We start from the raw sequence: 72,089 nt of genomic DNA, 5'->3' as shown, positions 1-72,089 counted from the left end.
TCGTCGGCGCTCCACCGGAGGGGGAATCGACCATGGAGGGCTTCTACATCAACACCATAGCCTCTCTGATGAGTTGTGAGTAGTATACCACAGACCTTCGGGTCCATAGTTATTAGCTAGTTGGCTTCTTCTCTCTTTTTGGATCTCAATACAATGTTCTCCCCCTCTCTTGTGGAGATCTATTCGATGTAAACTCTTTTTGCGGTGTGTTTGTCGAGAACCGATGAATTGTGGGTTTATGATCAAGTTTATCTATGAGAAATAGTTGAATCTCCTCTAAATTCTTTTATGTATGATTGAGTTATCTTTGCAAGTCTTTTCGAATTATCAATTTGGTTTGGCCTACTAGATTGATCTTTCTTGCCATGGGAGAAGTGCTTAGCTTTGGGTTCAATCTTGCGGTGTCCTTACCCAGTGACAGAAAGGGTTGCAAGGCACGTATTGTGTAGTTGCCATCGAGGATAAAAAGATGGGGTTTATATCATATTGCTTGAGTTTCTCCCTCTACATCATGTCATCTTTCTTAATGCGTTACTCTGTTCTTATGAACTTAATACTCTACATGCATGCGGGATAGCGGTCGATGTGTGGATTAATAGTAGTAGATGCAGGAAGGAGTCGGTCTACTTGTCACAGACGTGATACCTATATACATGATCATGCCTAGATAATCTCATAATTATTCGCTTTTCTATCAATTACTCGACAGTAATTTGTTCACCCACCATAATACTTATGCTATCTTGAGAGAAGCCACTAGTGAACCCTATGGCCCCCGGGTCTATCTTTTATCACATTAGCTTTCAATCTACTTTTATTTGCATCTTTACTTTTTGCATCTATATTATAAAATACCAAAAATATATTTATCTTATCATACTATCTCTATCAGATCTCACTTTTGCAAGTGGTCGTGAAGGGATTGAGAACCCCTTTATTGCGTTGGTCGCGAGTTCTTTGTTTGTTTGTGTAGGTGCGTGGGACTTTTGAGGAGCCTCCTACTGGATTGATACCTTGGTTGTCAAAAACTGAGGGAAATACTTACGCTACTATTGCTGCATCACCCTTTCCTCTTCAAGTAAAACCAATGCAAGCTCAAGACGTAGCAAGAAGGATTTCTGGCGCCGTTGCCAGGGAGGTCTTCGCTCAAGTGAAGACATACCAAGTACCCATCACAAACGCATCTCCCTCGCGTTTACATTATTTGCCATTTGCCTCTCATTTTCCTCTCCCCCACTTCACCCTTGCCGTTTTATTTGCCTCTCTTTCCCAATCTCTCTCTCTCTCTCTCTCTCTCTCTTTTTCGCTTGCCCTTTTCTGTTTGCTTGTGTGTTGGATTACTTGTTGCCATGGCGCAAGATAATACCAAATTGTGTGATTTCTCCAATACCAATAATAATGATTTCCTTAGTACTCTGATTGCTCCTCTTAATGATGTTGAGTCTTGTGAAATCAATACTGCTTTGCTGAATCTTGTTATGAAAGACCAATTCGCTGGCCTTCCTAGTGAAGATGCCTCTACTCATCTAAACAACTTTGTTGATTTGTGTGATATGCAAAAGAAGAAAGATACGGATAATGATATTCTTAAATTGAAGTTATTTCTGTTTTCACTTAGAGATCGTGCTAAAGTTTGGTTTTCGTCTTTGCCTAAAAATAGTAATGATTCTTGGAACAAGTGCAAAGATACTTTTATCTCTAAGTATTTTCCTCCCGCTAAGATTATCACTCTTAGGAATGATATTATGAATTTTAAACAACTTGATCATGAGCATGTTGCCCAATATTGGGAAAGAATGAAATTGATGATTCACAATTGCCCTACTCATGGTTTGAATTTATGGATGGTCATACAAAAATTTTATGCCGGTTTGAGCTTTGCTTCTAGAAATCTTTAAGACTCGGTCGCGGGAGGCACGTTTATGGAAATCACGTTAGGAGATGCTACAAAAATTCTTGATAATATTATGGCTAATTATTCTCAATGGCACACCGAAAGATCTTCTAGTAAAAAGTGCATGGTATAGAAGAAATTAATGTTTTGAGTGGAAAGATGGATGAACTTATGAAGGTGTTTGCTACTAAAAATACTCCTTTTGATCCCAATGATATTCCTTTGTCTACTTTGATGGAGAATAATAATGAATCTATGGATGTGAATTTTTTTGGTAGGAATAGTTTTGGAAACAATGCTTATAGAGGAAACTTTAGTTCTAGACCGTTCCCTAGTAATTCCTCTAATAATTATGGAAATTCCTACAATAATTCTTATGGTAATTTTAATAAGATACCCTCTGATTTTGAGAATAGTGTGAAATAATTTATGATCTCTCAAAATAATTTTAATGCCTTGCTAGAAGAAAAATTTCTCAAAGTTGATGATTTGGCTAGGAACATTGATAGACTTTCGCTTGATGTTGATTCTCTTAAACTTAGATCTACTCCTCCTAAGCATGATATCAATGAGTCTCTCAAAGCCATGACAATTTCCATTGATGAGTGCAAGGAAAGAACCGCTAGACTGCGTGCTAAGAAAGATTGCTTTGTAAAGGCGTGTTCTTCTAGTTTCCATGAAAATAGTGATGAAGATATTAAAGTTATTGATGTGTCTCCTCTTAGATCTTTATTTTGCAATATGAATCTTGATAATAATGGGCCTGGATATGAGTCAACTTTAGTTAGAAGGCGTCCCAAGAATTTGGAGTTTTTAGATCTTGATGCTAAATTTGGTAAAAGTGGGATTGGATAGGTCATGACTTTAAATAGTACTGAACCCACTATCTCGGATTTCGAGGAATTTGATTATGATAATTGTTCTTTAGAAAGTTGTATTTCCTTGTTGCAATCCGTTGTTAATTCTCCTCATGCTTATAGTCAAAATAAATCTTTTACCAAACATATCGTTGATGCCTTGATGCAATCTTTTGATGAAAAACTTAATTTGGAAGTTTCTATACCTAGAAAACTTAATGATGAGTGGGAACCTACTATAAAGATTAAAATTAAAGATCATGAGTGTTTTGCTTTGTGTGATTTGGGTGCTAGTGTTTCCACGATGCCGAAAACTTTATGTGATATTCTAGGTTTCCATGATCTTGATGATTGCTCTTTAAGTTTGCACCTTGCGGATTCCACCATTAAAAAGCCAATGGGAAGGATCAGTGATGTTCTCATTGTTGCAAATAGAAATTTGGTGCCCGTAGATTTTATCGTTCTTGATATAGATTGCAATATTTCTTGCCCTATTATACTTGGTAGACCTTTCTTTAGAACGATTGGCGCGATCATTGATATGAAGGAAGGGAATATTAGATTCCAATTTCCATTAAAGAAAGGCATGGAGAACTTTACAAGAAAGAAAGTTAAATTACCTTATGAATCTATCATGAGAGCTACCTATGAATTGAGTGCCAAAGATGGCACTATTTAGATTTATCTTCGCTTTTATGCCTAGCTAGGGGCGTTAAACGATAGCGCCTAGTTGGGAGGCAACCCAATTTTCTTTGTGTTTTTTGTATTTGCTCCTGTTTAGTAATAAATTTTGCATCTACTTTCTGTTTAGATGTGTTTTTATGTTTTAATTAGTGTTTGTGCCAAGTAGAACCTATAGGATAACCTATGATGATAGTTGATTTGATTCTGCTGAAAAACAGAAACTTTGTGCTCACCAGAAACAATTCAATAAATCACAGAAACGAGCTTTTGCATTGATTAGTGTTGCTGCTGTTCAATAAACAAATTTTTTAGGACGTCCTATTTTTGTAGGATTTTTAGAGTTCCAGAATTTTGCGTTAGTTACAGATTGCTACAGATTGTTCTGTTTTTGACAGATTCTGTTTTTCATGTGTTGTTTGCTTATTTTGATGCATCTATGGCTAGTATTAAGTGGTATGAACCATAGAGAACTTGTAATACAGTAGGTTGAACACCAATATAAATAAAGAATGAGTTCATTACAGTACCTTATGTGGTGGTTTTGTTTTCTTTCACTAACGGAGCTTATAAGATTTCCTGTTGAGTTTTGTGTTGTGAAGTTTTCAAGTTTTGGGTAAAGCTTTGATGGACTATGGAATAAAGAGTGGCAAAAGCCTAAGCTTGGGGATGCCCAAGGCACCCCAAGATATTCAAGAATAGCCAAAAGCCTAAGCTTGGGGATGCCCCGGGAAGGCATCCCCTCTTTCGTCTTCGTTCGTTGGTAACTTTACTTGGAGCTATATTTTTATTCGCCACATGATATGTGTTTTGCTTGGAGCATCATGTATTATATTAGTCTTTGCTTTTTAGTTTTCCACAATCATCCTTGATGTACACACCTTTTGGGAGAAGCTGACTTGATTTTAATTTATTAGAATATGCTATGTGCTTCACTTATATCTTTTGAGCTTGATAGTTTTTGCTCTAGTGCTTCACTTATATCTTTTTGAGCACGGCGGTGGCTTGATTTTGAAGAAATTGTTGATCTCTCATGCTTCACTTATATTATTTTGAGAGTCTTTTAGAAAAGCATGGTATTTGCTATGGTTATAAATTGGTCCTAGAATGGTAGGCATCCAAGTTGGGTATAATAAAAACTATCATAGAAGTGAATTGGTGTAGCGACCCGACCTCAAACGGTCAAGTCTCTCTGCTTAAGTGTCATCCCTGGATCGGTATGCTGACACACACAATACTTGTGGATTCGTAACAGAGGTAAATCACATGTATAAAATAACGTAAATACAATTACCTCAATCCATAAAGCGGAAGAAACAACAAGGTTGTGGATTCCCATCAACACCAACGGCAAAGTTGAGTGTAGGAATCGTAACCCTAACGTATCACTTACTTGTCATAAGATTCCTGCAACATGAGATGTTGCAGCCATGTAGGTCAGTACATTGAATGTACTGGCAAATTCACACCATAAAGGAATGATGAATAATAGCTATCACTACATGCATATATGGCTGGTGGAAAAGCTCTATGGTTATAATGTTTTTGCGAAAAGCCAATTTTTTCCTACTGCAAAGGAATAAATTTTATTTAACTACACAGTTGTTTGAAAATATTGAGAAGGTAAAACCCAACTCAATCCCAATTAAAAGTTAACAACCCAAACAAATTAATTAAGTAACGTGATGGGATCAAATCAAGAATTCAAGTACCAGATATTCAAGATGTCCATAACTGGGGACACGCTAATCATGATTAGTTTTTACACTCTGCAGAGGTTTGTGCACTTTTCCCCACAAGACTCGATCTCCTCGGTTGGTTTTCTCACACTACATGGTGTTGGAGAAACGGATGACCGAGACATAGTCTTTCAGAAGCGCTAGCACCTTATGATCGAGTAGACAGTTACACCTACTTTCCCCTACATCTGCTAGTCTACCATCGTAAGAGTTCGCATGACTTAATCAACTATGCTAGAGCCCATAGTAGCTTGCGGCTGCAGACGGAAGTTTCTAGCATGAATAATCTCATGATCCCTTTCAGCCTGGGTGGCGGTCCATAAAAAACAGGAAATCACTGGATTCCCCAGGTGCCTCAATCCACCCAGATGTGTATTTAAGTTGCCACCTTAAGTTGAACCATTAATTAACAACTCACATCTGTCATGGATACACTCAAACCCAATCCACGTCTACGAGCATAGCATAGCAATATAAGCATAACGTTGAAGTAACTCCCAAGGGTTTGGTAATAAACAGGGCAATGGGTTCTACCTCATCAACTACTTCCCAATACCCACATGTTATCAACTCCTAACCATGCAATGTTTGAGGGTTGAAACTAATGCATAAGAACTAGGTATGAAAGGGATATGATCAAAGTGTAAACTTGCATGTACTATCGATGAAGATGATTCGCACTCAACACTCCTGATAGTTCTATTCGTCACACTCCGTTCAATCTATCGTAAGCAAGCAATAGTAACCACACATAAGCAATCACTCAAAAGAATCGAAGAAAAGATCTCGGAAAGCTTCGAAAACCAAAAAATCACTCTTGCAACAGAAAACAATTTCTAACAGTACCAAATTAGATGGATTTGGCCTTATCAGAAAATTTAGGCCAAGAGCTTCGATTTGCAAAAAGAATCAACTAAATCGGAGTTATAAAACTCAAGTTACAATCAAATGAAGTTCAAATACAAATCTGCTTGAAATTCAAATGTTTAAACTTTCAAAAACATGTTTAAGTTGATTATCTGGATAGTGGGGATCATAACGAATAAGTGGGCGTTGGTTTTGTTGGATTTCGGTAAGCGGACAAAACATTGTGAGCGTTTGAAGTCTAGGGGCTAAACTGCAGATAAAACATCTACACAGAAGTCCCTGACTAAAAACTAACAGAAAAAGGAAAAGAAAAAAAGTATCTAACGAACGTTCGCGGTAGAAGCTTATAAGACGAAAATCATTCACTGCAAAAGCAACGAACGTTCACTACTTAAAGAAAAATGGTTTGCAAGAAAAAAACTAGCAGATCTAATCTACAGCGCCGAAACTAGATCGGACGGTCAAGGCTTACCGCAGAGGTGGAAGTCGCAGGTGACGAGGGAGACGGCGGCGGCGGCTTCGGTGTTGAACGGGGAGGCGGCTTCGGTGGCTCTCCGGCTCGGGCGTCACCACCGGAAGGAGCGGGGCGACGAGGCGGAGACGAGGGAGGCAGCGGCTTCGGTCGAGGGCGACGGGACGGTGGCGGATCTCGTCGGAGATCGAACTCCGGCGAGTGCGACGGGGGCTGCAAACGGTGCTGCGGCGGCTCAGCTTCGAGCGGTGAGATGCAGGAGAGAAAGGGGTGTCCGGGCGGCGGCTTTATAGGAGGAGGGGAGGCGCGGTGGCATGGCGAAGGGGGCAGCCGGTGGTAGGGCGGCGCCGGACTCCGGGAGGAGTCCCGGTCGGGGACGATGGGCGAGGTGGCGTGGAGCTGGGCTTTAGCTTGGCTTCGGCTGGGCCGGCCCAGTGGGCGGAGAGAAAGTATTTAAAAAAACATTTTGTACACAGCAAAAAAAGTTATACAAAATAAAAACATACTATAGACATATAATATATCAAAATTTCCAGATAATTATTTCCTACAGCATGAACATTATTCTGACATCAAATAAAATCTTCAATAATTCAAATAAAGCAAAGAGTGCTACTGCTCTAATAAAATCCAATAAAAAACATTTTAAAAATACCAAAATTAATTCAAATTTATTTCTCTCCAATTTTCTGATGTAGGGAATCATTTTACCCTAATTTCCATATATTTTATTTTTGGAGAAAAATAATTTGAATAAAACCCAAATAAGTCCAAATTGAAAATAATTTTCAAAGGGACTTTAAATTGGATTTCTTCGAAACTCCCAACTCATATTTCATACGTTTTGAAGAAGTCATTTTATCTTCTCTCATGAAAATCATTGAGTTGCATGAAGTTTATTTATTGGAAATATTTCCGAATGAAATTCAAATCATTTCAAAACCCTTTTTCATTTATTTAAATGGAAGAAGTCATATTATCTTCACTCCAGGGTTTGTATTTGAAAAATAATTTGAATTCACGGAGATCATAAAAGCAAAGTGAAAGTTTGGGAAAGTCCTTGAGAAACAAGCATGAATGAGTAGGCACATCAGGGCTCAAAAAACTCCTACTCATGATAGTGGGTTTCATCTATTTACTGTAGCAATGACAGGTCATGCAGAGGATAAAGGGGTTCATCTACCGCAGCAAGTAACAGATGAATCATTGTTGTCCTAATGCAGTAAAAGAGAGCAGGAGCGAGAGAGTGGGATTGTATCGGAATGAAGAAGGGGGTTTTGCTTGCCTAGCACTTCTAAAGATAGTATAGCTCTTCATCGGTGTCATCGATCTCATCGTCGGTATCACGTCTATCGAGAGGGGACAAATACCAGCAACACAGAAGGAAACACAATCAATGCAATGCACAATATGATGCATGATCATGACATGGCAAAATGAGTGTGTTAGGCTAATGCAACTATAATCAGATGGGTTTGAGTTAGTTTGAACCCAGGGTTCAAGTTCAAATTGAAACTATGACTTAATAAAGTGCATTATCATGTTTTGATATAAACAGAAGGTTCAATTTGCTTAAACATGCATGAAACCAGTGCAGATGGATATATTGGATTTTTCTGATCATTTTTCATATATAACACTTTGCATTTGGACCTACAGACTAATCTCAATCAATCTCACAACAATCAATCAATCTATTTATTATAACATTCCAAAATTTAGAATTTTGGGATGTTACAATTGGATGCTATTATCAATTTGATACTTGATAATTGTTTTGAGATATGGAGGTAGTGATATTAAAGTCAAGCTAGTTGGGTGATTATGAATTTAAAGAATGCTTGTGTTGAAGTTAGCTAGTCCCGTAGCATGCACGTATGGTTAAAGTTGTGTAACAAATTGGAAACATGAAGTGTACCCGGCTTGTGCATCCTTATTAGTGGCGGTCGGGGACGAGCGATGGTCCTTTCCTACCAATCTATCCCTCTAGGAGCATGCGCGTAGTGCTTGGTTTTTGATGACTTCTAAATTTTTGCAATAAGTATATGAGTTCTTATGACTAATGTTGAGTCCATGATTATACGCGCTTTTACCTTTCCACCATTGCTAGCCTCTTCGGTACCGTGCATTGCCCTTTCTCACCTTGAGAGTTGGTGCAAACTTCACCGGTGCATCCAAACCCCGTGATATGATACGCTCTATCACACATAAACCTCCTTATATCTTCCTCAAAACAGCCACCATACCTACCTATTTATGGCATTTCCATAGCCATTCCAAGATATATTGCCATGCAACTTTCCACCGTTCCGTTCATCATCATCATGACATACATTACTTTTGTCATATTGACATTGCATGATCATGTAGTTGACATCGTATTTGTGGCAAAGACACCATGCATAATTTTTATACATGTCACTCTTGATTCATTGCACCATCCCGGTACACCGCTGGAGGCATTCATATAGAGTCATATCTTGTTCTAGTTTCGAGTTGTAATTCATATGTTGTAATCAATGAAAGTGTGATGGTCATCATTATTAGAGCATTGCCCAAAATAAAAAAATAAAAAAAGACCAAAAAAAGGAAAGGCCAAAGAAAAAAAAGAAAAAGAAAGAAAATAAATAAAAAGGGCAATGTTACTATCTCTTTTTCCACACTTGTGTTTCAAAGTAGCACCATGTTCTTCATGTAGTGAGTCTCATATCTTGTGCTTCAAAGTAGCACCAAGTTTTTCATATAGTGAGTTTCATATGTTGTCACTTTCATATACTAGTGGAAATTTTTCATTATAGAACTTGGCTTGTATATTCCTACGATGGGCATCCTCAAATGCCCTAGGTCTTCGTGAGCAAGCAAGTTGGATGCACACCCACTAGTTTTCTTTTGTTGAGCATTCATTTATAGCTCTAGTGCATCCGTTGCATGGCAATCCCTACTCCTCATGTTGACATCAATTGATGGGCATCTCCATAGCCCGTTGATTATCCTCATCAATGTGAGACTTTCTTTTTTTTGTCTTCTCCACACAATCCCCATCGTTATATTCTATTCCATCCATAGTGCTATATCCATGGCTCACGCTCATTTATTGCGTGAAGGTTGAAAAAGTTTGAGATTATTTAAGTATGAAACAATTTCTTGGCTTGTCATCGGGGGTGTAGAATTTGGGAACATCTTTGTGTGACGAAAATGAAGCATAGCCTAACTATATGATTTTGTAGGGATGGATTTTCTTTAGCCATGTTATTTTGAGAAGACATGATTGCTTTGATTAGTATGCTTGAAGTGTTACTATTTCTGTTATCAATATGAACTTTTATTTTGAATCATTTGGATTTGAACATTAATGCCACATTACAGAAAATTACATTGAGAATTATGCTAGATAGCATTCCACATCAAAAATTCTGTTTTTATCATTTACCTACTCGAGGACGAGGAGGAATTAAGCTTGGGGATGCTTGATACGTCTCCAACGTATCTATAATTTTTGATTGTTCCATGCTATTATATTACCCCTTTTGAATGTTTATGGGCTTTATTGTACACATTTATATCATTTTTGGGACTAACCTACTAACCGGAGGCCTAGCCAGTATTGCTGTTTTTTTGCGTATTTTAGTATTTCGAAGGAAAGGAATATCCAACGGAGTCCAAACGGAATGAAACCTTCGGGAGCGTGATTTCTGGAACGAAGGTGATCCGGAGAATTTGGAATGCAAGTCAAGCAACAAACGAGGTGGCCAGGAGATAGGAGGGCGCGCCCACCCCTCCTTGGCGCGCCCCCTATCTCCTGGGCCCCTCGAGTCGCCACCGACGTACTTCTTCCTCCTATATATACCTACGTACCCCAAAAACATCCAGGGAGCAACCGAAACACAATTTCCATCGTAACCTTCTGTATCCGCGAGATCCCATCTTGGACCCTTCGCCAACGCTCCACTGGAGGGGGAATCGACCACGGAGGGCTTCTACATCAACACCATAGCCCCTCCGATGAGTTGTGAGTAGTTTACCACAGACCTTCGGGTCCATAGTTATTAGCTAGTTGGCTTCTTCTCTCTTTTTGGATCTCAATACAATGTTCTCCCCCTCTCTTGTGGAGATCTATTCGATGTAGACTCTTTTTGTGGTGTGTTTGTTGAGATCCGATGAATTGTGGGTTTAAGATCAAGTTTATCTATGAGAAATATTTGAATCTCCTCTGAATTCTTTTATGTATGATTGAGTTATCATTGCAAGTCTCTTTGAATTATCACTTTGGTTTGGCCTACTAGATTGATCTTTCTTGCCATGGGAGAAGTGCTTAGCTTTGGGTTCAATCTTGCGGTGTCCTTACCCAGTGACAGAAAGGGTTGCAAGGCACGTATTGTATTGTTGCCATCGAGGATAAAAAGATGGGGTTTATATCATATTGCTTGAGTTTATCCCTCTTCATCATGTCATCTTTCTTAATGCGTTACTCTGTTCTTATGAACTTAATACTCTAGATGCATGTTGGCTAGCGGTCGATGTGTGGATTAATAGTAGTAGATGCAAGCAGGAGTCGGTCTACTTGTCACGGATGTGATGCCTATATACATGATCATGCCTAGATAATCTCATAATTATTTGCTTTTCTATCAATTGCTCGACAGTAATTTGTTCACCCACCGTAATACTTATGCTATCTTGAGAGAAGCCAGTAGTGAAACCTATGGCCCCCGGGTCTATCTTTTATCATATTAGATTTCAATGTACTTTTATTTGCATCCTTACTTTTTGCATATATATTATAAAATACCAAAAATATATTTATCTTATCTTACTATCTCTATCAGATCTCACTTTCGCAAGTGGCCGTGAAGGGATTGACAACCCCTTTATTGCGTTGGTTGCGAGTTCTTTGTTTGTTTGTGTAGGTGCGTGGGACTTTTGAGGAGCCTCCTACTGGATTGATACCTTGGTTCTCAAAAACTGAGGGAAATACTTATGCTACAATTGATGCATCACCCTTTCCTCTTCAAGGAAAACCAATGCAAGCTCAAGACGTAGCAAGAAGGATTTCTCGCGCGGCTGCCGGGGAGGTCTTTGCTCAAGTCAAGACATACCAAGTACCCATCACAAACTCATCTCCCTCGCGTTTACATTATTTGCCATTTGCCCCACTTCACCCTTGCCATTTTATTTGCCCTCTCTTTCCCAATGTCTCTCTCTCTCTCTCTCTCTCTCTCTCTCTCTCTCTCTCTCTCTCTCTCTCTCTCTCTCTCTCTTTCGCTTGCCCTTTTCTGTTTGCTTGTGTGTTGGATTACTTGTTGCCATGGCGCAAGATAATACCAAATTGTGTGATTGCTCCAATACCAATAATAATGATTTCCTTAGTGCTCTGATTGCTCCTCTTAATGATGCCGAGTCTTGTGAAATCAATACTGCTTTGCTGAATCTTGTTATGAAAGACCAATTCGCTGGCCTTCCTAGTGAAGATGCCGCTACTCATCTAAACAACTTTGTATATTTGTGTGATATGCAAAAGAAGAAAGATACGGATAATGATATTGTTAAATTGAAGTTATTTCTGTTTTCACTTAGAGATCGTGCTAAAGTTTGGTTTTCGTCTTTGCCTAAAAATAGTAATGATTCTTGGAACAAGTGCAAAGATGCTTTTATCTCTAAGTATTTTCCTCCCGCTAAGATTATCACTCTTGGGAATGATATTATGAATTTTAAACAACTTGATCATGAGCATGTTGCCCAATCTTGGGAAAGAATGAAATTGATGATTCGCAAATGCCCTACTCATGGTTTGAATTTATGGATGATCATACAAAAAATTTATGCCAGTTTGAACTTTGCTTCTAGAAATCTTTTAGACTCGGCGGCGAGAGGCGCGTTTATGGAAATCACGTTAGGAGATGCTACAAAACTTCTTGATAATATTGTGGCTAATTATTCTCAATGGCACATCGAAAGATCTTCTAGTAAAAAAGTGCATGCTATAGAAGAAATTAATGTTTTGAGTGGAAAGATGGATGAACTTATGAAGTTGTTTGCTACTAAAAATACTCCTTTTGATCCCAATGATATTCCTTTGTCTACTTTGATTGAGAATAATAATTAATCTATGGATGTGAATTTTGTTGGTAGGAATAGTTTTGGAAACAATGCTTATAGAGGAAACTTTAATTCTAGACCGTTGCCTAGTAATTCCTCTAATAATTATGGAAATTCCTACAATAATTCTTATGGTAATTTTAATAAGATACCCTCTGATTTTGAGAACAGTGTGAAAGAATTTATGATCTGTCAAAAGAATTTTAATGCTTTGCTTGAAGAAAAATTGCTCAAAGTTGATGATTTGGCTAGGAACGTGGATAGACTTCGCTTGATGTTGATTCTCTTAAACTTAGATCAACTCCTCCTAAGCATGATATCAATGAGTCTCTCAAAGCCATGAGAATTTCCATTGATGAGTGCAAGGAAAGAACCGCTAGACTGCGTGCTAAGAAAGATTGCTTTCTAAAGGCGTGTTCTTCTAGTTTCCATGAAAATAGTGATGAAGATCTTAAAGTTATTGATGTGTCTCCTCTTAGATCTTTATTTTGCAATATGAATCTTGATAATAATGGGCCTAGAGATGAGTCAACTTTAGTTAGAAGGCGTCCCAAGAATTCGGAGTTTTTAGATCTGGATGCTAAATTTGGTAAAAGTGGGATTGGAGAGGTCATGACTTTAAATAGTATTGTACCCACTATCTCGGATTTCAAGGAATTTGATTATGATAATTGTTCTTTAGAAATTTTTATTTCCTTGTTGCAATCTGTTTTTAATTCTCCTCATGCTTATAGTCAAAATAAAGCTTTTACCAAACATATCGTTGATGCCTTGATGCAATCTTTTGATGAAAAACTTAATTTGGAAGTTTCTGTACCTAGAAAACTTAAGGATGAGTGGGAACCTACTATAAAGATTAAAATTGAAGATCATGAGTGTTTTTCTTTGTGTGATTTGGGTGCTAGTGTTTCCACGATTCCGAAAACTTTACGTGATATTCTAGGTTTCCATGATCTTGATGATTGCTCTTTAAATTTGCACCTTGCAGATTCCACCATTAAAAAGCCAACGAGAAGGATCAATGATGTTCTCAATGTAGAAAATAGAAATTTGGTGCCCATAGATTTTATCGTTCTTTATATAGATTGCAATCTTTCTTGCCCTATTATACTTGATAGACCTTTCCTTAGAACGATTGGCGAGATTATTGATATGAAGGAAGGGAATATTAGATTGTAATTTCCATTAAATAAAGGCATGGAGCACTTTCCAAGAAAGAAAGTTAAATTACCTTATGAATATATCATGAGAGCTACCTATGAATTGAGTGCCAAAGATGGCACTACTTAGATTTATCTTCGCTTTTATGCCTAGCTAGGGGCATTAAACGATAGCGCTAGTTGGGAGGCAACCCAATTTTCTTTGTGTTTTTCGTTTTTGTTCCTGTTTAGTAATAAATATTGCATCTACTTTCTGTTTAGATGTGTTTTTATGTTTTAATTTGTATTTGTGCCAAGTAGAACCTATAGGATAACCTATGATGATAGTTGATTTGATTCTGATGAAAAACAGAAACTTTGCGCTCACGAGAAAACATTCAATAAATCACAGAAACGAGCTTTCATTGATTCTTTTTGCTGCTGTTCAATAAACAAATTGTTTAGTACGTACTATTTTGTTAGTATTTTTAGAGTTCCAGAAGTTTGCGTTAGTTACAGATTGCTACAGACTGTTCTGTTTTTGACAGATTCTGTTTTTCCTGTGTTGTTTGCTTATTTTGATGCATCTATGGCTAGTATTAAGTGGTATGAAGCATATAGAACTTGGAATACAGTAGGTTGAACAACAATATAACTAAATAATGAGTTCATTACAGTACCTTATGTGGTGGTTTTGTTTTCTTTCACTAATGGAGCTTATAAGATTTCCTGTTGAGTTTTGTGTTGTGAAGTTTTCAAGTTTTGGGTAAAGCTTTGATGGACTATGGAATAAAGAGTGGCAAAAGCCTACGCTTGGGGATGCCCAAGGCACCCCAAGATATTCAATAATAGACAAAAGCCTAAGCTTGGGGATGCCCTCTTTCGTCTTCGTTCATTGGTAACTTTACTTGGAGCTATATTTTTATTCGCCACATGATATGTGTTTTGCTTGGAGCATCGTGTATTATATTAGTATTTACTTTTTAGTTTACCACAATCATCCTTGATGTACACACCTTTTGGGAGAAGACTACTTTATTTGAATTTAATAGAATATGCTACGTGCTTCACTTATATATTTTGAGCTTGATAGTTTTTGCTCTAGTGCTTCACTTATATCTTTTTGAGCACGGCGGTGGCTTGATTTTGAAGAAATTGTTGATCTCTCATGCTTCACTTATATTATTCTGAGAGTCTTTTAGAACAGCATGGTATTTTCTATGGTTATAAATTGGTCCTAGAATGGTAGGCATCCAAGTTGGGTATAATAAAAACTATCATAGGAAGTGAATTGGATGCTATGATCAATTTGATACTTGATAATTGTTTTGAGATATGGAGGTAGTGATATTAAAGTCATGCTAGTTGGGTGATTATGAATTTAAAGAATGCTTGTGTTGAAGTTAGCAAGCCCCGTAGCATGCACGTATGGTTAAAGTTGTGTAACAAATTTGAAACATGAAGTGTACCCGGCTTGTGCATCCTTATGGGTGGCGGTCGGGGACGAGCGATGGTCTTCTCCTACCAATCTATCCCTCTAGGAGCATGCGCGTAGTGATTGCTTTTTGATGACTTCTAAATTTTTGCAATAAGTATATGAGTTCTTATGACTAATGTTGAGTCCATGGATTATACGCGCTTTTACCTTTCCACCATTGCTAGCCTCTTCGGTACCGTGCATTGCCCTTTCTCACCTTGTGAGTTGGTGCAAACTTCGCCGGTGCATCCAAACCCCATGATATGATACGCTCTATCACACATAAACTTCCTTATATCTTCCTCAAAAGATCCACCATACCTACCTATTTATGGCATTTCCATAGCCATTCCGAGATATATTGCCATGCAACTTTCCACCGTTCCGTTCATCATCATCATGACATACATTATTTTTGTCATATTGCCATTGCATGATCATGTAGTTGACATCATATTTGTGGAAAAGCCACCATGCATAATTTTTATACATGTCACTCTTGATTCATTGCACCATCCCGGTACACCGCCGGAGGCATTCATATAGAGTCATATCTTGTTCTAGTTTCGAGTTGTAATTCATATGTTGTAATCAATGAAAGTGTGGTGATCATCATTATTAGAGCATTGCCCAAAAACAAAAAAAACAAAAAAAGGAAAAAAGAAGGAAAGGCCAAAGAAAAAAAGAATAAATAAATAAATAAAAAGGGCAATGTTACTATCTCTTTTTCCACACTTGTGCTTCAAAGTAGCACCATGTTCTTCATGTAGTGAGTCTTATATCTTGTGCTTCAAAGTAGCACCATGTTTTTCATATAGTGAGTCTCATATGTTGTCACTTTCATATACTAGTGGGATTTTTCATTATAGAACTTGGCTTGTATATTCCTACAAAAGGCTTCCTCAAATGCCCTAGGTCTTCGTGAGCAAGCAAGTTGGATGCAAACCCACTAGTTTTATTTTGTTGAGCATTCATTTATAGCTCTAGTGCATCCGTTGCATGGCAATCCCTACTCCTCATGTTGACATCAATTGAGAGTTCCTCTGTGTCGTCGCTTCGAAGCTTGATGGCGTCTTCAATCGTCAACAACACGGTCCAGGGTGAGACTTTTCTCCCCGGACAGATCTTTGTGTTTGGTGGCTTCGCACTGCGGGCCAATTCGCTTGGCCAGTTGGAGCAGATCGATAGCTTCGCCCCTGGCCACCAGATCAGGTTTGGAAACTCGAACTACACGGCTGATATCCGCGGAGACTTGATCTTTGATGGATTCGAGCCTGCGCCAGGAACGCCGGACAGTCACGACGAGCACGGCCTAGACCTGCTGTTGGACAATGCTCGGGACATCATCCCCGAAGCAGCCCCGGATCTACATCCAGGGGAGGTTGTGTTGCCTATGGACGGAGGTCTGGACCCCGCCCCGCAGGCCGCACACTCATCGGCGGTGGAGCCGAACACATGTCTCACCTCTGCAGAGGCCTGTAACCCTGGGCCCCCGGACTCATATCCGGCCGTTGGTCCTGGTCCGCTCACTCTCAAGCCAGCCGAGCCAGGTTGGGCTCCGGTAATGGAGTTTACCGGCGCGGACATCTTTCAGCACTCGCCTTTTGGCAACATGCTGAACTCATTAAAGTCTCTCTCTCTATCAGGAGGCTCTGAGCCGAACTATGTCCGGCTTAAGTGGGAAGCAGGCGACGAAGGAATTCGCAGCCCACCCACCAACCACTTTGTCGCCACGATCAATGATTTAACCGACGTGCTCGACTTTGACTTTGAAGACATTGACGGTATGGACGACGATGCAGGAGACATACAGGAGCCACCACTCACAGTGCGGTGGACAGCCACTTCTTCATATGATATATATATGGTGGACACTCCAAAAGAAACCAATGGCGATGAGGCAACGGAGGCTAACCCCTCCAAGAAAAAAGCAAAGCATGGGCGCCGCCAGCGCCACTCCAAGCCCCGCCAAGGCAATACCGGCACCGGAGACGATAATAATCCGGACGGTGCCGACGATGAATACAACCCCGAACAGCCCGCCTTCGAGCATGCCAAACGGGAAGACCGGCATGACAGCCCAGATGAACAGGCGACGGACGGGTATCCGGAGGAGGACAACTACATGCCCCTCTCTGAAGACGAGGTTAGCCTCGACGACGACGAGTTCAGTGTACCGGAAGACCCCATAGAGCAGGAGCGCTTCAAGCGCCGACTTATTGCCACTTCGAGAAGCCTGAAGAAGAAGCAGCAGCAGCTTCAAGCTGATCAAGATCTGCTCACAGATAGATGGACAGAAGTCCTGGCAGCCGAGGAATATGGACTTGAGCGCCAAACGGCTGACCGACCGCCTCGAGGTCGGGACAAAACGGCATATCAGCCGGAATACCAGCCTGAAGCCCCGCACCGGTTTACTACGGCCCAGGGCAATACTCGGGACCTGCGCGATAAACTGGGTAACACCGCAGGACAACCAAGATCGATCTACGGATCACGGGGGCGCGCCGAAGCACATGACGAGGACCGTTATACCGGATACACTAACAGCAAATCCAGCTGGGCCGAATACAACCAGTCAGACGCAGCCGGACTGCGCCGCGACATAGCCTGGCACAGAGGCGCCGCACACCCCCTCTGCTTCACTGATGAAGTGATGGATCATGAATTCCCAGAAGGGTTCAAACCTGTAAACATCGAATCATATGATGGCACAATAGACCCCGCGGTATGGATCGAATATTTCCTTCTCCACATTCACATGGCCCGCGGAGATGATCTACATGCCATCAAGTATCTTCCGCTCAAGCTCAAAGGACCCGCCCGGCACTGGCTAAACAGCGTGCCCGCAAATTCCATTGGCAGTTGGGAAAACTTGGAAGACGCATTTCTTGACAACTTCGAAGGCACATGTGTGCGACCTCCGGATGCCGATGACTTGAGCCAAATCACTCAACAGCCCGGAGAATCAGCCAGGAAGTTCTGGACTCAGTTCCTAACTAAAAAGAACCAAATAGTTGACTGTTCGGACGCCAAAGCCCTGGCGGCCTTCAAGCATAATATCCGTGATGAGTGGCTCGCCCGACACCTCGGCCAGGAGAAACCCAAGTCTATGGCAGCTCTCACGACACTAATGACCCGCTTTTGCGCGGGCGAGGACAGTTGGTTGGCTCGCAGCAGCACTACGACGCATTCTGGCACGTCAGATGTCCGTGACAATAACAGCAAGCTACGGCGCAACAGACACAAGCGACGGAACAACGGCGACAACATCGAAGACACGGCAGTCAATGCCGGATTCAGCGGATCCAAATCCGGTCAGCGGAAGAAGCCATTCAAGAGAAACAATCAGGGACCGTCCAGTCTAGACCGCATACTGGAGCGCTCGTGCCAAATTCATGGCACCCCGGACAAGCCAGCCAACCACACCAATAGAGACTGCTGGGTATTTAAACAGGCCGGCAAAATAAACGCCGAAAACAAGGACAAGGGGCTGCATAGCGACGATGATGATGAGCCCCGGCGTCCGAACATGGGGGGACAGAAGAAATTTCCCCCCCAGGTGAAAACGGTCAACATGATCTACGCCACCCACATCCCCAAGCGAGAATGGAAGCGAGCACTACGGGACGTATACGCGATGGAGCCAGTCGTCCCCAAATTCAACCAATGGTCAGCTTGTCCGATCACCTTTGATCGTAGGGATCATCCTACTAGCATCCGTCATAGCGGCTCAGCCGCATTGGTTTTAGACCCAATTATAGACGGATTTCACCTCACAAGAGTCCTTATGGACGAAGGCAGCAGCCTGAACCTGTGTTATCAGGAAACAATGCGCAAAATGGGCATCGATCCTTCAAGGATTAAGCCCACCAAAACCACCTTTAAGGGTGTCATTCCTGGAGTAGAGGTCCGCTGTACAGGCTCTATAACATTGGAAGTGGTCTTCGGATCTCCGGATAACTTCCGAAGCGAAGAGCTAATCTTCGATATCATCCCTTTCCGTAGTGGTTACCACACACTGCTCGGACGAACCGCATTCGCCAGATTCAATGCGGCACCACACTATGCATACCTCAAGCTCAAGATACCAGGCCCGCGCGGGGTCATAACAGTCAATGGAAATATGGACCGCTCTCTTTGTACAGAAGAGCACACTGCGGCCCTTACGACCGAAGTACAATGCGGCCTCCTCCGGCAAACCACCAATCCGGCGACGACAACCTGAAGCTCCGTCAAGCGAGGGCGGAACACCCTGCAACAGGATCAGCAGGCACGACGAGAGCATGACTAGCAGTCCGGCTTCCGCTCAAGTCCCACCCACGCAGCATTCGTGCCACGCGTACACAATTATGTACTCAAAATACCATGGGCACAGGCGGAGGCGTAGCAGTGGCTCAGTCAACACTACGGTATTGCTTCGTAACCCTTTCTTTTACCTTCAAGGACATTGCTTTAGTGCAGCTTCTCCAGAAGAGCCGGATTGTCGGCCTTACATAGGGGAGGAAACCCAGGAGGTAACAGGCTTCGGGCACAGCAGGAAACACCCAGGTGGAATCTATTTACGATTGTTGTTCCTGCTTTATCTATATGTACGTAGCCTGCCCCTGGATAGGATATGTCAAATAATCCTATTTATCTACGCTTAATGCATTCATTGTAAACATACACTTAAACATATTATTTATCAATGGGAGACAATATACAACGTCAGCTTATTATTTTTATTTGAGCATTTTTTACAAATGTCTATTTGATTTTGCATCCGTACACTTTGGTAAGCTAAGTTTGCCAGGGGCTTCTTATGGCGCCCCACAATACGGCAAGTCAACTCCGAACACTTTCAATAGTGCGGCACCCCGAAGTTATAGCATTATATGCATTAGCTCCAAATCATGTCTTAGGTTACAGTTGGGATATCCCGGCTCCCTTGTTTTGGTGCCTTACGTTCCATTAATTCGGCTAAGGTAGCGCAGGTAGAACTACTGCGATTGTGCCCTGGTTTTTCCGGACGAGCACCTCGGTAGAGAAAGCACAAAACTGTCCGGCATGATGTGGCGAGAGCTGGTCGCTGTTCGAGAGGTCTTAAAATCCTTAAAGATTTTTGTGCTTTAGGCGATAATTCGGCTTTGTCCGATATAGGCGTGTATAGCGCCCCGATTCGGCCTTCCGAATTCTAGGGGCTTCGCCGAAATTTAAAATTATAGACTTCTATGGCTAAGTAAAGGTTATAAAGCCGTATAGTCCGATTGCCTTGTTCGCTGCGCTGGACACCTCGTTCAGGGACCAAACATTTGGATAAAGAGTGTCTTGGTTTTCCACGAACACCCCAGTACTAGTTACACAGGGGCGGAAGCCGACGACTGGCCTACTTTCAGAATTTGATAAACAGCCGCACAAAAGGTAATATTTTAAATAAAAAAGCGCTACATAGCGCAAGTAACTTCGTCTTTAAATTACAAGCATGACAGAGGTGAATTCATTCAAAAAATATGTCTTTAGTACATTCATCGGCCACGAGGCAAGCACCCTTCATAACGCCATCATAATACTTCTCGGGGACACGATGCGGCTTGCCCTCTGGCGGCCCGTCCTTCACCAGCTTCTCCACATCCAGCTTGCCCCAATGCACCTTTGCATGGGCAAGGGCCCGGCGGGAACCCTCAATGCAAAGTGATCGCTTGATAACTTCCAGTCGCGGACAGGCATCCACCATCCGCTTGATCAGGCCGAAATAGCTGGTGGGCAGAAGCTCACCAGGCCATATCCGGACTATGAGGTCCTTCATAGCCACTTCGGCTGCCTTGTGGAGTTCGATCAACTACTTCAGCTGGTCACTCAGAGGCGTTGAATGTTCGGCCCCAGCATACTGGGACCAGAACAACTTCTCCGTTGAGCTCCCCTCCTGGGCACGGTAGAACTCCGCGGCATCTGATACGCTGCGTGGCAGATCTGGGAATGCCCCTGGAGAGCTCCGGACTTGGGTAAGTAAAATAAATGCCTCCTCCACATGTTTGCTTTGCATAAAGAATTTCTTACCCGCCACTATCTTTTTGGCCTCCTGGATCTCGTGTTGTGCCCTCTCGGCTTCGGCCTTGGCGTCTTTTATATTTGTAAGGGCCTTCGCAAGCTCAACCTCTTTTGCTTTAAGCTCATGCTCCGCAGACTCGAGCTTCTTGCCAAGCTCCTAGAGCTCTTCTTGTACCTCGCCCACTCAGGCCTCTTGCTTTTTGCGCTCCTTGAGTTCCAAGGCCACTTTGTGTTCAGCCTCGGATAGCACCTTCTTGAGAGACGCCACTTCAGTGGTGGCCTCTGTTACCATACCACGACATTTTGTCGTTAGCATAATCAAATTTTATTTACTATTCATTATATGAGAGAGGGGAATCATTCACCTTTGCTCTCTTCGAGCTGCCTCCTCGTGAGGCCGAGCTCTCCCTGTGCCTGCTCTAAGTCCCGCGTTAGGCCGGCGATTTCGACTGTGCGAGTAGCAGCGGCCAGCAGCACAGCCTGTTTATTTACATTCAAACTTATTGTTAGACTCATGCGGATTATAATTGACCCTCTGTTTGGTTTTTCTTTCCGAACACCAAACAGAGTATCATGGGCTACTGCCTATCGGGTGGTAACTTCACACATTTTTACTGCTTACCTCAAAGCCTGTTAGGAGGCTGGTGCAGGCTTCGGTTAGTCCGCTCTTGGCGGACGAAACCTTCTGAATCACCGCACTCATAAGAGTACAATGCTCTTCATCTAGGGAAGCGCCTTGAAGCGCTTCCAGCAGACAATCTGACGCCTCGGGCGCAACGGAAGTCCTTGATATAGACGGCCCTCCCTCCATAACGAGGGGCTGCCCGCCTAAGTCCGGAACGACTGAAGGCTCCGGAATAGTGTTCGGTGGAGACCCCGGGTTACCGTGGCTCTCATCAACACGATCCGCGGGGACCTTGAACCCCGCGAGTCCGACGTCTGGGATGCCGCCTTGAGGCGCTACCAGGGCCACCTCCGCCATCGTCGGGAGCCTTTGGGACAACACCTCCGTGTCGTCCGTAGGCCGAGGAGACGTGGCCGTCGGGAGTGAGTTCATTTCTGACTCACTCAGGGACCCGTCCGAAGATGACACTTCGGGATGGGCCCTGGCTGAACTGCATACAAGTTCGGCATTATAAACAAAACTATGAAGCGAAATTACAATTGAGTGCGGATACTTATGATCGCACTAGGGGCTTCTTCCTGGGCAGCCACCCTTCCTCGCTATTGGCGGCGGTGGCAAAGTAGTCCGGAAGGGACACCTTTCCCTTCTTGGACGTCCCAGTCTCTCCCACCGGGGCAGCCTTCCTATTCTTCCCTCCCCCAGTACGGGGAGGTGGAGTTTCTCCCTGTTCCTCCCCGCCTTTGCGGGAGGAATTAGCCTCGTCGTCATCGGACGACAAAGGTATGACGGCCTTATGCCGGGGGCCTCTCCTGACCCCCTGGTCCACCGTCTTAGGCCCCCCATCCTTTCCGGATGGGGCGGCCTCTCCTTCTTCTTCTTCCCCTTTGGGGGAGGAGTGAGCCTCGTCGTCTTCGGACGAGGCTTGCGCAACCTTACTTCGGAGACCCTTTCGGGTCCTCGGGGCCTTCTTATCGGCCTTCTTCTCCGGCCCCTTATAGGGCGCCGGGACCAACATCTTCGTCAGAAGATCATTGGCTGGGCTTTCTGGCAACGGAACCGGACTGTCAATCCGCTCCACTGTCTCCACATACTCCGAAACAAATATACACAATCACTTAGGAATTCTCCATGAATACATTGGGAAGAACCGGACCCGGTGGCGGCCTGAGAACTCACTTGGGTAGGGTGTCGTGCGGCGTGGAGCCCACGGTCCTCGGTTATGAGAGGAGTTACTTCGGAGGCCTTGAACAACGCCTTCCACACGTTCTTGTGCTTCATGTCGTAGAGCCTCTGGAGCATCTGGTGTTCTACCGGGACGAACTCCCACAAATTGAATGCCGGCCTTTGGCACGGCAGAATCCGGCGAATGAGCATGACTTGGATCACGTTAACAAGCTTGATGTTCTTGTCCTTCAGGCCCTTGATGCAGTTGATGAGTCCAGTCAACTCTGTAGATTCGCCCCATAACAGGCCCTTCTATTCCCAGGAGGTGAGCTGCATAGGGGTTCCAGATCGGAACTCGGGGGGCCGCTGCCCTGTTGGCGTCGCGTGGCTCGGTGATGTAGAACCACCCCGATTGCCACCCCTTCACGGTTTCCGCAAAGGATCCATCAGGCCAGGTGACATTAGGCATTTTGCCCACCATGGCTCCTCTGCACTCCGCTTGCTGGCCGCTCACTATCTTCGGCTTCACGCAGAAGGTTTGGAGCCGCAACCCGAAATTGGGCTTAATGCGGAGGAAAGCCTCGCACACGACGATGAACGTCGAGATGTTGAGGACGAAGTTCGGGGTTAGATCATGGAAGTCTAGCCCGTAGTAGAACATGAGCCCCCAGACGAAGGGGTGGAGTGGAAACCCTAGTCCACGGACGAAGTGGGCAAGGAACACGACCTTCTCGTGGGGTCCTAGAGTTGGAATGACCTGCCCCTCGTCTGGTAGCCGGTGTGCTATATCTGCGGCCAAGTATCTGGCCACCTAGAGATTTGCGAACTTCTTCTCCGTCGCGATGGAAGACACCCACTTGCCTCCTGCTCCGGACATGACTAACTGTGCAGAGAAGACCTGGACTAGGGCGCTAGAGCTCGAGGGGGCAAGAGTATGCGAGGGAGGAAGAAGGCGTGGGTAAAAATGAGGAACTCTTATCCCTTTATAGAGGCGATGAAAGCGGTGCGCCTCTCCACTAGCCTGTTGAGAATCGGTTACTTCCCAAGCGCCACGATTGATGGCACGAGGGGATTACCCATACCCGTATTGATGAGAATCCCGTGATAAGGGGACATGACCTCCGCTTTGACAAGACGTGTTAAGGAAACCGCCTCGCAATGCGCGCTGTGGCTGGTTGTGAAACGGTTTGAATAATGACCTGGTTGTAATGGCATGTCACGTCGTCTAACAATTGTCAGCTGAAGTATCATTCTGTCTATGGTGGTATGTGAAGATCATTTTGCAGATCCGGACATGGCCTATGTGTTCGATAATAACCTTGGAGTATTCGAAGGAGGAACCCGCCTTGCAATGCCGAAGACAAGACTGCGCGCCAGACTCATCGTCATTGAAGCCTTGTTCAGGGGCTACTGAGGGAGTCCTGGATAAGGGGGTATCTAGACAACCAGACTATATTCATCGTCCGTACTATAGAAGCATCAAGATACAAGACACAAGACTTCGGCTCGTGTCCGGATGGGACTCTCCTTTGCGTGGAAGACAAGCTTGGCGATCCGGATATTATGTTTCCTTCCTTGTAACTGACTCCATGTAAACTCTAGCTCTCTGTTGTCTATATAAACCGGAGAGGATGGTCCTTAGAAGGCCGATCACAATTACAATCATACCATCATAGGCTAGCTCTTAGGGTTTAGCCTCTACGATCTCGTGGTAGGTCTACTCTTGTACTACACATATCTTCAATATTAATAAAGCAAGAAGTAGGGTTTTACCTCCATCGAGAGGGCCCAAACCTGGGTAAACATTGTGTCCCTTGCTTCCTGTTACCATCAGCCTAAGACGCACAGATCGGGACCCCCTACCCGATATCCGTCGGTTTTGACACCGACAGGCATCTCCATAGCCCGTTGATTATCCTCGTCAATGTGAGACTTTCTCCTTTTTGTCTTCTCCACACAATCCCCATCATTATATTCTATTCCACCCATAGTGCTATATCCATGGCTCACGCTCATGTATTGCGTGAAGGTTGAAAAAGTTTGAGATTATTTAAGTACGAAACAATTGCTTGGCTTATCATCGGGGGTGTAGAATTTGGGAACATCTTTGTGTGACGGAAATGAAGCATAGCCTAACTATATGATTTTGTAGGGATGAATTTTCTTTAGCCATGTTATTTCAGTATTTCGAAGAAAAGGAATATCAAGCGGAGTCCAAACAGAATAAAACCTTTGGGAGCGTGATTTTTGGAACGAACGTGATCCAGAGAACTTGGAGTGCAAGTCAAGCAACAAACGAGGCGGACAGGAGATAGGAGGGCGTGCCCACCCCTCCTGGGCACGCCCCCTGTCTCCTGGGCCCCTCGAGCGGCCACCGATGTACTTCTTCCTCCTATATATACCTACGTACCACGAAAACATCCAGGGAGCAACCGAAACACAATTTCCACCGCCGTAACCTTATGTATCCGCGAGATCCCATCTTGGAGCCTTTGCCGGTGCTCCGCCGGAGGGGGAATCGACCATGGAGGGCTTCTACATCAACACCATAGCCCCTCCGATGAGTTGTGAGTAGTTTTCCACAGACCTTCGGGTCCATAGTTATTAGCTAGTTGGCTTCTTCTCTCTTTTTGGATCTCAATACAATGGTCTCCCCCTCTCTTGTGGAGATCTATTTGATGTAAACTCTTTTTGCGGTGTGTTTGTCGAGAACCGATGAATTGTGGGTTTATGATCAAGTTTATCCATGAGAAATATTTGAATCTCCTTTGAATTCTTTTATGTATGATTAAGTTATCTTTGCAAGTCTCTTCGAATTATCAGTTTGGTTTGGCCTACTAGATGATCTTTCTTTCCATGGGAGAAGTTCTTGGCTTTGGGTTCAATCTTGCGGTGTCCTTACCCAGTGACAGAAAGGGTTGCAAGGCACGTATTGTGTTGTTGCCATCGAGGATAAAAATATGGGGTTTATATCATATTGCTTGAGTTTATCCCTCTACATCATGTCATCTTTCTTAATGCGTTACTTTGTTCTTATCAACTTAATACTCTAGATGCATGCTGGATAGCGGTGGATGTGTGGAGTAATAGTAGTAGATGGAGGCAAGAGTCGGTCTACTTGTCACGGACGTGATGCCTATATACATGATCATACCTAGATAATCTCATAATTATTCACTTTTCTATCAATTGCTCGACAGTAATTTGTTCACCCACCGTAATACTTATGCTATCTTGAGAGAAGCCACTAGTGAAACCTATGCCCCCCGGGTCTATGTTTTATCATATTAGCTTTAAATCTACTTTTATTTGCATCTTTACTTTTTGCATCCATATTATAAAATACCAAAAATATATTTATCTTATCATACTATCTCTATCAGATCTCACTTTCGCAAGTGGCCGTGAAGGGATTGACAACCCCTTTATTGTGTTGGTTGCGAGTTCTTTGTTTGTTTGTGTAGGTGTGTGGGACTTTTGAGGAGCCTCCTACTGGATTGATACCTTGGTTCTAAAAAACTGAGGGAAATACTTACACTACTATTGTTGCATCACCCTTTCCTCTTCAAGGAAAACCAACGCAAGCTCAAGACATAGCACGACACAACTTTCCTCATCATGTGTCGGCCATGCGATAGTCAGAAGAGTCAGAGAACTGACTGGTCGGCTCAGGCTCAGTCGATCCTCACTCCATTGGGTATGTGATGAGGATAGTCGTCACCCGACATGCAAAAACCGCCTGAGTTTACCCATTCGATCACTGGGCATCTGCGACGAATCGACGTTTTTTCTTGGCACGAGTCATAAGAGCAACTCCAACACACAGACCCAAACAAACGCGGTTTTTTTGTCCATTTTTTGTCCGTTTGGGTCGATTGAGCTGGCATCCATGCCCGCTTTCTCATTTGGGTCAGCCGGCGTGCCCAACACAGGGCTGACGCATTTTGGACATGACCATACCGACATTTTGTCGAACACCTGATGGGCCACCGCTCTCCTGCGCAGCATCCCTGCCCGCAGACGAGGTCGACAGCAACCCCTAGCTCCCGCCATGCCCGCTTCCCACTGCTTGTGTGTGCGTGTCCTGCCGCAGCCATGCCCCGCCGCCCGCTGTTGCGTGAAACACATGCGGCCGCCGCAGCCCCCCGCGACCACGGCCCCCGCTCGCCTGCTCATGCCAGCTTGCAGCGGCTGTCGTGCCCCGCAGCTCGCCGAGGCCTCCTGTTCGTGCACCTCGCCTGCTCTACTCGTGCTCCTCATCACTCGCCCTGCCCGCCGCGCTAGCCTCGCAGCTCCCTACCCCCGCCGCAACTTGCCATGCCCACGGCGAGTGCAGCGAGCACGGTGGCGCGTCGCGGATGGGCGCAGCGATGCGAGGCGACTGGATGCACGGCGAGCACGGTGAGCACGGCTACGCGAGCTACAATGGCGAGCACAACAGCAACTGTGCATGCGACTGTGAGCTCCCTCACGCGAGCTACAATGGCGAGCATGCACGCAGTTGTGCGCACGGCATGCGGCAGCCGCAACTAGCTAGCTAGCATCTGACAGGTAGCTAGATAGCATCCGTGCAAGGACGCGGCCGCCAGCCGTCGAGTACGTCTTATGCACCTGCCGAAGCCGTGGTAGCCCGCCGGAGGGAGCACCGCAAGAGCCTTGCAGGAGAAGCAGTAGCTGTAATAGGCGGGGTTGTTGGACTCGCTGCTCGCCGCATCCATGGTCTCTGCGCCGCAACTGTCACAGTCATGGTCTCCGCGCGCCGCCGCGCCCACGAGCAGACCTGGAGAGGTCTCCACACCGCCGGCCAAGAGGGAACACCGCCACTATGCCCATCGCCGTGACCCAAGAGAGAGACAGAGGCGAGGTGTGGTAGGTGGGTGTGGGCCAGTGGAGAGAAAACATAGGAGAGAGGAGAGGGTCTGTGATAGGTGGGCCATAACTCACATGCAGCGGACGTGGCCGGACCGAGAAGGGCGCAGAAAATGTCTGTTTTGTGTCTGTTTTGGACCCAAATCGGACCCAAAATTGAGATTGAAATGGGTCCGCGTGGACACAAAGTGGACAAAAAATAAGAATAAGTCTGCGCGTTGGGCGTTGATTTTTGTTCGTGCAGGCGCATACAAACATGAGCGGACATTTGGGTCCCTCTGTTGGAGTTGCTCTAAGGCAGCCAGAGTAGAACCAATGCATAAATGATGCATTGTCGTCCTCTACGGAGGGCGGAAAATAACATGAACATTCCCCCGAGACAAACACCACCGCTAACATTTCAAGAAAAGATAAATTGAACGGGCACGCCATGGATTGACCAAGACCGAAAAGTCTCTCCTCCTGGGTCGCACATGCGTGCGACTCTGGAGGACCCCCAAACCCTAGGCAGCAACAACACCACATCTTCTCCCCCCGGCTGCTGCCGCCGCCGGGCGTCGGCAGTGGCGGCCATGCCCCGCCGCCGAAGGCGGCGGTTGCCAGCGGTGCTCCCCGACGGGGCCGCTTCGCGCGGAGCGGGGCGTCACTGGAGTGGCTTGGGTGGGGATATGGTCAGCAGCGCGAGGTCGCGGTGGCCTTCGCAGGCGCGTAGCGGGGTTCGTGGGTGTCTGGGGGGTCCGGTGAGGTAGGCAGCAGTGGAGGCAGAGTTGGTGTGGGTGCTGGTGCTCGCTAGAGGCGGCGGCACCTGTTCATGGCCGGGAGGTGGTGGCGTTGTGGAGACTCGGTCGGGAAGGAGCTCCTGGCGGGCAGCGGGCGGCCGGCCACCTCCGCGTCGTGTACTACGCTGTTGCTCCCGGTGGTGCTGGTAAATGGGAGGTGCGTGTCGGCGTTCTTGGAACGGGGGTACCTAGAGTTGTCTGCCTGCGACCCACAGCATGGCTCCATCAACGGCCTGGTACGACCCGTCTTCAGCACCAGCAACACAAGACCCTCGCGAGGCGGGCGATGCCAAGACCCCCAGAAGGAGCGGCCTTGTCAGGCTGGCTCCTGAGGGGCAGAGATCTCTATGCAAGCCTCCACCTCGGGAGGTTCGGATGACACAAGCCATGACGACCAAGGCCAGGCGGGCACCAGAGGGCGTAGTACATTGGTTTCCTCTTTGGTGCTAAGGAGGCAAGCGTAGGCATGGAGTCCCTAGGAATTAGCCAAAGGTTTCCATTTCCATGCAACAACACCAAAACTGCCAGGACAGTAGGACAGAGGTCATCGCTGAGCCCACCATGGCGTTATGACCAGAAGCTTTGCAGGTGAAGACTACTTTAGTCAGGATAAGATGTACTAGTTGTCTCCCTTCGAATTTGGCTGTTGTGGGATCCCTTCCTGCCTACATTTTGGGGGAAGAGGACCAAGGCCACTATAAATAGGACCTAGCCACCACCGTAGACGGGGTAGGATCATTCAGATCACACTCTCCATCACCAGGTCAAGAACACACCTCCTGAGGTTGTTCTTCCACTATACTAGTTCCTCCTCAGCCCACCTCGAGGCCAATCAACCACAAAGCAGGGGTAGGGTTTTACACCGCAAGGTGGCCCGAACCTAGGTAAATTGCCTTGTCCCATTTCCTTCTAGTTCATCGAGCTAGGCCGTGGGATCAGCGAGTAGGCACACTAGGGAGGTTGAGTTCTTTGCACACACCCTAGAGTTCGAATCTATCCAGGGTCCGCAGAGCCCGAAATCCGACATTTCGCGCGCTAGGTAGGGCTGCGTTAGAGCATCTCTTCCTCCAGTCCATTCGCCACCGCTCCGCCTTTCTCATGGCTGATGCTCTGCGGGCTCACGCTGAGCACTTGGCCGCTCAGCCCGCCCGAGAAGCACCATCCTCACAAGAAGATCTCCACTCTGTGCTCCTCGCGGTCCGCACGCCGCTTGGCATTGTCGACCGCAGGCGGTGCGGACTGCCACCGCCCGCTCTCGTGCTACACCACAGTCGCGCCACCACGCCATCTTCAACCTATGTCGCGGCGATAGCGCTGCACACCCGCCAGGAGCAGGCGAACACGCGGGCTGCACTCATCATGGCACGAGATCTGCTGCGATGCAGGCTGTCGGAAGGCGGCCATGATGCCCTGCTGGAGCGGGTCACCGAGCTGCTCGATGCCGCTTGTAGGGGTGTAGCACCTTTCTGCACCCTTGATGTCTGCTAGAACTACGTCGGTATTTACCCAAAGAGGAAGGATGATGTAGTATAGCAATGGTATGTATTTCCCTCAGTGATGAGACCAAGGTTATCAAACCAGTAGGAGAACCTCCTCACACCACGTAAACATCACCTGCACACAAATAACAAATATTCCCAACTCGACGCATTAAAGGGGTTGTCAATCTCTTCCGGGTACGGCGCCTCAAGATAGGCAAATAATGTGAGGTAAAGAGTGGTAGATAGGATAAATAGGCCGCGGAACAAATAAATTGCAGAAAGGTATTTTTGTATTTTTGGTTTAATAGATCTGAAAATAAATGCAAGAGAAAATAGATCGCAAAGCCAAATATGATGAAAAGATACCTGGGGGCCGTAGGTTTCACTAGTGGCTTCTCTAGAGAAAAATAGCAAACGGTGGGAAGGCAATTACTGTTGGGCAATTGATAGAATTTTAAGTAATCATGACGATATCCAGGCAATGATCATTATATAGGCATCACGTCCAAGATTAGTAGACCGACTCCTGCCAGCATCTACTACTATTACTCCACACATCGACCGCTATCCAGCATGCATCTAGTGTATTAAGTTCATGGAAAAATGGAGTAATGCAATAAGAACGATGACATGATGTAGACGAGATCCGTTTATCTATTGCAAAGATATAGATCCCATCTTGTTATCCTTAGCAATGATACATACGTGTCAGTTCCCCTTCTGTCACTGGGATCAAGCACCGTAAGATCGAACCCACTACAAAGCACCTCTTCCCATTGCAAGATAAATAGATCAATTTGGCAAACAAAACCCAAATATCGGAGAAGAAATACAAGGCTATAAGCAATCATGCATATAAGAGATCAAAGAAGACTGAAATAACTTTCATGGATAAAAACATAGATCTGATCATAAACTCAAAGTTCATCGGATCCCAACAAACATACCGCCAAAAGACTTACATCATATGGATCTCCAAGAGACCATTGTATTGATAATCAAGAGAGAGAGAGAGAGAGAGGAAGCCATCTAGCTACTAACTACAGCCCCATAGGTCTACAAATAACTACTCACGCACCATATGAGAGGCGCCAATGGAAGTGATGAACCCCTCCATGATGGTGTCTAGATTGGATCTGGTGGTTCTGGACTCTGTGGCGGCTGGATCAATATTTCGTCGCCTCCCCTAAGGTTTCTGGAATATTGTGGTATTTACAGAGGAAAGAGGCGGTTCGCGGGGCACCCAAGGTGGGAAGCACCCACTTGGGCGCGCCTAGACCTCCTGGCGTACCCTGGTGGGTGCTGCTCTCCTCGAGCAGCCCCCAGGTGCTTTCGTGGCCGACTGGCTTTCTTCTGGCCCAAAAAAATCCTCCAACAGTTTTGTTGTGTTTGGACTCGTTTGATATTGATTTCATGCGATGTAAAAAACATGCAAAAAACAACAACTGGCACTGGGAACTATGTCAATAGGTTAGTACCAAAAAATGATATAAAATGACAATAAAATGATTGTAAAACATCCAAGAATGATAATATAACAACATGGAACAATCAAAAATTATAGATATGTTGGAGATGTATCAAATATTTCTCAAAGCTAAGCACTTCTCCCATGGCAAGAAAGATCAATCTAGTAGGCCAAACCAAAGTGATAATTCAAAGAGACTTGCAATGATAACTCAATCATACATAAAAGAATTCAGAGGAGATTCAAATATTTCTCATAGATAAACTTGATCTTAAACCCACAATTCATCGGATCTCAACAAACACACCACAAAAAGAGTCTACATCGAATAGATCTCCACAAGAGAGGGGGAGAACATTGTATTGAGATCCAAAAAGAGAGAAGAAGCCAACTAGCTAATAACTATGGACCCGAAGGTCTGTGGTAAACTACTCACAACTCATCGGAGGGGCTATGGTGTTGATGTAGAAGCCCTCCGTGGTCGATTCCCCCTCCAGTGGAGCGTTGGCGAAGGGTCCAAGATGGGATCTCGCGGATACAGAAGGTTACGATGGAAATTGTGTTTCGGTTGCTCCCTGGATGTTTTTGGGGTACGTAGGTATATATAGGAGGAAGAAGTACGTCGGTGGCGACTCGAGGGGCCCAGGAGATAGGGGGCGCGCCAAGGAGGGGTGGGCGCGCCCTCCTATCTCCTGGCCACCTCGTTTGTTGCTTGACTTGCATTCCAAATTCTCCGGATCACCTTCGTTCCAGAAATCACGCTCCCGAAGGTTTCATTCCATTTGGACTCCGTTGGATATTCCTTTCCTTTGAAATACTAAAATACGCAAAAAAACAGCAATACTGGCTAGGCCTCCGGTTAGTAGGTTAGTCCCAAAAATGATATAAATGTGTACAATAAAGCCCATAAACATTCAAAAGGGGTAATATAATAGCATGGAACAATCAAAAATTATAGATACGTTGGAGACGTATCAAGCATCCCCAAGCTTAATTCCTTCTCGTCCTCGAGTAGGTAAATGATAAAAACAGAATATTTGATGTGGAATGTTGCCTCACATGTTCATCACATTTCTTTTCTTTATAGCATGGACATATGGACTTTTATATGATTCAAAGCAATAGTCTAGTTTTGAGATGAAGACTTTAATACTCAAGCATACCAACAAGCAACCATGTCTTTCAAAATATCAACACTAAAGCAAGTTATCCCTAGTCCATCATGCTCAATCATTGAGCCATTCATGAAACATACTCGAATATTAGCTACACTCAATGCTCAAATATGATCATAGTGCCCCTTAGTTGGTGCTTTATAAGAGAAGATGGAGACTCAAATTCAAAATAAAAATTGCATAAGTAAAAGAAAGGCCCTTCACGGAGGGAAGTAGTGATTTGTAGAGGTGCCAAAGCTCAAAGCTTAAATTGAGAGATAAAATTATTTTTGAGACACATACTTTTCCTACCAACGAAAACGACTTGGAGCATCCCAACACTTTCCATGCTAGATACATCATAGGCGGTTCCCAAATAGAAAATAAAGTTTATTCCTTTTTCCACCATAACTTTCACTTTCCATGGCTAGTCGTATCCACGGGTGCCCTCCATACCAACACTTTCCAAGGAATTTATTATTTGACAACATAAAGTAAATTCATTATTCATTTCAGGACTGGGCATCCCTGTACCTTTGTCGTACTCTCATTAAATGGCAAGTGAATAAACACTCATTGTGAGAATAACACATCTAGCATGGAAAATATTGGCTACCGTTTACCACCTCGCGAGTAGTAGAGCACACAAAAGAGAAATTTATTATGATCATTAGAGATGGAACATGCAAATTTGCTTAGAACATCATGTAAATACCGCATATAGGTAGGTATAGTGGACTCATAAGGAAAAACTGGTTTAAATGGTTTTGGATGCACACGTAGTGATCATACTTAGTGCAAAATGAAGGCTAGCAAAAAGATTGAGAAGCGACCAACCAAAAAGCGAAAAATCTCATACCCAAGCATTAAGCATAAGTAACACCGAATAATGCACCACAAGTAGGATATAAACTTCATTGCATAACTATTGACATTCGTGCTTGCATAGGGAATCACAAAACTTAACATCAATATTCTTACTAAAGCACAATTACTCATCAACATGACTCACATATCATATCGTTATAGCTCAAAACCATTACTAAGAATCAAGTTTATTTTGTCCAATGATCTTCATGAAAGTTTTTATTATATCCTCCTTGGATATCTATCACTTTGGGACTATTTTTATATGTTTCTTTTGATAAGCTCAAACAAATATAAGTGAATATCATGAGCATAATTCTTTTCTTTCTCTCAAAGTAATTTAAGTGAAGCAATAGAGAATTTCTTAAAAATTTACTAACCCCTAAATAAATCTAAGTGAAGTATGAGAGCATTTCTTCAAAATTAACAAAGCACACTGTGCTCAAAAAGATATAAGTGAAGCACTAGAGCAAGTCCATGGCTCTAAAATTTTAAGTGAAGCATAGGAGCAAGCATAGGATAATTTTTGGATCTCTCAAAAGGTGTGTCCAGAAAGGATTCAAAACTTCAAACACAAAGCAAAACAAGCAAATACTCATATCATACAAGACGCTCCAAGCAAAACTCATATTATGTGCCAAATAAAAATATAGTTTCAAGTAAAATACCGATGGTCGTTAGAAGAAAGCGGGGATGCCACTCGGGGGAATCCCCAAGCTTAGTTGCTTGCTACTTCTTTGAATATTATCTTGGGGTGCCTCGGGCATCCCTAAGCTTAGCCTTTTGATTGTCGTTATTCGTTCATCCATCATAAGATAACCCAAAACTTGAAAACTTCAATCACACAAAACTCAAACAAAACCTTCCTCAGATCCGTTAGTATAAGAAACCAAACCACTACTATAAGTACTGTAGCAAATCTATTCATATTTTGTTTTTGCATTATATCTACTGTATCCCAACTTTTCTATGGCAAAAACTCATCAAATAAAACCATAGAATCATCAAAACAAGCACAGAACACAAAGAAAACAGAATCCGTCAAAAACAGAACAGTCTGTAGCAATCTGAAAATTTCGAATACTTCTGTAACTCCAAAAATTAAATTGGTGGACATGAGTAATTTTTCTATTAATCTTATTCAAAAATAATCAACTTAAAAACACTCTTCTGTAAAAAAATGACAATGAATCTCGTGAGCTCAAAGTTTCTGTTTTTCAGCAAGCTCAAATAAACTTTCACCCAAGTCTTCCCAAAGGTCTTGCTTGGAACAAACACTAATTAAAAGACAAAAATCACAATCATAATAGTAGTATAATTGTGCTAACACTCAAGAACAGAAAGCAAAAGGCAAAAATAAATTTTATTCATTGGGTTGCCTCCCAACAAGCGCAATCGTTTTACGCCCCTAGCTAGGCATAACGCGTAGGATCTAAGTGTTGCCTTCCATTATCTTTTGCCACTTTAGGAAAGGTCTTTTCAAACCCAGGAGGCTATTTGCACTTCCCTACATTTTACGAAAAAGAAACCATCTTGAGATCTAAAATATCCAACCGTTTATTGCAAAGAGAAATCAAAGTGTTCATACGATTAATACTACCATTGAGATGTTTGAGAGGTTCATTATATTTTTGTAATTCCACAATATGTTTATGCAAATCACCGAGTTTGTCCACAATTTGAACTCCCTCTGGGGTGAAAGAAAACCCTTTCTTTTGTGGTGGAACCCCCAAAATTCCTTCTAAAATTTCATAGGCGGCATTGACATCAAGTTCAATAAAATTCCCTTTTGTGGCAAAATCCAAGAGTTGTCTATGATGCAAAGCCAATCGTACGTAAAAATTTCTAAGCAAAATTTTTGCATCTCCCTTTAGGTTGCAAACGCGATAAGATTCCATAAGCCTATATCAAGCCTATTTCAAATTTTCTCCTTGTTTTTGTTTGAAGTATAAAACTTCCAAGTCTGGTAACAAAGGAGGAGCATTCAAACTAGCCATAGTGAAACAAGAACACGAATAGATCTGATGAGAAAAAGGCGAATGAAAAAGAGGGCGAATAAAACAACAATTTTTTGTGAAGTGGGGGAGAGGAAAACGAGAGGCAAATGGCAAATAATGTAAATTGCAAGGAGATGAGATTTGTGATTAGGAACCTGGTTGATGTTGAAGCTCTTCCCCGGCAACGGCGCTAGATATTCCTTTTGATGTCTGCTAGAACTACGCCGGTATTTCCCTAAAGAGGAAGGGATGATGTAGTATAGCGACGGTAGGTATTTCCCTCAGTGATGAGACCAAGGTCGTTATCGAACGAGCTGGAGAACCTCCTCACACCACGTAAACAACACCTGCACACAAATAACAAATACTCGCAACCCAACGTGTTAAAGGGGTTGTCAATCACTTCCGGGTATGGCGCCTCAAGATAGGCAAATAACGTGGGGTAAAAAGTGGTAGATAGGATAAATAGATCGCAGAACAAATAAATTGCAGCAAGGTATTTTTGTATTTTTGGTTTAATAGATCTGAAAATAAATGCAAGAGAAAATAGATCGCAAAGGCAAATATGATGAAAAGAGACCCGAGGGCCGTAGGTTTCACTAGTGGCTTCTCTCGAGAAAGATAGCAAACAGTGGGAAAACAATTACTGTTGGGCAATTGATAGAACATCAAATAATCATGACGATACCCAGGCAATGATCGTTATATAGGCATCACATCAAAGATTAGTAGACCTACTCCTGCCTGCATCTACTACTATTACTCCACACAGCGACCGCTATCCAGCATGCATCTAGTGTATTAAGTTCATGGAAAAACGGAGTAATGCAATAAGAATGATGACATGATGTAGACGAGATCCGTTTATCTATTGCAAAGATATAGATCCCATCTTGTTATCCTTAGTAGCAACGATACATACGTGTAGCTTCCCCTTTTGTCACTGGGATCAAGCACCGTAAGATCAAACCCACTACAAAGCACCTCTTCCCATTGCAAGATAAATAGATCAAGTTGGCCAAACAAAAACCAAATATCGGAGAAGAAATATGAGGCTATAAGCAATCATGCATATAAAAGATCAGGGAAGACTCAAATAACTTTCATGGATAAAAACATAGACCTGATTATAAACTCATAGTTCATTCGATCTCAATAAACACACCGCCAAAAGACTTACATCATATGGATCTCCAAGAGACCATTGTATTGATAATCAAGAGAGAGAGAGAGGAAGCCATCTAGCTACTAACTACGGACCCATAGGTCTACAAAGAACTACTCACGCATCATAGGAGAGGCACCAATGGAAGTGGTGAACCCCTCCATGACGGTGTCTAGATTGGATCTCGTGGTTCTGGACTCTGCGGCAGCTGGATCAATATTTCGTCGCCTCCCCTAGGGTTTCTGGATATTTTGGTATTTATAGAGCAAAGAGGCGGTTCGGAGGGCACCCGAGGTGGGAAGCACCCACCTGGGCGCGCCTGGGCCTCCTAGCATGCCCTCGTGGGTGCTGCTCCCATCGAGCAGCCCCCCAAGTGCTTCCTTGGCTCACTGGCTCTCTTCTGTCCCAAAAAAATCCTCCAAGAGTTCCGTTGCATTTGGACTCCGTTTGATATTGATTTCCCGCGATGTAAAAAACATGCAGAAAACAACAAATGGCACCGGGCACTATGTCAATAGGTTAGTACCAAAAAATGATATTAAACTACTATAAAATGATTGTAAAACATCCAAGAATGATAATATAACAACATGGAACAATAAAAAATTATAGATACGTTGGAGACGTATCAACCCTGCCTTCGTCGCAAGAGGTGCTGGGGGTGTGTGCTGGCCCCCGCCATGCATGTGTGCCCCTCCCCGGGGGAACTAGAGGACCCCACAACACCAACCCGGCCTGCAACGCTGCTCATCCTGCCCAGGGTACGATACCACCGGGTCTAGCAAGCTCGGGCGGTCCCTCGTAGGACCGCGCCAAGACGGAACCCTTCAATTGTTATGACCTGGTGCTGAGCTTGGAAGCCAATGACGCGGGACGGCCAGGTGACAACTCCGGCATCGGGACTTCAGGCACCTCTGTACCTCCCCTGACGGGCTTGTTGTACGCGCAAGAGGAAGCCCCTGCATGTTCCCCTCTCCAGCCTGGGCATCAAGGCCACACGGTGCCGAGGCCCTTCGCGAGCCATCCCGGAGCTTCACCGACGCCTTCAACAACAACAGCACTGGGTACAACCGATATCTCAGGAGCATGATTATGCTAACCATGGACCTCAGGTGAACCAAGCCACGGTAGCAGCCATGGACCTCAGGATGATGGCCCCATCGCAGGCGGACGAGATGCACTAGGGGCTGCGTGGGGGGAGCCCAGTGCAAGGGCCTCCCCCACGCCGCCTAAAGCAAGGTGCCGCATGAAGGTAGGTCCCCTGCTGGAGAAGGCGCCGGCGAGCCCTTCCCCCCGGTGGAGGACCTACAGTCATCGGTGGCACCAACAATGTCCCCCTTGCCCCTTGGTCTCATCCTGGTTTCCAGACGCCCCAACGATGGTCGGGGGAGGCGAGGGCGGGGACCTCATCAGGCGCCATGGATGCACATGAATTTCTCCGTTTGTGGCACTCTCACATAATAATGAGTTGGGGTTGTACACGCCTAGAGTCTCCTGAGCGCCGTCCTCGGCCCTCACTGGGGCTCCCACCCACATACAAGTGGAAGCACCATGCTCCACGCTGGCCATCGACACTGTCCCCCAATGACTATGCCCATGCCCAGTGGAAGCACTTAGCTCTTTGCCGGTGAGAAGACTAGCTAGGTGCCGGAATCGGTTGTTTGCTTTTGCCCTCTTTCTGTAACCTAGTTGGCCACCTCTTGGAATGAGATTTGGAGGTTCGTGTGCTTATCAAAAGAAAAATGGGGGGAATCTTTCTAGATTTGTGGCATTTTCTTGCTTTCTAGCTTCCTGTTTAAGAGTAAGGCTCATGCCTGCTACCCAACCCCCCCTATGAGCGCCCCGTGAGTGGGTGTTGGGCGTGGCATGTGCACGTCAAGCACGCACGGGCTAGCTCACATGACGCCGAGCCCCCCCCCCCCCCGGGGTCAGGAATGCAACTGCCGCAGGATCACCACGCGCACACTTTGCCTCAATCCGGCAATCGGCTCCTCGCGAGGCTCTCTTGGGCGGGCCAGCAGGCTCCTTGGGAGGCTTAAAACCTTGTGAGCCTAGGAGGGCTCACCTCGGGAGAAGGGCGCTTCTGCAACATCAGGACCTACAAAACCGAAGATTAGTCGCAACAACTACTCCCCCTCTAGGCTCACGATGGAACGTACCAAGTCTTATCTCAAAAGCATAGCATCATTTAATACATTATAAAGGGCCCCCCTTCAAAAGTGCTTTCACGCCCCACAGAGCCGTATCCGAAGGTTTTCTGCGTATAGGTTAGGGCAAAAATGGGAATGCACGCCTAGCCGGATGCGCTATCACTGACGTCGTCCTCATCATCATCGGCCGTAGCACCCCTGTCGGCCGCAATCACGACTACGTCGTCTTCAAGAGAGAACTCCGCCACCAGGTCGTTCACATGGTCGTCCACCCAGCCCACCAGATTTTCTTGGATGACCCCGGGCATGGGGACTTTCGCAGCGTCGAAGTCAAAGTGGGGGTCAAGTTTGAGGAGGTGACTAAAGACGCGTGAGAACGCATGCCCGAGAAGACCCCGGCTTCTCTCTTCAACGAGCTAGCAAGCCCTCGTCGCCCATTCCTCCAAACGGGTCACGGTCTGGGTGAAGAAGTGGAGGTGGCTGGCGTCGTCATCCTCATGCGGGTGGGGTATGATCTCCTCGCAGATGGTGTCCAAGGCCCTGTTGCCCCTGACCCTGAGGTCCTGGAACATCGAGGCGCGCTCACGTTGCATTGTCTGGCGGCGGCATGCCTCGTTCGGGGTACTCTGCAAGGGACGTGATGTCCTCAACCTGCTGCTGAAGTGAGGACAGGTCGGCGCGAGCGGAGCCCAAGTCAGCTTGAGCGGAGGCGTGAGCCTCCTTGGCAGCCCTCTTGTGCTGCTCCGCCGCGTCCAGCTTCATCTTGAGGGTGGCGGTCCTGCCCTCAAGCTCGGCCTGCTGCAGCTCGAAGCGGGCCTCATGGAGTTCCCTCTTCTGGTGGTACTCATTGGCGAGAGCCGCACGAATCTTTGCCACCCTTTGGTCGACCTCCTGCTGGACCTTGGCCTCCCGAGCGGCGACGACGTCCTCAGTCGCGGCTACCTGGTGCTCGCTCAACTCTAGTCGCTCGAGCTCCAGGCTGTGCTCTAAGACCTCCAGCACCAGCGCCTCCTCGTGTTCCTGGACCTCCTTCTCATCAGCGGGCACCTCGCTCGGTGGTGCTTCTAGTGCAGCCCTGTGCGCCTGGATCTGCCGCTCGGGGATGGCGTTCGAAGCTTGAAGCTCCCGCTTCCGCTCCCCGTCTGCCTCGCGAAGATAGTCGGCGGCCCTGGCCTCCTCCTGAGCACGGGCGCAAGCCTCACAAGAAGTTGCGAGGGACACCGCAGTGCTCACGCGGGCGCGATCATGCTGAAGATGCCCAAGGTTGATAGCGACCTTCAACTAATGACACTCGTGCGCCAGGCGGAGGCCCTCCGTCTCTAGGCGGGCATCGACGTTGGCAAGCTCTCCCCTGAGTGGACTCAACGCTCCCATCACTTCTCAAAAGAGGTCGTGGCGGACGGTGCTATGCCCGTGTGTAAGCTTTAGCGCGCGGCCGAGCCCGTCCTCCGCCCTGGGGGCTTCCGGAGAGGCGCGGGGTGGCTCACCCGTCCCCGGCAAGAAGCTGGTAGCCAGCGCTTCTCCAGCTGCTTCCCAGGTCTCGGCAAAGGCGCTGGGTGGCACTGCCTTGCCGCTCGACGATGAAGCCGGTGCTGGGGTTGCCCAACCACCGGTGATGACCAGTGGAGCAGCCCTCGGCACGCCTCCAGCCCCCCGAGAGTGACCATGAAAGAAGGATGCTGGGAGCATAGGCTCATGGCCTCCCAGCGGCACTTCCGCCTCACGGACTGGCCCCATGCCTCGTGCAGGTGTTTGGCGCATGGGGCTCAGAGTCTCGAGTGGACAAAGGACCTCTGAACATCGCTCCCCAGAAGTTTTCGCCACGGCAGCCGATGGGATCCTGAGGAGCCAGGGTTAGGAAAGTATGCGACGCGTGAAGAAGCATAAAGATAAGACACTTACTCGTCTATGTCTATGTACTTCCTCTGCTTCAGGGGCCGGTAGGTGCCACCACTCCAGCTCGGGAGCCCTTTCCTCTTGCGGAGTGCTTCAAGATTTAGACGAGGTGAGCCGAGGGACGGGGCATGACCCTTGGCGGCTGGGCAGCGAACTACCACCTCGGGAGCACTAGCTGGGGCTCTGGGGGCGGCGGCCTTAGGAGCCCCGGGCCACACCTGCTCACCGGACACCACCTCGGGAGCGCTCACCGGAGCCTCGGGGGCGGCTGCCCCAGGAACATTGTGCTGTGCCAGCTCCCCAGCGGCCTCCTCGGGAGGACTCGTTGGGACCTCAGGAACAGCTACCTTAGAAGCACCTGACGGCACCCGCTCCCCAGAAGTCGCCCTAGGAGTACCCGACGGCACTCACCCCCTCCCCCCCCCCCCCGCATCCTCATCCATGGTGCGGGCCATGGGATTGACAAGCACGGGTGCCACGAAGATGGGGTTCTCGCGAGGCCCTTCAAGGCCCCTTGGGCGTAGCCCCCACTCGTCAAAGAGGGGCATCTTCTTCACAAAGTACTCTTTGTTCGAGCAGAGCCACAAGAGGCATCCGTCCTTTGGAAGCGGGCCGGCGCTGGGTCGCCCATCAAGAGCCCGAGCACCGCACGCAGCGTCTGGAAGGGAGCGAAGGCGCCTGGAGCCTTATGGGGTCCTTGGGGCCAGTGAAGGTCCACATTGAGCGAGAGTGGCACTAGAGCGGGGTGATGCACCGCCGGACAAACTCCTTCACCACCATCGGCGCTGTCACCCCGACCTTCTTCAACTTGGCCAGCCTAGACCAGACGCAGGCAAGCTGACGGTCGACGAGCTTCACGTGACCCCAGCCGGAGCTGGGCTCAACGGGCACTCGTGGGAGCAGGAGCAGGGGCTGAGCATGCCGGCGTCCACATACACCCACTGCTTTCGGAATCCCCTCGCATCTGGGCAGAGCGTGAATTCGATGCCTGAGCCAGCAGTCGCCGCCATAGCCTGGAATGCCACACATCCCAAGCGCTGGTGGGTGTCGACCATGTGTAGCCGAAGAAATGGCACAATAAGGCAACGGATGGGGAAATGTCCACCATCGCCTCACATAGGAAGGCGAAAACAACAAGGAGGATGATGGATGGGGGTCCATGTGCAGCGCCTGGATCTGGTAATGCGAAATTATGGCATTGAAGAAATCAGAGAAAGGGGGGATCAGGCCAGCCAAGAGGGCATGAAGATGGATGGGGATCTCGGTGGCTTCCATGTCGATCATAGCCCAAGAGGCGGGCCAGGCCGTCGTCGCCTTCCACTAGTTGGAATTGGTGGCAAGGGCCGGCCGGCCCTTGGCCAACCCATCCTGGTTGATCACCGTCGACCTATCAAGAGCGGGCTCCAAGACTAGCCAGGATTTGGCCAGAGTGCAGGCCTTTCCCTTCTTCTTGGACCGAGGGGCCATGGCAGCAAGGGAGGATTGGTGCCGGCGTCAAATCTGGGAGAATAGCTGCAAGTTCTTAGGAAAGAGGAAGAGCCAAGGGCAAGCACGACGGGCAATGATGGCAAAGTTGCGCTAGCAACAAGCGGCCGCCAAGCTTGGCAGTTATTGAGGTTGTGTGGGAAAGTGGGGGCGCCCACGCCCCATCAAGCACCATACGTCGACCGAGGCCATAGGCGGTTAGGGCCTGCAGTTCTCCGCCATTGCCCTTTGGCTTCGCCTCGAAGCCAAGTTCAAGCGTGCCTTGGGCCCGGGGGCTACTATCGGTGTTCTAGGAACAGGGGTACCCAGACTTGCCTGCCTGCAGCCCACGACGTGGCTCCCTCAACGGCCAGGTACGGCCCATCTTCAGCACCACCAACACAAGACCCTCGCGAGGGGCCAAGCCTCGCGAGGCGGGCGACATCAAGACCCCCAGAAGGAGCGGCCTCCTCAGGTTGGCTCCTGAGGTGCGGATATCTCTATGCAAGCCTCCACCTTGGGAGGTTCGGATGACACAAGCCATGACGACCAAGGACAGGCGGGCGCCAGCGAGTGTAGTACATCGTTTTCCTCTTTGGTGCTAAGGAGGAAAGCGCAAGCGCGGAGTCCCGAGGAATCAGCCAAAGGTTTCCATTTCCATGCAACAAGACCAAGACCGCCAGGACAGCAGGACGGAGGTCATCGCCGAGCCCACCACGGCGTCACGACCAGAAACTTTGCAGGCGAAGACTACTTTTGTCAGGATAAGATGTATTAGTTGTGTCACTTAAAATTTGGCCGTTGTGGGAGCCCTTCACGCCTCCATTTTGGGGGAAGAGGACCAAGGCCACTATAAATAGGACCTAGCCACCACCGTAGATGCGGAGGGATCATTCAAATCACCCTCTCCATCACTAGCTCAAGAACACACCTCCTGAGGTTGTTCTTCCACTGTACTAGTTCATCCTCATCCCACCTCGAGGCCAATCCAACACAAAGCAGGAGTAGGGGTTTTACACCGCAAGGTGGCCCAAACCTGGGTAAATTGCATTGTCCCATTTCCTTTTAGTTCATTGAGAAAGGCTGTGGGATCGGCGAGTAGGCAGACTGGGGAGGTTGAGTTCTTCGCACGCACCCCATAGTTCGAATCTATCCAGGTTCTGCGCAGCCCGAATCCGACAGTGCGGGATGGAGCAGATTTGGAGCGGCCCAGTTCTAGATCCAGATGATTTGATCTGTACCTATGAGGGGAGATTTTGTTGCATGGTTGGCCCTTGGAGCAGGGGTTGGCTACTGCGGTGGCCCTGGTGCTTGCCTGAGATGGTGGGAGGTTGCTGCTCCTCGATGTTGGATGTTCCTGGTTTGCGTTCCCTCTGCAGTGCGTGGTGTTGGTGGACCACGGATGCACGGCTTCGACAACAAGGTGCTGCGGTGGGTGACGGTGTGAGTCTTCATGGATGGTGCTTCCCAAACCTTGGAGGTGTGGAGAGGTGCGGCAATACGGATGAAAATCCTGTCTGGTTCTTGCCGGGCCAGCGGCGATGGCACCCATGGGTGTCATTCCCCACCTTGGAAGCGTCGTCGAGTGTGTCGCCTTTTCCCTCACTCGCTTGTGTGGCAGCCATCTCTGGGCGAAAGCCTTGATTTGGAGTAGGATCAGCATGATGGCGGTGTCTTCGACATCGTCCCTCTGTTGGGAGCATCGTCGTGTCTAGAGACGGGTCATATGTTGCGCTCCTACGGTGTGCATCGTTGCACATGATCGATCTCTATGGTGCTATGTACGGATGTCTCTGGTGAACCCAATACGATGGCTTCCTCAAGTCGGAGCAAGTCCTGCCATCCTCTTGCCTACTCCTTTAGGCATAAAGGGGGGGATGGTGTGTTGACAAGAGAAGCTTGGCGGCAGTTGCTGTTCTTTGCAGGTGACCAACGTCGGTCGAGACGCGGCAAGGTTTTCGGTTTTGTACAGACTCTTCTGCTTTGTAGTCGTGTTGTCGTTGGTGGCTGTCTTTAGACTAGCCTGGGTGTGGAGTTTGTGCTACGCTCATTGCTCAGTGTTAGTCATCTTGTACTTGCAATTCTCTTCTTCTATAAAGCTATGATACGCAATTTGCGTACTCTCTAAAAAAATAGAACGAGCATGGGAGTGTTTCACAGGAGGTGCAAAAGCAACATGGAGGCAACCAAATCATAGGGAAAATGAATGACAGGGAAAAGCAAGGTCAGCACCCCTCGCGGTGAAGCAACAATTGGATTATAAAAACACAAATATCCAACTTTCGATCATAAAATAGGATCGAGCTTTACTTTCATTTAGACAACCGAAGAACACAAAAGAATAAGTGTCCAGGTACAACATGCCAACAGTTACGGAAGTGTCCACGGCTGGCACATTCAACACTACCTTTCATCCAAGACGCTACCTACCAAGGCTACACGACAATCATCCAATAATGCCAACAGTTCACGAAATGTCCAGGATCACCTCGTACCTACAACACTCCTCTACTTTGATGGCGTACGAACAAACCTTCTCCAAGAAGGTGGCCGGATAAAATGTCCTACACACCATGTCATCGAGGTTCGTTTCCTCGTGGCACAGCCTGAGGCACGACAGAGCCAACCGAGCCCCCTCATGTGCGACCAACGCTTCCGCCGAATCACCTCATCACAAAAGTCATCATGACAAATGAAACGGTCAAAGATACCATCCACGGGTTCAGTCTTTCCTTTGTTACTAGAAGGTGTTAGCATCGCCATTCGATTACGCGCTAGTGTTGCCAGCTCTAACAACCAACAAACATGACCGAGTACTGTCAGTGCGATCCACGTCAACGCTTCCAGCAAACCAAACCCTAGAAGTAGAGCACGTAAACAAGACTTTTGTGTCTGAAGAAACGGAGTTGGGGGCTTGGTAGTGCACAATGGCACGGAAGAGATGGTGGGTATGACCGCGCAGGAGGCCGTGCCATACAATAAGCTCAAGGATTTCTGTTCCAACATCATCAAGAAGCTGGCACCCCCATTACTCATGGAAGTGCAAGCGGCTAAGCTAAGGCCAAAAGCGACACCCTTCGCCCCCAAGCGCACAACACGGGAAACGAAGAAGACGATCACTGCTAACCGCACCAAGGACAACCCAGCAGAAAGTGTGTTGCTACATGCCCTCGGGATGGTCCCGGAAGATCTGGTGGTGGATGATGGGATGGTACACGAGCTGCAGGCCATGTTTGATTCTCTGATGTGTGAACAGAACATCCGGATCATCGCGAGGCTATTTGGCAAGGCCATGCCGATAGCGCAAGACATGGAGGAAAGCAACACGGTGGTGGTGTGTGTCGGTGTCAAAACTGGCAGATCTCTGGTAGGGGGCCCAAGCTATATGTCTGAGGATCGATGGTAACTATGATCAAAAGGACACAGTGTTTACCCAGGTTTGGGCCCTCTTAATGGAGGGAAAACCCTACTCCTGCTTGATTATATTCGATGAGAACGGGGATTACAAGAGTTGATCTACCTCGAGATTGTAATGGCTAAACCCTAGCTTGGCTAGCCTATCAATGTTATGATCCTGCCTTCGATCTAACCCTCTGGTTTATATAGATACCGGAGGGGCTTAGGGTTGTACAAAGTCGGTTTAACAGAAAGGAAACAGCATATCCGGACACCTAAACTTGCCATCCACGCATACGGGGTCCCTACCGGACACGAGAGGTGGTCTTCTGCCTTGTATCTTGACGGCCCAACAGTCCGGCCCTTATCCAATAGACTAGACGCCCAAGGACCCCTTAGTCCAGGACTCCCTCAGTAGCCCCTGAACCAGTCTCCAACGATGACGTGTTCGGCGCACAGATTATCTTCGGCATTGCGAGGCGGGTCCCCTGAACAATACACATCAACTTTCCTTTGTAAAAGAAGTGCATTCTGCCTTGCATAATTAACAAAACCCTTAGACGCGAAGGCAGGATATATATATATATATATATATATATATATATATATATATATAGACGGTCTATTCTGCTAATATTAGCAGAATAACTATTCTGCACACCACTTCCGCACTGCACGCTCAATGCAAGTGCACTGCATCTTCTTGACGACGAGCACTTCAATATAGACTAGTGAACTTCGCGTCGGAAAAAACAGCACACAGTGTTTTTCTGGTACTGTTTTCGCTCTAATTTTTTGATTGTTTATCGGAACGAGACGTATAATATACCATTGAAAAGCTATGGATTAGGCGCAACTTCGACATGTTGAACAGTTTTCGAGATTCCACACAGTTTAAGAGCAGTTTTGAAAATGGTGCGTCGGATGGCGAGTGGCAGTGAGGGTTTTTTCTCATTTTTTTTCTAAACCGCTTGTCGGAATGAAGCAAATGATACACCGTTGGATAGATATCATCAAGGCACATATTTTTCATATATAAATGTTTCTCTAATTCCATACGGTTTAAGAGGAGTTTCAAATTTACTAAATTGCGGAATTCTGTTTTTCAAAAATTTTCAAATTTTTGGTACTATTTCCGCTCCAGTTTTTGAACCGTTTGTTGAAACAAGGCGTGTGATACGCCGTTGGAAAGCTACGAACGAGGCACAACTTTCATATGTTGAAATATTTTTGAAATTCCTTACGGTTTTAAGTTAATTTTGTAAATCGTGCGGCGGACGACGAGTGGCAGCGGCCGTTTTTGGCAAAAATTTTGCAAACCGCTGGTCAGAATTATTCAAACAATACGCCGTTGGAAAGATATCGACGATATGCAACTCTTTCATGTAGAACACTCTCTCTAATTCTTTGCGGTTTAAGAGGAATTTCGAATTTACTGAAATGTGGACACTCTATTTTTCGTGACACCCAAATCGACGTGGTGTCTTCATCCGACTGAAAACCGCACTGCAACGGACGAAAAACCGCACTACATCACACGGGTAAGAGAACTGTATTGTTTCTTTTATTCAAACGTAATTTTTTTCAAGGACGAAAAAGTAGAGTGCACTTCACATCGGGTGTAAATGAACCACAACACTATCAAGAAGTGAACCGCATTACTTTTTTTCGCTTTCGTAACAATTTTTTTGCACTTACGGGATGAACAACATCTTACAGACGACCGCACTGCTTTTGAATGAAAACTGCACTGCATCAGACGGGCAAGTGAACTTCATGAATTCTTTTGTGGATGTAAACTTTCTCGCACGAGTTTTTTGTGTGTTTTTGTTGTCTTTTTTTCAACAATTTTTATTAACGAGAGTGGACCGCAGAGACGAGGGGAAATGAACCGCGACATATGTCAAAGTGAACCTCATTGCTATCTTGTGGTTTCACTAAAAAAATCGCACTTTCATATTGGGAGCAAGTGAACAGCATCACTCTCAAAAGTGAACCCCATCCGAGGACCAATAGCACTTCAGGTGTCGATGTAGTCAACTGAATTTTGAGACACACGAAACAAATTGCGCTTCATACAAAGGGGTAATGAGCTGCTACATAAATGGTGTGTACTACATCTAATAATAAGAAGAGTGAGCTACATCTAACAAGAAGTGAGCTTCTTTTGAGATGTTTTTGCTTTCTTTTTTACCAAGTGAACAACATCTAAAAAGAAGTAAACATATAAACACAACCATGCAATCACAGAACACAACCTAAAACAAAAAAAAAGTGCATCTAAACCGCAAGATAGTAATAATGAACTAGATGCTCACATCACTTAAACTGAACCACACGTACAAACTGCTTTATAGTACACAAACCGTTGGCTCTTCAAACAAGCAGAACTACGCACACAATACTGAACATTTGCCTAGCGACCTCGCCATTGAGAGAGTTTGTTCTGGTGGCGAGGCGCTCGTTGGAGGCCTCGCCAGAGCGGAAAGAATGGATCCCACACCACTCTCCTCCTTGGCTTTGTGGCAATTCAGTTTTAACTACTGGAGCACAGGATGAAATTCAGTTAAACGCACAAACTCGACAATACATATACAAAAGCAGAGTTTGAGCTTATAAGATAAGTTTTGGGTTGTTGGAATTGCTCACCAAGTGGATGAAGCAGAGGCTGGGCAGGCTCCTACCAGAGGAGAGTGTAATGGAATTGCAAGACTTGTTTGGCACACACACCAAACTGCTATGGCAGTGAACCTGGAATGGCAGACAACAGCGTGTTCATGGAAACTGCCATGGAGGAGAAAACACACATGAATTTGCAACCAAACTGTACATCCATCGTACTACAGAGACGCATATATTCGACTACAAAAACTGAAAACAAAATGAACACCTAAAAACATATGTGTTCTACACTGCATGCCCTCAAAACAAAATAATTCAGTTTTTGCATTTGGAGGCCCTAAGCGTTGCAGCCATCCACGGCTTTTTCGTAGATGCCGCCATCCCCCTGGTGAACTGCTCTACAAGTACAAACATCACCGAACTGCATGCCAATAATGGGCAGAGATGGTGGGAGGGCATAGGATGGGACGGGGTTTACTCTCACCGGTGTGGGGGGTTTGCGCGCTGTGTTGATGAACTGCATGTGCATCGGTGTGCACTGCACGGAGGAGGTGACCTCCTGCCGCCATCTCGTCGGTAGAAGCCCGACGGAGCAACCCCTTGACAGGATCTGGTGGCGTGGGGCCGCAGCAGCCAGTTGGCGCGGGATTCGGTGGCTGATGGATCCGTGGGAAGAGGAGTTTTCTCGAGAGGGAGGCGGAGGAGAAGTGGGCGCGGAGGCAACCCACCGGATCTCTCTACGGTGTTGCAGGGGTGGCGGCCCATCCGCTTGCCGGCGCTGGATTCGGCAGCCGATGGATTCGGCCGAGGGAGGCTAAGGCCACACCGGCGGCCGAGGGCAGCCGGATCTGGTGGCTAAGGCCGCGTCGGCGACCGTGGGCGGCCGGATCCCGCCATGACCGGCTGGATGGCGCTTGAGAAAGAGGAGGGCGACGACCGGCGTAGAGAGGTGGTTCTTGTGGGACGCTGTCGGAGGTGGTTGTGGGCGGCGCTGCCGGAGAAGGTGAGAAGGGTAGGGGCGCGCCGCGCTGGAGAAGGTGGGGAGGGAGGTGGGGCGGTGCGGGGAGGGAAGTGGGGCACGGGGAGGTGGCTAGCAGGGAGTTGATGGGGAGGGAGCTGGTGGGGAGGCATCCACATCGGGGTGGAGAGGGGCCAGTGTGGCGCGGCGACGCTGGCCAGTTTTTATGGCGGCGGGGAAGGTGGGTGGAGCCGGCGCTGGTTTCCGTGGGCGCCCGGGGGAGGGGTGCACGGAAGAAGGTGGACTGGGTTGTGTTCGTGCGGGAGGTGGGTCGCTTTGTTCGATCGGCGGGTGGTGGGTTTCCAGTGGGCGGGGTAGGGTGTTAGCAGAATAAGAAACTGGTGTGCAGAATAAGTCTTAAAGGGGTGTTATCATAATAGACCCACCCTATATATATATATATATATATATATATATATATATATATATATATAAGTAAAATAGTGTCGTTACTGACAATTTTTTTTCCGGCGAAGCATCAGACTTGACCCTTCGGCATTTTGAACCGTTTTCACATCCTGTGTTCCGTGCTTCGAGGCCAAGCCCCATTGGCCCGTCCTGTCAAAACAAGGATCGTGCCCACTTAATACGGGATTGCCCACCAATAAAATTTGGGTAATCCAACCGTTTACGGAGCACGCTTTCATTGGTAATAGGCAAGCTTCAAGGCGCAAGTGGGGGGGACGGTTGGCATTTTTACCGCCTTTAAGAGGGCAATGGATCTCTCCTTTCTTCCCCACGCCTTCCAGTCTCCTCAGCCTTCCAATCTCCCAAGCCCGGCAAAAGGGTCGTCTTCCTCCCCCATTTCTGTAGAGGGTTAGGTTTTCCACTCCACCCCTTCGTCTATGGACTTATGTTCTACTACAGGTTAGATTTCCATGATCTAGCCCCGAACTCTTTCCTCCACATCTCGGCGTTTAACGTCGTGTGTGAGGCTATCCTCCACACACACTTAGGCATGTGGCTGAAAGTCTTCAACGTGAAGCCGAAGGTTGTCGACAGGCAACACGCGGACTGTAGCGGGGCCATGATAAGCAAGCTGCCCAATGCCACGTGGCCCAAGGGGGCCTTCGTTGAGACCGTCAAGATCTGGCCACAAGAGTGGTTTTATATCATTGAGCCGCGCCGCACCAACTGGGCGGCGATTCTAGAGTTCAGATCCGAACCCCCATGAGGCTTATCTCCTGGACCACAAAGGGCCTCGACTGGGGGTCTCAGACGGAGGTGCAAATGCTACAGACATGTGTCTCCAAGGTGCTGGAAAAAAACGTTGGTTTAACCAACGTAGTGCAGATTATGCTCTTCCGCCGCATCCTTCCCTGCCAGCGTCGGACTTCCCCCATGTGGCAGTTCAATCCGGAGGAGCCGCGGACTCTACAGTATTTCCTTGACACGACACACGAGGGAATGTGGAAGCTGCTCTTCAAGGCGCAGAAGAGATGGCCTATGGAGACCGAAGACGTCGGTCTTGACGCCAAGAATCCGGCCACTCCGGTCAGTATTAATTTTCCAAAGATATATCTGGTATATATATTTGATCAATACGAAACTTATCAGCCCACCTCACTACAGGGCTAGACCAAGAAGTTAGAGCGGATTAAGAGTCCGGCTCCGTTGCTCAAAGACCCAGTGACTCCTTAGCTAGAGGAGATGCTGGTCCCGGCGCCTTATCAGCCGCCGGAGAAGAATACCAAGAAGAAGGGCAAGGGGCCCAAGGACGGACCCTACCGCAAAGGTCCTTCGGATGCAGTGTCTGGAGAGATCGAGGCCATCTCCTCTCATGAGGAAGACGAGGACGAAGAGGAGGAGGAGGAACAAGTGGAGAGTGACTCCCCATGCAAGACGAGGAGGAAGAAGAGGACAGCCTCTGAGAATCCAGAGGGAGCGACGCTAAAGAGGGGGAAGATGACCATCTTGGTTAGTTCGGACTCAGAGTCCGAAGTAGTCCAAAGAGGACCCAAAATGAGAAGCCCCTGGCCGAAACGTAAGTATCGAAAGCTTACATGTTCAGTTTTCGCTTAATCTGCCTCTGTTATATAAATCATATCTTTATTTGCCTTTCAGCCCTCTGCGCGATATCCTGATTCCCTCGACCTCATCAGGGAATTCTCTACCGCTTGAAGAGGCGGAGAGAGACGGACCATCATGAAACTTCTACCCCTGCCATGGAGGACACTGAGGTGTCGTCCCAAAGGACCTCTCCCGGACGAGGAGGGGCGGGCAAGGCCATCCAGAAGACGCCCAAGGGTAACACCTCAGATGCTGCACAGTGGGGCATGGCGACCCCATGACCACCGAGGGTGGGGGGCCTCAATAGTTCGGGCCCTCGCTGAACACCATCCCAGAGACCAATACGGCTCCGGGTTCGGACCAACACCCTCCTTCAACAGAGGGAGGAGGAGAAGCAGCTCCATTAGCGGCCTCTGTTAATCCGGAGGCCGCTCATACTCTTGAGGAAGCACTACAACGTGCTTCCATCATGGAGGAGCACCGCACCCTGATGGGTGCGGTTATGGAGAAGGTCCGGTCCGCGAAGAGCTGACTGACCAAAGCCTTCAACAGCCTATTGACGGGCTTTGAGGTATGCGATGTAATTCTCTTATAAGTTTTTTTATGTGCAAGGCTGAACCCATGCATAGACAGTAGCCCCTGAGACTGTGTCCGGATTAGAACAATCCGGACAGAGGATCAAAAACAAGTTGATAATATATCGTACTATCTTGTTGGACAGGAATTTATGTTGGCGGATACTGCCCAAGCCGCACAGGTTTTCAAGCTCAATCAGAAGCTTCGGCTAGCCGATGAGGACTCGACCACGTCAATAAGCCGTTTAATGAAACCCAAGGTATGCGGCACTGTTACATACCTGAAGTGATATGTGTGCTAATTTGTTTAAATTGACTGAGTGTTATGACTATACTCACAATTGCCATAGCCGAGGTCGAGTCCCTCAAGAGCGCCCTCACCCGAGCCCAGAAGGAGGCGGAGGTGAGCAAGGAGGCCGCTGACAAAGCGGCCAAGGAGTTGGAGGTGGAGAAAACCGCCAGTGAACAACACGAGGCTCGGGTGGGCGAGGTCGAACAGGAGCTCAAGGACGCCATTGCCAAGTGTGAGTCCTTGGAGCAAAAGAGTTCGGAACAAGCCTCCGAGCCCACCAAAGTGCTTGAGAGTGTGAAAGAAGCCCGGGTTGAAGACCAGGGCGCTCGCCAGGAGATCCAGGAGGTGAGACAAATAGTAGTTGGTAAGGCCTTTCTCATGCAAAGTAAATTTACAAGAAAGAGATACATTTTGTTGACCCGAGTTTGGAGTTCTCCAGGCGCATTTGCGGATCTGCCGAGGAGTATTGCGGACGCCACTGAGTTCTTCCGTGCCAAAGAGGGGAGCTCAACGGAGAAGCTATTCTGGTCACAGTACCTTCCGCAAAAGTATCCGGGGCCCCTCAGAGATCAGCTGAAAGAGCTGGCGGAGCTGCACAGGGTGGCGGGACTAGCCATGAAGGATGTAATAGTCCATCTTGGGCCAGCTGAGCCCATACCCAGCAGCTACTTCGGACTTGTGGAGCGGCTGGTCAAGGCGCGTCCTCGGATTGACGCCATCAAGTAGTCAGCCTAAATAGAAGGTGCCCGGATGGCCTTCACCCGAGTCAAGGTACGACTGGCAAAGATGAAGGCCACCGAGATTGCCACCGTAGGGCCGCCTGAAGGCAAGGATCATCGGCGGCCGGAGAAGTACTTCGGCGAGGTCCTCGAGGGAGCCCACATTGTAGAGGGCCAGTGTTCAAAAGATGTCATATTTGAGTAGTAGAGTCCGATTTTGTAAGAACCATGTAAGGGACTTATGATGTAAAATATTTATGCTTGCGTATGACTAGTTTATCCTCCTGTTTAGCCATTTATTTTATAAGTCTGAAAGTTTACCAGTCGTTGGCTTCTTCCCCCATGTAAATATTACAGGGGTGTTTAGGAACGTATGACCACACTTTATCCAATGTCTTGGTCTGATGCAGGAGGCGCCTTGCGATGTGAAGTAGGCAATCAGACTATGAGGCTTTAGTACTTTCACTTAACCATAAGAGTCCATAGGTGGGCTAGGTACTAGCCCCTTGTTGCGTGAACGACAATCTAGAGTGTGGCGCCTTTGCAACGCAGCTGGTCGAAGCCCATCCCCTCGTATAACACGGCATAAATCGTGAATGATTTGTAGTATAACACTAAGTCGCTGGATCGCTGACCCGCCCTCACATATCATGACAGTCAGTTTTCGGCTTTCTCTACTGAGGTACTTAACCAGATGAACCAGAAATACAATCGTAGTAGTTCTCCCTTTACTACCTTAGCCGAACTTGCGAAACGTAAGGTGGCAAACACAGGAGCCGGGCAACCCAACTATAGACCAAAGACATGATTCGAAGCTGATGCATATAATGCAATATCTAGGACGCCAAAGAGTTCCCTCTAGGTGTTTGGACTTATGGGTTTGCGGGGCCGAATACAACCCCTAGTATGAAGGCAGTGCCCAAGCACGTATGTCAGTCGAAAGCAAGGAGGGAATACGGATGACAAGATAATATAAGAATCCAACACAAATGTGGTGATCGTCTGTTTCCTTTATATCCTTATCAATACGTTGAGGCGTGTTTCGACAGACAATGCCATTAATATTAAGGTCATGTTACATGCCTAAAAACGGAGATTTACATAAGGGAAAGTCTAACACAGGTCCTAAAGGTAATGGTTCGGAGACTCCAATGATACCCTATCACACGTCTGCGCCATTTCTCCTTAGTAATAAGTCCTTTGATAGGAGTATATGATGGTTGTGAAACGCCAGCCTTGAAAGGGCCCTAATACAACCATACAGCAAATAGGGATGTGATGAACCTGTAGTGAAAAGGATGTATGTATTCCAAATAGGGTCAATCCGTACTATGGACTTGTTCCGCAGTGTGCCTCCGGCGCTTCCCAAGGTATTTTGAGTGTGTACTTATGTACACGCGCTACATAAGCCGCAACCTTATGGGGCAGTCAGCGGAGGCTGGACTGCTAATCAATGTCCGGATCCGTCGAGTTATCGCAATGATGCGCGGGCCTGAATCGTTTATAGATGTTGTTGGCTTTAATGTCCGAAGTATTGTTCGGCTTGATAAGGCTGCTATAACCTTGGCTGCAAGAGTCATGGTGTGTTCTTCGGTGCGGAGGGAGCGCTCCACATTTCCATTGACTGTAATAATGCCGCGGAGTCCAGGCATCTTAAGCCTCAAGTAAGCATAGTGCAGGACTGCATCAAAGCGGGCGAAAGCACTTCATCCGAGCAGTGCGTGATAGCCACTTTGGAAAGGGACAATGTCGAAGATTAACTCTTCGCTATGAAAGTTGTCTGGGGAGCCGAATACTGCCTCCGGTGTCTGTGAGCCCGTGCAACGGGCCTCCACGCCCGGTATCACACCTTTAAAGGTAGTGTTACTGGGCTTGATTCTTGATGGGTCCATGCCCATCTCACAGACAGTGTCTTGATAGATCAAGTTGAGACTGCTGCCCCCCGTCCATAAGGACACTAGTGAGATGGTATCCATCAATAATTGGATCAAGTACCAGGGCGGCCGAACCCCCGTGACGGATACTGGTTGGGTGATCCCTGCGATCAAAAGTGATCGGACAGGCTGACCATGGGTTAAACTTTGGGGCGACAGGCTCTACAGCGTAGATGTCCCTTAGTGCATGCTTGCGCACCCTTTTGGGGATGTGAGTGACATGGATCATGTTCACTATTTTCACCTCAGGGGGGGAACTGCTTCTAACCCCCGATGTTCGCCTGACGGGGCTCATCATCGTCTTCACTTGGAGGTCCCTTTCCCTTGTGATCGGTATTTAACTTACCGGCCTGTTTGAAAACCCACCAGTTCCTGTTGGTGTGGTTAGCAGGCTTGTCGGGTGTGCCATGAATCTGACAGGGCCTCTCAAGGATTTTATCGAAACTGGATGGACCGTCCCTATTGGCTTTAAAAGGTTTCTTCCACTAACCGGATTTGGAACCACTGAATCCTACATTGACTGATGTATCATCTGTGTCGTCATTGTTGTTCCGAGTTTGTTTTTATTGCGGCGAGATTTACCATTACCATCTATCGGCGTTCTGGGAATGGGGGTCCCCAGACTTGCCTGCCTGTAGCCTGCGGCGTGGCTCAAGTGGTGGCCCAGTACGGCCCATCTTCATCAACTCAAGCTCAAGACCCTCGCTAGGGGCCAAGCCTCGCGGGGCAGACGAAGCAAGGTTTCCTCAGGAGTGGCCTCACCAGGCAGGCTCGCGAGGAGGCGGAGAGATCAAGGCAGGGGTACCTCGCGAGGTTCTCGTGATGCAAGCCATGACGATCGAGACCAGGCGGGCGCCGGCCTATGCAGTGTCCTTGTTTGCTCTTTGGTGCAAATGGGGCAAGCACAGGCATGGAGTACCGAGGCATCAGGCAAAGGTTACCATTTCGGTGCAACGAGACCAAGACCAGCGGAGCGGCGAGACGGAGGTCACCGTGGAGCCCAAGACGGCGTCATCGCCAGTGCCTTTGGAAGCCGAAGACCAACTTTTGTCAGGATAACTTGTACTAGATGTTCCCCCTTCAAAAGGCCATTGTTGGCGCCCTTCCCACTCAATATTTGGGAAGAGGACCAGGGCCTCTATATATAGAGCTAGCCACCGCAGTAGAGGGCATCTCATAGAGTTCCCATCAGATCGAGAGGCGATCGAACTCTCCCAAAGTAGTTCATCACACCAGCCCAAGAACACCTCTCGCGAGGCTGTTCTTCCCTTGCACTGTTCATCATCAGCCCCTGAGGCAATCCACCACACCACACACTGGAGTAGGGTATTACACTACAACGGTGGCCCGAACTAGTATAAATCTTGCGTCCCTCGTGTTGTTCATCGTTTAGCTTAGATTCTCAGCGAGGCGTTCGGGCGTGGATTGGTAGGGGAAAGATCTTCGCGCGCACCCCAGGTAGGGGTCCGCCGGAGCTCGCCATTCCGTCGACCCGCCCTTCGTCAGCACCGCGCTTCACCCTCATGGGGGACGACATGCCGCCCGCTCCGGCTACAGACGCCGGCACTGGGGCCAAGGGGCTCCGAGCCTTGGCCCCCGCCTTGCGGCAGGTGCAGTGGCCAAACAAGTTCAAGCCAGACATACCGCCGCGCTACGATGGCACGGAAGATCCGCTAGCTTTCCTGCTGGCGTATGAGGAGGCCGTCCTCAAGGCCGGGGGTGACAACATGGTCATGGCTAACTGGCTGCCCATGGCCCTCACCGGCGTCCCACACATGTGGCTGCTCCACCTGCCAGCGGCTTCGGTGGCCTCCTGGGAGGAGCTGCGCAGCCTCTTCCTCGCCCATTATGCTGCGCCAGCGTCCCCGGTCGTTGCAGCTCTCCTGGGCGGCTCGCAAGCCCCGCCCTCGAGCCGCCACGTCAACCCGTTCGTCCGCCAAATCGGCACCACCTTCAAGCGTCGCGAAGCCCCCCGGGCTGGGTGGCACCCAAGGCCGACTTGATCTTCAGCTAGGATGATCACCCCTCCAACACCGCCTGCTCGGGCGCGCTTCCGATGCTATGCACCCCCACCATATGTCAGGTGGCCATCACCAGGACCCTCATCGATGGCGGTGCCGGCCTCAACATGCTCTCAGTGGAGGCCTTCAGCCTCCTCCACGTGCCGCTGGAGCGACTGCAACCCAGCAAGCCCTTCTCAGGCATTGGAGGCGGTTCCACCGGCTCCCTGGTGCATATCTGCCTCCCGGTGACCTTTGGCACCCACGACAACTTCCGCATGGAGCTATAGTCGACTTCGACATCGCCCCCATCGGCCTCCCGTACAACGCCATCATCGGCTACCCTGCCTTGGCTCAGTTCATGGCAGCGACTCACCCGGCCTATAACCTCATGAAGATGCCTGGGAGCAGCGGCGTCCTCACTGAGGGAGTCTTGGATTAGGGGGTGTCCGGATGGCCGGACTATGACCTTTGGCGCGACTCCCGGACTATGAAGATACAAGATTGAAGACTCCGTCCCATGTCCGGATGGGACTTTCCTTGGCGTGGAAGGCAAGCTTGGCGATACGATATGAAGATCTCCTCCCATTGTAACCGACTCGGTGTAACCCTAGACCTCTCCGGTGTCTATATAAACCGGATAGTTTTAGTCCATAGGACGAACAACAATCTGTAGGACCTTGAAGTATGTCTAGAGGGGGGTGATTAGACTACTTGACCAATAAAAACTTAACCTTTTCCCAATTTTAGAGTTTGGCAGATTTTAGCTATTTTAGGACAAGTCAAGCAATCATCACACAATTCAAGCAAGCATGCAAAGAGTGTACAGGCAGCGGAAATTAAAGCATGCAACTTGCAAGAAAGTAAAGGAAAGGGTTTGGAGGATTAAAACGCAATTGGAGACACGGATGTTTTTGGCGTGGTTCTGATAGGTGGTGGTATCGTACATCCACGTTGATGGAGACTTCAACCCACGAAGGGTAATGGCTGCGCGAGTCCATGGAGGGCTCCACCCACGAAGGGTCCACGAAGAAGCAACCTTGTCTATCCCACCATGGCAGTCGCCCACGAAGGACTTGCCTCACTAGCGGTAGATCTTCACGAAGTAGGCGATCTCCTTGCCCTTACAAACTCCTTGGTTCAACTCCACAATCTTGTCGGAGGCTCCCAAGTGACACCTAGCCAATCTAGGAGACACCACTCTCCACGAAGTAACAAATGGTGCATTGATGATGAACTCCTTGCTCTTGTGCTTCAAATGATAGTCTCCCCAACACTCAACTCTCTCTCATAGGATTTGGATCTGGTGGAAAGAGGGTTTGAGTGGAAAGCAACTTGGGGAAGCCTAGAGATCAAGATTCATATGGTAGGAATGGAATATCTTGGCCTCAACACATGAGTAGGTGGTTCTCTCTCAGAAATGGTAAGCTGGAAGTGTAGGTTTGTTCTGATGGCTCTCTCCACGAATGAAGAGGAGGTGGAGGGGTATATATAGCCTCCACACAAAATCTAACTGTTACACACAATTTACCAAACTCGGTGGGACCGAAACGTTAAACTCGGTCAGACCGGTTTAGTAAACCTAGTGACCGTCAGTGATTTTTGGTGGGACTGACATGCATCCCAGTGCGGCCGATTCGGTTAGGGTTAGGGCATAACGTAATCTCGGTGAGACCGATTACACAAACTCGGTGAGACCGATTTGGTAATAAGCTTTCCAGAGAGTTGGTCAGCTAAACTCGGTGGGACCGATTTGCTCTTTTCGGTGAGACCGAAATGTTACAAAAAGGAAACAGAGAGTTTACATTACAATCTCGGTGGGACCGATCACTCACTTCGGTTAGACCGAAACGTTACGAAGGGAATCAGAGAGATTGCAACCCCATCTCGGTGAGACCGAGATCCCTATCGGTAAGACCGATTTGCTTAGGGTTTGTGGCAGTGGCTATGACTTTTGGAATCGGTGGCGCCGAATAGAAAGAATCGGTGTGACCGATTTTGGCTTTAGGTTTAGGTCATTTGTGGATGTGGGAAAGTAGTTGAGGGTTTTGGAGCATATCACTAAGCACATGAAGCAAGAGGCTCATTAAGCAACACCTCATCCCTTCTTGATAGTATTGGCTTTTCCTATAGACTCAATGTGATCTTGGATCACTAAAATGTAAAATGAAGAGTCTTGAGCTTTTGATCTTGAGCCAATCCTTTGTCCTTAGTATTTTGAGGGATCCACTTTCATCATCCATGCCATGCCATTCATTGAGCTTTCCTGAAATAATAGTCTTGGTATAGCATTAGCTCAATGAGCTATATGTTGTTATGAATTACCAAAACCACCTAGGGATAGTTGCACTTTCAATCTCCCCCTTTTTGGTAATTTATGACAACATATAGATCGAAGCTTCGACAAATGATAATAAAATTTAAATAACATCGTCGCTTTGAGAAGTATGTGATAAGCAAGAGCTCCCCCTAAATTTGTGCATAGTTTTAGATTTGCTTTGGACTGCAAATGCACAATGAATTAGGCTCATGGGTTACTCTTCCATGTCACATACATCTTGGTGGAGCGCTCAAAATAATAAACAATGAATACATGCACTCATCACCAAGCATAGTGAGTGATCACATAAGATAGATAGGATAATATCAAGCATGCATAAGTGTAGCTTATGATCAAACACATGATCATCAATGTCTCACAAGCATAGTATCTCAACCAAAAGCAAACAAAGATTGAAAAACCACCAAATAAAGCAAGAGAGAACAAAAGCAACACTCTCTCTCTCTCTCGAAGCCTATGATCTATACATTTTTCTCCCCCTTTGGCAACAAGTTACCAAAAAGTTCATAGAAAATGCATAGTGCTAGATCGACTCTCAGGCTTGATCTTCTGGTGGTGGTGTAGAGATGGCTCCTTGGATGAAGGCTACAGTTGATGTGGATGGAGCTGGACGAGTTGGTGCTGGAGGTGGTTGCACTGGAACTGTAGGGGCAGTGGCTGGTGCTGAAGTTGTTGCTCTAATGTCTGTCATTGGCACTGCAACTGACCTCTGGGCTCTGGGCACTCTGGCAAACACATTGGTGGTAGTCTTGCCCTTCCTCTCCTGCATGTCATCCTGCAGCTGCTCCACAACTGACTGAATCTTAGTTACCTTGACATCTACTCCCTCCGTTCGGAATTACTTGTCTCGGAAATGGATGTATCTAGAACTAAAATACATCTAGATACATCCATTTCCGAGACAAGTAATTCTGAACGGAGAGAGTAGATCATAGAATTTTTGTTCCATGATTCTTTCCAGGCTCTCCTGGTTTTGAGTTAGGGTGGCCAACCCCTTCTCAATCCTTAGAGATGATGCTATCAAGTAACCAAGCTGCTCCTGTTTGGTTTTCAAGAAATATTCAGATGCCTCCTCTTGAGTTGGCATCTTGGCAGCCTTCTCCCTCTTTGCCTTCTCCTTCTTCTCCTGAGCTTGAACTGATGGTGGATCATCTTTATTCATGACAACCTCATTGTCCTCAAAGTCTGGATAAAGTGGAAAGTGTTCCTTATCCAACTGATATTTTCCTGTGCCCATCTTTGAGTTTATCAATTCTTGAATCTGAGGTGCATATCCACAGCTCCTCTTCTGATCTACTGCAGTCCTCTTGATTGTTTCAATGATCAGGCTCATGACTTTGAACTTCTGTGGTACATCAAACACATGCAACATGTTGATGGCATGCCCTATGATCATGTTATGGTCACCAGACTTGGGAAACAAAGTGTGCTTCAGAATCCAATTTATGGTTGGCAACCCTGACAGCAGAAAGTGAACTGATCCAAACTTGTGAGTCTCTAATACCTTGTCTGGAATTTCCTTGTACATGTGAGCCATTGAATTGTGACCCAACTTCTTCTTTGCATAAATGTCTAGGTCATCCTCATTCTCCTTGGGGGCATTGATTAGACTTGCCCATTCTTCAATAGTGGACCGGTACCTTGTACCTTCAGACATCCAAACTATTCTTCCATTTGGGTAAAAGTGTGTTGTGGAGTAGAACTGCATGATAAGCTCATCATTCCAGTTGGTGAACTTCTGTCCAACAAAATCTGCAACTCCACAAGCAACAAAGTTGTCTTGCACTCCAGGATAGTGCTATTCATTTTCCTTGATGAATTTCCAGTCAACCCACCTCATATCACAGACTATGGGCTTCTTGTCCAACAGAATTGTTTCATAGAAGTCCTGTTGTTCCTTTGTGTGGAACCTGTAGTCAACATCAGTTCTTCTTCTTGAAGCATATGGATCTTCCATTCTCCACAGCCTCAGCCCTGAATCCTTCCTGATTCTCATGTCCTCAGCCACGGGATGGGCATCATTGTGGTCTGGTATCTTGGGCTTGAGCTTTCTTAGAACCTGTCCTTCTTCTTCTGAATCTTCAACAACATTGGGCACTGGGGCCTTGTTCTTCTCAGCAGCTGGAATAATCCTAGTATTCCTCTTTGGAACTTGCTTGGCCTTGGAGGCAGCTTTGGGTGATTCCTTGGGCTTGGATGTTGCAGCCCCTGATCTGATTGCATCTCCCATAAGCTTAGCTGCCTTTGGAGCTGGTGCAACAAGCTCTTCCTCTTCCATCATGGAAGGTTGCCCAACAACTCTGGCCATGGTCTTCTTCACCCTTTCCTTCCTCTTCTTGCTTACATCAGTTGGCTCTTTGGGATCAGGATTTTCAGGCAGTTGAGTTGAAGCTCTGGCCTTGTGCATAGGTTGCCTTCTTGCAGGCCTTTTAATCTTCATGTCTGGCTTTATATCCTTTGCTGAGCCATATTCCTTCTTGAGCACCACTTTCTTGGAAGTAGCCTCATCTTCCTCAGCTTTGTAATCTTCATCCTCTGAATCTGAAGTTCTTTTCCTCCTTTGCCTAGTTGCAGCCTTAGGCAAATTGCTAGGAGTACTTCTGCTCCCTTCATCTGAAGTTGAGGGACTAGTGCCCTCACTCAAGTCCATCTGCTCTTCTGACCTGTTCTGGATGTCACTTTGATCAGACATACTGCAAAAGCTGACTGCTGACCCTGTGAAGAGTTATAGATGAGATAGAAAATATGAGCATCACAAAATACAGAGGGTTTTTGCAAAAGAATGACTCAAAAGTTCAGTCTTAGTTTTCCACAGAAAGCATTTCGGATCCACCGATTTTCAAACTCGGTGATATCGAAGCAGTTTTGGAACCTAAACTGATGATCTCGGTTGGACCGAGTTTCAGTTTGGTGGTACTGAGACTGCTAGGGTTTCACAGAATCCTCAAATCGGTTGCACCGATTAGTAATTCTCGGTCAGACCGAGAGTCACTAGTGCAATGGCATAAGCCAAATCGGTGAGACCGAGTTTTTCAACTCGGTGGGTCCGAGATGGTTTCGGCGGAAACCTAACCCTAAAAATTTGAATCACATCTAATCTATGAACTACTTTGGCTGGATAGAAGAGTTTCAATCATGACAAGAATCAATATGAAAACAATGTGCCAGGAATCAGACATGGATAGCACAAAGATTAAGTCCATACCCTAACTTGGCGGTGGACTTGCTACGGCGGCAACGGCGGGGATGAAATCCGTTGACGGCGGCGGAGACCAGCGACAGGAGGCTGCTGGCGACAAGGAGACGATCTGGAGACCACGATGGCAGAGCGAGCTGTTGTGCGGGTGAAGGGTTTCGGAGAAATTTCCAAAAAAATTCCCATGGCTATATATATAGCTCGACCCTGTCGGTGTGACCGAGTGGAACAACTCGGTGGCACCGAGATGCATAACTGTGTTCAATTACAGCAAATCAGTGAGACCGAAAGGTTCAAATCGGTTGCACCAAGATTGAAAACTCAGATCAACTTGATGATCTCGGTAGGACCGAAATGGAAGGATCGGTCAGACCGAGAATTACTAAGAGGTTTTGGAAGTTTAAGTCTATGACGAATCGGGGACTCCGAGTGCTCCTCACACAGAGTGGTTCGAATCTGACTTGATCAAATTTTGTGATGTAGCATGAATAGAGTTTGAGACGAAAAAAACATAGATAGCTAAAGAAGGTTCTTAGGCATTCTTGTCCATCCACTTGGCACAAAGAAAAGAATCCAAACAAACAAAACAACAAGTGGATGTCCTTGAATGAGTAAAATATGCACCAACATGCTCACACAATAAGATGGCAATTGAAATATGTGGCAAAGCATGCACAACCAATTTTAGCATCTATCAAGCAATTGGCGATGACTAGGTCATCTATATATGAGTATATTGACTTAGGAGTCAAATGAGAACATTTGATCATAGGCCATACTCATCGTTTAAGCTCAAGTGGGGTTACCACTTTTACATAATGCATTAATGTGTTCACACCATTAGAGTTGCTTTGACTCAATTCTTAGAGTTAAGCTCCCCCTAGATGTGAGATCCCCCCTTAGAGGGATGAACTAACCTTGGGTTTTGTCGATGATGACTTCATGTAGGTGTTGAAGATGTAGATGCTCAATGTTGATGTAGATCATTTGGAGCAATCCTTTGGAGTGAGTTGCACTTTCAACTTGCCTACATGGGTTAGTCCCACAAGGAACAAACAAGAATATCCATAGACATAGAGTGATGCACACACAAGATGATGTCCATGAAAACATTAGGTTACCTTGTCCCTTGCCTTACCAACATGAGGGTTTGTGACTCCTTGAACTAGTGCAAGATGTGAAAGTTGATTGCACTTGTTCTTGCCAAAATGATATGAGTGAAGAATGTTGGCGGAGTCACCCTCAAGAACTCTCTAGTTCTTCTTCTTCGGGATCCACATCATCTTGATGGGAATCCTTGGAGTTGTAGTTGTACTTGATGAAGTAGAACTTGACGTAGTCTTGGGGACCCAACTGAACGAGGCTTTAGGTGCTTCTTCAAATGCATCAATCTCTTCTTGAAGCTTGTCCTTGCCTTTGTTCTTGTGGTCTTGTGGTGGAAGATCATCTTGAGCTTGTGTCCCCTTGAAGGAAGTAGGGTCATACTTCTCTTGTTGAGGAACAAACTTTGTCTTGGGGTATTGATCTTCTTCCCACTCAACTCCATTGGCGTTGAACTTTCGTTCAAAACCAACACCTTGATTCTTCCGGTGCCTTCCTTGCTTGCGTACAATTTCCTCGAATTGCTTACTCCCGGCAAGGCTCTTGTAAACACCTTTATCTATAATTCCCTTCAATAAACTATTTTCTTGCTCAAGTGTAACTTGGCTAAGAGAATCATTAGTGGAATTAAGAGAACTACTAGAAGCAACAACATTCGATTTGACATTATTATTGTTACTACTAGAGGAAGTATCTTTCTTGTACTTGTTATTAGACTTGAATTGAGGCATGTAAGTAGATAAGAGTAAACTCTTGGCAATGTAAGAAGAACTTTTCTTGCGTAGATCATCATTGATTGCCTTTAAGAACTCATGCTCTTGCTCAAGATTGAGCTTTTCAAAGCGTAACTTCTCATGATCCCTTAAAAGTTCTCGATGATCTTCGAAGATAGTTTCATGAGCCAACTTAAGAGTGTTTAGTTCTTTAGTTAGAAGCTCAATTTTCTCCTTATCATTGTCATTTGTTTGATTAGCATGATTAATTGACGTTTCATCATAGTATTCATCACTAGAGTTGTCAACAAGTAAATCATCATCCACAAGCAAGTCATCTTCATCACTATTAAAATCAACATACTCGGGATGTGTTACCTTTGGACCTTTGGCCATGAAGAATCTTCCAACACCTTCATTTGGTGAGTCAAATATGTCGTAGGAGTTGGTTGACACAAGTGCTAGACCGGCAACACCTTCATCTTGAGTATATTCGGAGTCGGAGTGATAGCTTCTCTCGGAGTGATTGTCGGAGTTGGAGCTGGAAACCCATTCACCAACATGAGCTTGATGTCTTCGTTTTGTGTAGCTCCTTGATGACTTGTCCTTCCTTTCCGAATCCTTGCTTCTCCGTGAGGGTCTTCGTTCATAACGATCATCTCTACTACTCCTCTCTCTTGGTGGTGATTCTTCTCTTTTGCTTCTTCTTTTTGGAGAATCTTCTCTTCTTCTGTAGGGTGCCATACACTCATTAGAGTAGTGTCAAGGCTTCCCACAATTGTAGCAATTGCGCTCTCGACTAGAAGATCTCTTCTCATGATAAGATCTTGACTTGGAGCTTCTTTCTTTGCTTCTACTCTTGTAGAATTTGTTGAAGTTCTTCACCATTAAGCTCAAATCTTCATTGAAGGTTTGTTTCTCACTTGATGATGTGGGGGCTTCACTTGAGGCTTTGTAAGCACCACTTGACTTGTTGTGAAGTTCCTCCTTACCCTTGAGTGACATCTCATGAGCAACAATCCTTCCAATGACTTCCGTTGGCTTGAGATCTTTGTAGTTTGGCATCATTTGGATCAATGTGCACACGGTATCATACTTTCCATCCAATGCTCTTAGGATTTTCTTAATGATGAATTTGTCGGTCATCTCTTCACTCCCTAAGCCGGCAATCTCATTTGTGATAAGAGCAAGCCTAGAGTACATTTCAGCGACACCTTCACCATCCTTCATTTTGAACTTGTCAACCTGACTTTGGAGCACATCCAACTTGGATTCCTTGATGGATTCGGTACCTTCGTGCATATCAATCAAAGTATCCCAAATTTCCTTTGCATTCTCAAGACGGCTGATTTTATTGAATTCTTCGGGGCACAATCCATTGAAGATGATATCACAGGCTTGAGCGTTGTATTGCAGCATCTTCAATTCTTCCGCATTCGCTTCATAATTCAGTTCTCTCCCATGAAAGAATTCACCTTGCAAGCCAATACAAATAATTGCCCAAACGGCGGGGTTATGTCCAGGAATATGCATTTTCATCTTATGCTTCCAACTAGCAAAATTAGTACCATCAAAGTAAGGACCTCTACGGTGATAATTTCCCTCGCTAGACGCCATACTCTCCTAGGTTGTGAAACCAAGGCTATGACCACCAAAAGCTATGGAAATCAAAGCAAATGGAGACCAATGCTCTAATACCACTTGTAGGACCTTGAAGTATGTATAGAGGGGGGTGATTAGACTACTTAACCAATAAAAACTTAACCTTCTCCCAATTTTAGAGTTTGGCAGATTTTAGCTATTTTAGGACAAGTCAAGCAATCATCACACAATTCAAGAAAGCATGCAAAGAGTGTATAGGCAGCAGAAATTAAAGCATGCAACTTGCAAGAAAGTAAAGGGAAGGGTTTGGAGGATTCAAACGCAATTGGAGACACGGATGTTTTTGGCGTGGTTCTGATAGGTGGTGCTATCGTACATCCACGTTGATGGAGACTTCAACCCACGAAGGGTAATGGCTGCGCGAGTCCACGGAGGGCTCCACCCACGAACGGTCCACGAATAAGCAACCTTGTCTATCCCACCATGGCCGTCGCCCACGAAGAACTTGCCTCACTAGCGGTAGATCTTCATGAAGTAGGCGATCTCCTTGCCCTTACAAACTCCTTGGTTCAACTCCACAATCTTATCGGAGGCTCCCAAGTGACACCTAGCCAATCTAGGAGACACCACTCTCCAAGAAGTAACAAATGGTGCGTTGATGATGAACTCCTTGCTTTTGTGCTTAAAATGATAGTCTCCCCAACACTCAACTCTCTCTCATAGGATTTGGATCTGGTGGAAAGAGGGTTTGAGTGGAAAGCAACTTGGGGAAGGCTAGAGATCAAGATTCATATGGTAGGAATTGAATATTTTGGCCTCAACACATGAGTAGGTGGTTCTCTCTCAGAAATGGTAAGTTGGAAGTCTAGGTTTGTTCTGATGGCTCTCTCCACGAATGAAGAGGAGGTGGAGGGGTATATATAGCCTCCACACAAAATCTAACTGTTACACACAATTTACCAAACTCGGTGGGACCGAATCGTTAAACTCGGTCGGACCGATTTAGTAAACCTAGTGACCGTTAGTGATTTTCGGTGGGACTGACATGCATCTCGGTGAGGCCGATTCGGTTAGGGTTAGGCATAACGTAATCTCGGTGAGACCGATTACACAAACTCGGTGAGACCGATTTGGTAATAAGCTTTCCAGAGAGTTGGTCTGGTAAACTCGGTGGGACCGATTTGCTCTTTTCGGTGAGACCGAAATGTTACAAAAAGGAAACAGAGAGTTTACATTGCAATCTCGGTGGGACCGATCGCTCACTTCGGTTAGACCAAAACATTACGAAGGGAAACAGAGAGATTGCAACCCCATCTCGGTGAGACCGAGATCCCTATCGGTAAGACCGATTTGCTTAGGGTTTGTGGCAGTGGCTATGACTTTTGGAATCGGTGGCGCCAGATAGAAAGAATCGGTGTGACCGATTTTGGCTTTAGGTTTAGGTCATTTGTGGATGTGGGAAAGTAGTTGAGGGTTTTGGAGCATATCACTAAGCACATGAAGCAAGAGGCTCATTAAGCAACACCTCATCCCTTCTTGATAGTATTGGCTTTTCCTATAGACTCAATGTGATCTTAGATCACTAAAATGTAAAATGAAGAGTCTTGAGCTTTTGAGCTTGAGCCAATCCTTTGTCCTTAGTATTTTGAGGGATCCACTTTCATCATCCATGCCATGTCATTCATTGAGCTTTCCTGAAATAATAGTCTTGGAATAGCATTAGCTCAATGAGCTATATGTTGTTATGAATTACCAAAACCACCTAGGGATAGTTGCACTTTCACAATCAGACCATAGGCTAGCTTCTAGGGTTTAGCCTCTCTGATCTCGTGGTAGATCAACTCTTGTACTACCCATATCATCAATGTTAATCAAGCAGGAGTAGGGTTTTACCTCCACCAAGAGGGCTCGAACCTGGGTAAAAACATCGTGTCCCTTGTCTCCTGTTACCATCCGCCTAGACGCACAGTTCGGGACCGCCTACCCGAGATCCGCCGGTTTTGACACTGACATTGGTGCTTTCATTCAGAGTTCCTCTGTGTTGTCACCTTTAGGCCCGATGGCTTTTTCGATCGTCAACCACGACACGGTCCAGGGTGAGACTTTTCTCCCTGGACAAATCTTCGTATTCGGCGGCTTCGCACTGCGGGCCAACTCGTTTGGCCACCTGGAGCAGATCGAAAGCTACGCCCCTGGCCCTCAGGTCAGGTTTGGAAGCTTAAATTACACGGCCGACATCCGCGGGGACTTGATGTTCGACGGGTTCGAGCCACGGCCGAGCGTGCCGCACTGTCCCGATGGGCATGATCTAACTCTGCCGCCGGACAGCACCCCGAGTGCCGCTCAGGTGTCCGCTCCGATCATTAGCTCGGAGCCGACTGCGCTAGTCGGGGATGGACGGTTGGACGCCGCCCCGGAAGCCGCAATCTCTACGGTGATAGAGCCGAATACCAACCTAGTCCTTTGCAAGGCCCGTGACTCCAAGGTGCCGGACTCCGTTCCGGACTCCGAATCTCCTGCACCCCTTCCGATCGAACCCGATTGGGCCTCGATCATGGAGTTCACCGCCGCGGACATCTTTCAGCACTCGCCCTTTGGCAATATCCTGAACTCCCTAAAGTCTCTCTCTCTGTCAGGAGAGCCCTGGCCGGACTATGGTCAGCAGGGTTGGGATGCGGACGACGAAGAAATTCGAAACCCACCCACCAACCACTTTGTAGCCACTGTCGACGATCTAACCGACATGCTCGACTTCGACTCCGAAGACATCGATGGTATGGACGCCGATGAAGGAGACGACCAAGAACCAGCACCTATAGGGCACTGGAAGGCCACCTCGTCATATGACATATACATGGTGGACACCCCCAAGGCAGGGGATGGCGAAGAAAAAGCAGAGGACGACCCCTCCAAGAAGCAACCCAAGCGCCGATGTCAGCGGCGCCGCTCTAAATCCCGCCAAAGCAAGAATGGCGAATCCGGCTCCGAAGACGTCAACACCCCGGACAGTGCCGAAGACATCCCCCTCCAGCAGGATTCAACGCAGGAGGACGAAGGAGCCAGCCCTCATGAGAGAGCGGCCAACAGAGAGGTCGAGGACGACAATTATATGCCTTCCTCCAAAGATGAGGCAAGCCTCGACGATGACGAATTCTGTCGTGCCAGAGGATCCCGTCGAACAAGAGCGTTTCAAACGCAGGCTTATGGCCACGGCAAGGAGCCTCAAGAAAAAACAGCAGCAACTTAGAGCTGACCAAGACCTGCTAGCCGACAGATGGACTGAAGTCCTGGCGGTCGAAGAGTATAAACTCAAACGCCCCTCCAAGAGTTACCCAAAGCGCAGGCTGCTACCCCAACTAGAGGAGGAAGCAACTAAACCTACATCACCAGCGTACGATGCGCCCGATCGGCCACCCCGTGGCCGCGACAGAGAGGCCCTTCGGCCCTCAATCCAAGCCGCACCCCGGCGCTGCTCTAAGAATACCAGAGCACGGGGAAACGCAACAGACCTGCAAGACATATTGGAGGATAAGGCAAGACAAACAAGATTGATCTTTGGATCGCGCGGTTGCCCCACATCACGTGACGACAACCGTCACACCGGATATGATAAATACGGCCAGGCCGAATACAACAGACCAAGCTCATTCAAGCTGCATCGCGATATAGCCCAGTACAGGGGCGCTGCACACCCACTATGCTTCACAGACGAAGTAATGGATCATCAAATCCCCGAGGGTTTTAAACCCGTAAACATCGAATCATACGATGGCACAACTGATCCCGCGGTATGGATCGAGGATTATCTCCTTCATATCCACATGGTCCATGGTGATGATCTAGACGCCATCAAATACCTCCCGCTCAAGCTTAAAGGACCAGCTCGACATTGACTTAATAGCCTGCCAGCAGAGTCAATTAGTTGCTGGGAGGACCTGGAATCTGCATTCCTTGACAACTTCCAGGGCACTTATGTGCGACCACCAGACGCCGATGACCTAAGCCATATAATCCAACAGCCAGAAGAATCGGCCAGACAATTCTGGACACGGTTCCTAACCAAGAAAAATCAAATAGTCGATTTTCCGGATGCCAAGGCCCTTGCAGCCTTCAGGCACAACATCCGAGACGAATGGCTTGCCCGGCACCTGGGACAGGAAAAGCCGAAATCTATGGCAGCCCTCACGACACTCATGACCCGCTTTTGTGCGGGAGAAGACAGCTGGCTAGCTTGTAGCAATAACATAACCAAGAGCCCTGGCAATTCGGATACCAAGGACAACAATGGCAGGTCACGTGGCAACAAGCACAAGCGCCGCATTAACGGCGACAATACTAAGGATACGGCAGTCAATGCCGGATTCAGAGGCTCTAAACCCGGTCAGCGGAAGAAGACATTCAAAAGAAACCCTCCGGGCCCATCCAGTTTAGACCGGATACTTGATCGCTCGTGCTAGATACATGACACCCCCGAACAACCAGCCAACCACACCAACAGGGATTGTTGGGTGTTCAAGAAGGCAGGCAAGTTAAGTGTCGAAACCAGAGACAAGGGGCTGCGTAGAGATGACAAGGAGGAGCCCCAGCCGCCGAACAACAGAGGACAGAAGGGATTCCCCCCGCAAGTGCGGACGGTGAACATGATATACGCAACCCACATCCCCAAAAGGGAGCGGAAGCGTACTCTCAAGGACGTCTATGCGTTAGAGCCAGTCGCCCCAAAGTTCAACCCATGGTCCTCCTGCCAGATCACTTTTGATCGAAGGGACCACCCCACTAGCATCCGTCATGGCGGATTCGCCGCATTGGTCCTAGACCCAATTATCGACGGATTTCACCTCACCCGAGTCCTCATGGACGGCGGTAACAGCCTGAACCTGCTTTATCAGGATACAGTGCGAAAAATGGGTATCGATCCCTCAAGAATTAAACCCACAAAGACGACCTTTAAAGGCGTCATACCAGGTGTAGAAGCCTGCTGTACAGGCTCGGTTACACTCGAAGTGATCTTTGGATCTCCGGATAATTTCCGAAGCAAAGAGTTAATCTTCGACATAGTCCCATTATCACGCCCTGCTCGGACGAACCGCATTTGCAAAATTCAATGCGGTGCCGCACTACGCATATCTCAAGCTCAAGATGACAGGACCTCGTGGAGTCATCACGGTAAATGGAAACACCAAACGCTCTCTCCGAACCGAGGAGCACACGGCGGCCCTGGCGGCGGAAGTACAGAGTAGCCTCTCAAGGCAATTCTCCAATCCAGGTGTTAAACGTTCGGATAACATCAAGCGAGCCCGAAGTAACCTACAAAAAAGCCGGCTGGCACATTCAGAGCAAGCATAGCAGTGCGGCCCCAACCCCAACCCTCGCCAGATGGTGCTATCGATACCACACGTACATAATTACGCTTTAGAAATACCATGGGCATAAGGGGAGGGGCACAACTACGGCACGCCCAGAATGCGGCTCAACCGCACTAAGGGGCTCCCTATTCCGTCGTTTCTTTTTTATAAACTTTCAGGACCCAACTATTCGGAAGGCTTGTCCGGCAATACACCCGCCAAACACACGATGCAACAGCCAGGTAGAAAACAAGCCGCGTCAAATGTCCAGGTGGTCTCTATAACAAGCTTAATACCTGTTTTACTTAAAGTCCCGCAGCTTTCCCCTGGAGGGGGACATGTCAAATAATCCCATCTCTTGCTTACCGCACTATTTGTATCATTCTGCTTACATAACAGCCCTTTTTTAATAAACAATATGTCAGGTCCTCGATCCTAAGTCACACCGATCTAGCATGTAACACATCATATCACTTTGCGGCCTCACGCACGGTATTCCCACGGGTGCCACCTTACCTGGCCCGGGACTATTTGCACCTTTTGGCTCACGTATATGATAGTGCCGCTAGCATCCATATGACAAAGAACCCGGGCTGACATGGCTAGTCGTGAACCCAAAGTGGCACTAACTTACAGGGACAGGCATACATGACCCAGCAACGAACGTGTTGGTCATCAACGAGTGAATTCGGGCTGTAGCAACTGGGCTAACAGGACTCCGGTAAACCGGGCTGTAGCGGGCTAACAGGACTCCGGTAGACATCGCGTGGCATTTCCCCGAAGGGACAGACACAGGAACGAAGAAGGACACATGCCGGCCAGCCTAAGTGTTCCGGAGCAGTAGCAAGCTACCATGGCTCAGTGGAAGCACTAGGAGACATTTCCCGGTAAGAGAGG

The 72,089-nt window shown here is 47.1% G+C and overlaps 1 long non-coding RNA gene across 1 annotated transcript; it reads right to left on the bottom strand.

Annotated features, from left to right (window-relative positions):
• Positions 1–47,757: 47,757 nt before the first annotated feature.
• Positions 47,758–49,644, bottom strand: LOC123065906 (uncharacterized). Its single transcript, XR_006431170.1, has 3 exons — positions 48,831–49,644; positions 48,374–48,475; positions 47,758–48,267 (listed from the first exon to the last, which is right to left on the bottom strand). It is a non-coding gene; the product is annotated as an uncharacterized lncRNA (long non-coding RNA).
• Positions 49,645–72,089: the final 22,445 nt, after the last annotated feature.

The sequence above is a fragment of the Triticum aestivum genome, chromosome 3B, assembly GCF_018294505.1.
Source record: "Triticum aestivum cultivar Chinese Spring chromosome 3B, IWGSC CS RefSeq v2.1, whole genome shotgun sequence".
NCBI classification, from domain to species: Eukaryota; Viridiplantae; Streptophyta; class Magnoliopsida; order Poales; family Poaceae; genus Triticum; species Triticum aestivum.
This window is presented reverse-complemented; position numbering and strand designations above follow the sequence as displayed.